Here is a 72,089-nt window from a genome sequence, read left to right as displayed (position 1 = left end):
CCAAATATGGCCTAAGTAGCGGTACTGCCCAGCCCGGGACAAACAGCGTGAAAACATTTTCTCCATTTTTTAAGTGATATACCAAAATGATGTCCCATGTGAAAAAAAAGCTAATTTCTATTTTCTTCAACTGACTTTGAAATAATTCCAGCCACACAATTACAGCTCAATGTACTCACTTTTGCCCTTGGTGAATACTTTAGGGGGTGTAGTTTCAAAAATGGGGTCACTTCTGGGGGTGCAGTATTGTTCTGACAGCTAGAATGCTTTGCAAGATGAAGTGCGGCCTATAATTTGTATAATGATATCCTGAAAGTCAAATGGCTCCTCTCCTTTTGGGTCCCACCATGTGGCCATGCAACCAAATATGGCCTAAGTGGGGGTACTCCCTAACATGGGACAAGCAACATAATAACATTTGGGGCGCATTTTATTCATTTCAGAAGCTATTTTAAAATAATGTATCCCACAGTTGATGCATACGTGGAAAAAAAAGCTAATTTAAACATTTTAATCTTTTGACTTAAGCTAATACCATTAACACAAAAAGGCCTCAAAGAGCGCACTACTAACCCAAGTGAATACTTTAGGGGGTGAAGTTTTTAAAATGGGGTTACTTGTGGGGGTGCGGTATGGTTCTGCCAGCTTTAATCCTTTGCAGGCATGGAGTGGGACCTATAATTTTTTATAATGATATCCTGAAATCCAAATGGAGTTCCTTTCATTCTGGGTCCCACCATGTAGCAAAAGCAACCAAATATAGCCTAAGTGGGGGTGTTGCCAAACACGGGACAAGCAGCTCAATAAAATATGGGGTGCATTTCCTCCTTTTCAGACGCAATGTACAAAAAATATATCCCACAAATGATGCATTTGTGGGGAAAAAAAGCAAATAACATTTTTTTCCACTGACTTTGTAACCATTACAACCACACAAAAAGGGCTCAAAGTACTCACTTTTGGTCTAGATGAATACTTTAGGGGGTGTAGTTTCCAAAATGGGGGCACTTGTGGGGTTTCTGTATGGTTCTGGTAGCTAAATGTCTTTGCAGGCATGAAGTGCGGCCTATAATCCTTTCGGCCTAAAATAATGCCCTGAAAGCCAAATGGCGCTCCTCTCCTTCTGGGTCCGGCCACGTGGGCAAGGAACCAAATATGGCCTAAGCGGGGGTATTTCCAAACACGGAACGAGCACCTTAATAACATACAAGGTGCATTTCCTCTTTTTCAGACGCAATGTACAAATAATTTTTCCCAGAAATGATGCATTTGTGAAAAAAAGCTAATTTCAAATTTTCCCACTGACTGTGTAACCATTACAACCACACAAAAAGGACTCAAAGTACTCACTTTTGGTCTAGATGAATACTTTAGGGGGTGTAGTTTCAAAATGGTGTCACTTGTGGGGGTTCTGTATGGTTCTGGCATTTAAAACCCTTTGCAGGCATATAATCCAATCGGCCTAAAATGATGCCCTGATCTCCTTCTGGGTTCTGCCACATGGACAAGGAACCAAATATGGCCTAAGTGGGGGTATTTCCAAACACGAGCCGAGCAGCTCAATAAAATATGGGTTGCATCTCTTTCAATATCTGAAGCGATGTACAAAAAATATGTCCCACAAATGATGTGTTTGTGAAAAAAAAGTAAATTTCGAATTGTTAACTCTGACTTTGTAATAATTCCTGCCAAAAACCTACGGTGTTAAAATACTCATTGTACCCCTAGTGAAAACCTTGAGGGGTCTAGTTTTTAAAATAGGGTCATTTGGGGGGGGGGGGGATGTCTGTGTTCTACCACCTCCAAGTTTCTGCATACTTTGCATAGCACAAAAAAAATAAAAAAATAATAAAAATAAGATGTCATTTTTAAATTTCCCAAATTTTTGGAATTTCAAGTAAAATTGTTAGGATTCTAATTAATTTAAGATGTTAATTAAAAAAAAATCAAAGTTTTTAAAATAAAGTAGACATCTAAAAGCATAAGTTTCATAAACTATTTTCTCAGTAAGTATAAATATATGCAACCCATTAGTATAAAAATAGCAAATAAAATATATATTTTTTAATTTCATGATTTTTTGCATTGTAAAAAAAAAACTACAAATGATATCGGCTTACTTTTACTATGTACATGAAGTACAACTTGTGACAAAAAAACTATGTCCGAATTATCGTGATTGGCAAAAATGTTACCAGAGTTATTCTCTAATAAAATCAGACATCCCTGATTTGAAAAAACAGGCCTAGCCTTTAACCCCTTAAGGACCCAGGATGTACTAGAACGTCCTGGCACCCTGGGCTTTAAGGACCCAGGACGTACTAGTACGTCCTGGTGTTTGTCCGGTCTCTGCCGCGCCCCGGGCAGAGATCGGAAGCGGATGCCTGCTGAAATGCTTCAGCAGGCATCCAGGGCAAACGCCGAGGGGGGCCATGTAGGCAAGCCTGCCACCTCCTCCTATACCCTGCGATCTGTCGGTTAGTTAACCGACCAATCGCAGGAGGGGGGGCGGTTACTTCCTCCCGTCCTGCCCGGCCCCTTGAAGTCCGGAGAGGACGGGAGGAAGACCGGAGGACGCGGCAGGGGACGGGGGAGTGCTGGGGACCGGCCCCGGTACTTACCTCGTCCCTGAAGACCCGGATCCCGGCGATGAAGACGGCGGCGGCGGCGGCGACAGGTGAGTAGATCTTCAGCCGCGGTCGGGCCCTTTACAGCAATGCACGTCGCCGTAAAGCGACATGCATTGCTGTAATGGGACCCTGTAAACTACAACTCCCAGCATGCCCAGACAGCCCTTGGCGTCTGGGCATGCTGGGAGTTGCAGTTTTGCAACATCTGGAGGTCCACAGTTTGGAGACCACTGTGCCCTTCCAGATGTTGCAAAACTACACATCCTCAGCATGCCCTTACTGTCCAGGCATGTTGGGAGTTGTAGTTCTGTAACATCTGGCCCTTCAGATGTTGCAGAACTACAACTCCCAGCATGCCTGGACAGTTTTGGCATACTGGGAGTTGTAGTTTTGCAACATCTGGAGGGCTGCAGCTTGGACACCACTACACAGTGGTCCCCAAACTGTTCTCCTCCAGCTCTTACGTAACCACTACTCCCAATATGCCCTTCGGCTGCCTGGGCATGCTGGGAGTTGTGGTTTTGCAACAACTGGAGGCACACTGGTTGGGAAACATTGTCTGTTTCCTAACTCAGTGTTTCCCAACCCGTGTGCCTCCAGCTGTTGCAAAACTATAACTGCCAGCATGCACTGATAGACTGTGCATGCTGGGAGTTGTAGTTTTGCACCAGCTGGAGGTCCCCCCCCTGTGAATGTACAGGGTACATTCACATGGGCAGGGGGCTTACAGTGAGTATCAGGCTGCAAGTTTGCGATGCAGCAAATTTTGCGCGGCAGCTCAAACTCGTAGCGGGAAACTCGCTGTAATCCCCCCCCGCCCGTGTGACTGTACCCTAAAAACACTACACTACGCTAACACAAAATAAAATAAAAAGTAAAAAACACTACATAAACACATACCCCTACACAGCCCCCCTCCCCTCCCCAATAAAAATGAAAATGTCTGGTACGCCACTGTTTCCAAAATGGAGCCTCCAGCTGTTGCAAAACAACAACTCCCAGTATTGCCGGACAGCCGTTTACTGTCCAGGCATGCTGGGAGTTTTGCAACAGCTGGAGGCACCCTGTTTGGGAATCACTGGCGTAGAATACCCCTATGTCCACCCCAATGCAAATCCCTAATTCAGGCCTCAAATGCACATGGCGCTCTCACTTCGGAGCCCTGTCGTATTTCAAGGCAACAGTTTAGGGTCACATATGGGGTATCGCCGTACTCGGGAGAAATTGCCTAACAAATTTTGGGGGGCTTTTTCTCCTTTCACCCCTTATGTAAAGGGGAAGTTGGGGTCTACACCAGCATGTTGGTGTAAAAAAAAAATTTTTTTACACTAACATGCTGGTGTTGCCCCATACTTTTCATTTTGACAAGAGGTAAAGGGGAAAAAAGCCCCCCAAAATTTGTAATGCAATTTCTCCCGACTACAGAGATACCCCATATGTGGGCGTAAAGTGTTCTGGGGGCGCACAACAAGGCCCAGAAGGGAGAGTGCGCCATGTACATTTGAGGTGATTTGCACAGGGGTGGCTGATTGTTACAGCGGTTTTGACAAATGCAAAAAAGAAAAAAAAACACATGTGACCCCATTTCGGAAACTACACCCCTCACGGAATGTAATGAGGGGTGCAGTGAGAATTTACACCCCACAGGTGTCTGACGGATCTTTGGAACAATGGGCTGTGCAAATAAAATATTTTGTACAGCCCACTGTTCCAAAGATCTGACAGACACCAGTGGGGGGTAAATGCTTACTGTACCCCTTGTTACGTTCCTCAAGGGGTCTAGTTTCCAAAATGGTATGCCATGTGGGTATTTTTTTGCTGTCCTGGCACCATAGGGGCTTCCTAAATGCGACATGCCCCCGAGCAAAATTTGCTCTCAAAAAGCCAAATATGACTCCTTCTCTTCTGAGCATTGTAGTTCGCCCGTAATGCACTTCATGCCAACTTATGGGGTACCTCCATACTCAGAAGAGATGGGGTTACAAATTTTGGGGGGTATTTTCTGCTATTAACCCTTGCAAAAATGTGAAATTTGGGGGGAAACACACATTTTAGTGAAATTTTTTTTTTTTTTTTTTACATATGCAAAAGTCGTGAAACACCTGTGGGGTATTAAGGCTCACTTAATTCCTTGTTACGTTCCTCATGGGGTCTAGTTTCCAAAATGGTATGGCATGTGTTTTTTTTTTTTGCTGTTCTGGCACCATAGGGGCTTCCTAAATGCAACATGCCCCCCAAAAACCATTTCTGAAAAACGTACTCTCCAAAATCCCCTTGTCGCTCCTTCGCTTCTGAGCCCTCTACTGCGCCCGCCGAACACTTTTCATGGACATATGAGGTATGTCCTTACTCGAGAGAAATTGGGCTACAAATACAAGTATAAATTTTCTCCTTTTACCCCTTGTAAAAATTCAAAAATTGGTTCTACAAGAAAATGCAAGTGTAAAAAATGAAGATTGTGAATTTTATCCTTCACTTTGCTGCTATTCCTGTGAAACACCTAAAGGGTTAAAACGCTGACTGAATGTCATTTTGAATACTTTGGGGGGGTGCGGTTTTTATAATGGGGTCATTTGTGGGGTATTTCTAATATGAAGACCCTTCAAATCCACTTCAAACCTGAACTGGTCCCTGAAAAATAGTGAGTTTGAAAATTTTGTGAAAAATTGGAAAATTGCTGCTGAACTTTGAAGCCCTCTGGTGTCTTCCAAAAGTAAAAACACGTCAATTTTATGATGCAAACATAAAGTAGACATATTGTATATGTGAATAAAATAAAATAAATATTTGGAATATCCATTTTCCTTACAAGCAGAGAGCTTCAAAGTTAGAAAAATGCTAAATTTTCAAATTTTTCATCAAATTTTGGGATTTTTCACCAAGAAAGGATGCAAGTTACCACAAAATTTTACCACTATGTTAAAGTAGAATATGTCACGAAAAAACAATCTCGGAATCAGATTGATAAGTAAAAGCATCCCAGAGTTATTAATGTTTAAAGTGACAGTGGTCAGATGTTCAAAAAATGGCCGGGTCCTAAGGTGTAAAATGGCGGGGTCCTTAAGGGGTTAAAGGGGTATTCCAGGAAAAAACTTTTTTTTTATATCAACTCGTTCCAGAAAGTTAAACAGATTTGAAATTAGAAAAGAGGGGCTGCCTACACCTCAAGGACAGTAAGTTGAACAATTTAATATATTTAGGCTCAGACCGTATAAATGTATTTAAAACATGAACATCAAAATGCAATACGTAAAGATATATACAGAAAAATCCCCTCACAGGGCCCTTGTGGGGGGATAAAGTTACAAGCAAATGCCTAGAGACAAAGTGAATCCATACAGTGGGGATCAAAAGTTTGGGCACCCCAGGTAAAAATTTGTATTAATGTGCATAAAGAAGCCAAGGAAAGATGGAAAAATCTCCAAAAGACATCAAATTACAGATTAGACATTCTTATAATATGTCAACAAAAGTTAGATTTTATTTCCATCATTTACACTTTCAAAATAACAAAAAACAAAAAATGGCATCTGCAAAAGTTTGGGCACCCTGCAGAGTTAATATCTTGTACTGCCCCCTTTGGCAAGTATCACAGCTTTTAAACACTTTTTGTAGCCAGCCAAGAGTCTTTCAATTCTTGTTTGAGGTATCTTTGCCCACATTTCTTCCTTACAAAAGTCTTCCAGTTCTTTGAGATTTCTGGGCTGTCTGTCACGCACTGCTCTTTAAAGGTCTATCCATAGATTTTCAATTATGTTGAGATCAGGAGATTGTAAAGGCCATGGCAAAACCTTCAGTTTTTACCTCTTGATGTAATCCCCTGTGGATTTTGAGGTGTATTTAGGATCATTATCCATTTGTAGAAGCCATTCTCTCTTTAACTTCAGCTTTTTCACAGATGGCATCAAGTTAGCATCCAAAATTTGCTGAAATTTTATTGAATCCATTTTCCTTCTACTCGTGAGATGTTCCCTGTGCCACTGGCTGCAATACAACCCCAAAGCATGATTGATCCACCCCCATGCTTAACAGTTGGTCAGAGGTTCTTTTCATTAAATTCTGTTCCATGAAGACCATATTTGTACAAGTATCTCTTTATAGTGGAATAGTGTACCACAACTCCAGTGTCTGCCAGATCTTTCTGGAGGGATTGTGCAGTCAAACGTGGGTTTTGAATTGTTTTTCTCACAATCCTGCGAGCTGTTCTGTCTGATATGTTTCTTGGTCTTCCAGATCTTGCTTTAACTTCCACTGTTCCTGATGACTGCCATTTCTTGATTACATTCCGAACAGAGGATATGGACATCTGAAAACGTTTTGCTATCTTCTTATAGCCTTCTCCAGCTTTGTGAGCGTCAACTATTTTCAGTTTCAGATTTCTAGACAACTGCTTAGAAGAACCCATGGTGCTGATTGTTGGGGCAAGGTAAGATGAGTCTGGGCATTTAAAACCTTTGAGAATGACATCACCTGGTCTTCCCAGATTATGATTGAGAATAATCCATGACACTGGCAGGTCTCAGCTTTGCAAAGGGGGTAGTGCATGCTATAAATTTTGCAGGGTGCCCAAACTTTTGCAGATGCCATTTTTTTGTTTTCTGTTATTTTGAAAGTGTAAATGATGGAAATAAAATCTAACTTTTGTTGACAAATTATAAGAATGTCTAATCTGTAATTTGATGCATTTTGGAGATTTTTCCATCTTTCCTTGGCTTCTTTATGCACATTAATAGAAATTTTTATCTGGGGTGCCCAAACTTTTGATCCCCATTGTATGCAATAGTTTTGCAATAAAAAAAGTTTCCTTTAAAAATTTTTTATCAATGCAGTGTGACCGCTAATCTGGCAATTCTGTATCTGATAGTCCGGTATGGTGCTACCAATGTCCAGAAAAATAAATCAAGACAAATATATGAATGTTCAGAGTATTGTCCCAAATAAATCTGCAAAATGTTGTATAATATAGTAGAGATATTACCCGATAAAGATTCCTGTGTTATCACAGCGCCATAGGCGTGCGCAGCCTATTGCATTAGGGTGTGCACCCTAAGGCACAAACTCACGCTGCGCGCGCGTGTATATTGTATATATATACACAAACAGTTAGTATAGTTCCCCCACATTAGGTGTGCAGTACGGTTCCCCCACATTAGGTGTGCAGTACGGTTCCCCCACATTAGGTGTGCAGTACGGTTCCCCCACATTAGGTGTGCAGTACGGTTCCCCCACATTAGGTGCAGTACAGTTCCCCCACATTAGGTGCAGTATAGTTCCCCCACATTAGGTGTAGTACAGTTCCCCCGCATTAGGTGTAGTACAGTTCCCCCGCATTAGGTGCAGTATAGTTCCCCCACATTAGGTGCAGTATAGTTCCCCCACATTAGGTGCAGTATAGTTCCTCCACATTAGGTGCAGTACAGTTTCCTCACATTAGGTGCAGTACAGTTCCCCCACATTAGGTTGTAGTTCCCCACCTTAGGTGCAGTATAGTTCCCCCATATTTGGTTGTATTTCCCCCACATTAGGTTGTAGTTCCCCACCTTAGGTGCAGTATAGTTCCTCCACATTAGGTGCAGTATAGTTCCTCCACATTAGGTGCAGTATAGTTCCTCCACATCAGGTGCAGTATAGTTCCTCCACATTAGGTGCAGTACAGTTTCCTCACATTAGATGCAGTACAGTTCCCCCACATTAGGTGCAGTACAGTTCCCCCACATTAGGTGCAGTATAGTTCCCCCACATTAGGTGCAGTACAGTTCCTTCACATTACCCCACATTAGGTGCAGTACAGTTCCCCCACATTAGGTGCAGGACATTGCCCCCACATTAGGTGCAGTATAGTTCCCCTACATTAGGTGCAGTATAGTTATAATTGTAGGGAGGAGGACAAGTCTAGAATTTACCATGAGGCTTATGGGACTAATTCTACCCCTGATCTTATATTTGCCTAGAGTGTCAAAAATCCATGCACCAGCCCTGACTAGACCTCCCACTTGTGTGTATGTTTGCTGGTGTTTATAGGGAGGCATTTGATGTGGATTTGAAAAAAAAATGGTAAGTTGAATGGTAAAACTCATGTTTTTCTTTACTTGGCAAACAGAAGAACGCTTTTACTATAAGATGGTGGCACAGAGGTGGGAATAGTCCAAATATAAATTTTTTTTGCACCAGATTGGTTGAAAAAGTGCTACGGCACACTGCCCTCTATGTCGGGCTAGAGCTGATTGTGGCCGTCTGCGGTAGTTTAGCACTATGGCCCCCGAGCCAACAGAGCGCTGGGCGCTGCTATTCCACGGGCGATATTTGAATATCAGATACAGTATGTGTATAGGTATTTATAATTAAAAAAATAATAAATAAAAAAATAAAAATAAAATGGTGCACAATGGTGCATAAAAGGCAAAACTACACATCACTTTTCAACCAATCTGGCGCAAAAAAAAAATTGCCAAGTAAAGAAAAACATGAGTTTTACCATTCAACTTACAATTTTTTGCATATCCACATCAAATGCATCTATTATACATACACTGTACAGCAAGCATACCACCATTATACATACACTGTACATCAGTCATACATCCATTATAGATACACTGTACAGCAAGCATACATCCATTATAGATACACTGTACAACAATCATACATTCATTATACATACACTGTACAGCAATCATACATCCATTATAGATGCACTGTACAGCAGTCATACATCCATTATACATACACTGTACAGCAATCAAACATCCATTATACATACACTGTACAGCAATCATACATCCATTATACATACACTGTACAGCAATCATACATCCATTATACATACACTGTACAGCAGTCATACACCCATTATACATACACTGTACAGCAGTCATACATCCATTATAGATACACTGTACAGCAGTCATACATTCATCATACATACACTGTACAGCAGTCATACATTCATCATACATACACTGTACAGCAGTCATACATTCATTATACATACACTGTACAGCAGTCATATATTCATCATACATACACTGTACAGCAATCATACATTCATTATACATACACTGTACAGCAATCATACATCCATTATACATACACTGTACAGCAAGCATACATCCATTATACATACACTGTACAGCAATCATACATCCATTATACATACACTGTACAGCAATCATACATCCATTATACATGCACTGTACAGCAAGCATACCACCAGTATACATACACTGTACAGCAATCATACATCCATTATACATGCACTGTACAGCAAGCATACCACCAGTATACATACACTGTACAGCAGTCATACATCCATCATACATACACTGTACAGCAGTCATACATCCATTATACATACACAGTACAACAGTCATGCCTCTATCATACACAGACACATTCACTGTCCGGACATGCCTTTACAGATGCCTCTCCCTGCTCCCCCCTCACCCACCCCTCTCTTTACCTTTCCCAAGCGTCCCCTCAGTTCTTTGCCCCACTCACCAGTCAGCTGGCCTGCTTTCTGATGAGCTCATACACGGCTGAGGATGGTGGCAGGTGCAGTAAGTGGCTGTGACACAGTGCGCACTCGCACAGGCTGTATCTGACTGTGGCCGGCAACTGTAGTTTAGCACTGTGTCGCGCTACCCAACAGGGCGCTGGGGCGGGCACTGCTATTCCGCTGGCGATATTTGTAAGGGGCGGTGTCTATCGGGGGCACGAGTCACTCACCACCCCCTTCATTGACCAGTAAGAAGGTGACTGAGCGGGCAGGTTGGGTGACTGAGCAGGGGCCCCTGCGGGCTGCTCAGTGGCGGCCGCGGATCCCCCCCTGCCCTGGGCTTGATTAGGGTGTGCCCAGGCACACCCGGCACACCCTGTGCGCACGCCTATGCACAGCGCTGTGATAATAGTATATCTCTACTATATTATACAACATTTTGCAGATTTATTTGGGACAATACTCTGAACATTCATATATTTGTCTTGATTTATTTTATTTTTGAACATTAAATTGTTCAAATTACTGTCCTTGAGGTGTAGGCAGCCCCTCTTTTCTTTCTTATACAAATTATTACTATACACCTGGATATAGGTGTTTTTGCCTACTCTGCCTCGGCAAGTATTTAATTGTGAGCTGCGCCATTTTCAAAATTTATAGATTTGTAAATTACTTCTATTAAAACATATTAAACCTTCCAATAATTATCAGCTGCTGAAGTTTAGTTGTTCTTTTCTGTCTGGCAACAGTGCTCTCTGCTGACATATCTGCTTGTCTCTGCACAGAGTAGAAGAGGTTTGCTATGGGGATTTGCTTCTTCCCTGGACAGTTCCCGAGACAGGTGTCATCAGAGAGCAGTTAGACAGAAAAGAACAACTCAATTTCAGCAGCTCATAAGTACTGAAAGGATTAAGATTTTTTAATAGAAGTCATTTACAAATCTGTTTAACTTTCTGGAGCCAGTTGATATATAAAAAATTTTTTTTTTCCTGGATAACCCCTTTATGGGGCTTACAGGCGTAATTGTCTTGGTCCTTAAGAGGTTAATGTTATATTTTAGTTTGGACATTTATGCACGTGGCGATACCAAATATGTTTTTTTTACTTTTGTTTACTTTATTTTCTTTGAAAAATGGGGAAAAAGGTGGTGGTTTAAACTTTTATTAGGGGAGGGTCTTTTTCACATTTATTGCCTTGTAAATTTTTACATTTTTTTCACAATTTTATTAGTACCAGGGCAGTGTTTTCACACCAGTGTCTCCAGTTGTTGCAAAACTATGACTCTCAGAATGCCCAGACAGGCAAAGGCTGTACCAGCATGCTGGGAGTTGTAGTTTTGCAACAGCTGGAGACACACAGATACAATCTTATGCTTGCAGACACTGATCTATAGCACAGCATTGATCAGTGTTATCGGCACTGCTGAGGCAGCCTGCATTACTGGAGTGGCGATCGGAAGGGAGGGAGGAAAGTAAGGACTTTTAGCTGGTTGGGATCCCGCTGGTGTTTTGATCAGTTCCACTGAGTAACCTGCACTTTTTGGACATCTTAGATGCCGTTATCAACTTTGATTGCGGCGTCTAAAGGGTTAATGCTGGACATCACCCAGATCGGTGATGTCCGGCATTAGCCAGAATGAAGCAAGCTCAGCTCCTGAGCTCACTTTATAGATCCCCACACGTGGAAGGGTTAAAGGGGTATTCCAGGAAAAAAACTTTTTTTATATATCAACTAGCTCCAGAAAGTTAAACAGATTTGTAAATGACTTCTATTATAAAATCTTAATCCTTCCAGTAGTTATCAGCTGCTGAAGTTGAGTTGTTCTTTGCTTGTCTCAGGAACTGGCCGAAACATTAGAGGTTTGCTATGGGGATTTTCTCCTACTCAGGACAGTTCCTAAGACAAGCAGAGGTGTCAGCAGAGAGCACTGTTGTCAGACAGAAAAGAACAACTCAAATTCAGCAGCTGATAACTACTGGAAGGATTAAGATTTTTTAATAGAAGTAATTTACAAACCTGTTTAACTTTCTGGGGCCAGTTGATATAAATTTCTTTTTTCTGGAATACCCCTTTAAGTGTCCTCCTCCCAGCACTGGGCAATGCTGGGAGGAGAAACAGTGAGACGCAAGCTGGAGGAGCCGGACTGTGCCGCACAGGAGCTGAGTCTATAGCTGCCGGATCGATATCCCTGGCTCGGCTCCTGTTTTTTATCTGCTTTTCTGCTCCTGTGCAACACGGCACTGCCACTTTATTGTGCGGCCGCTGTTTCTCCGCATAATCGCACATTTTTTTTGCAATTGACAAAAATTTTGTTGCAATAAATCGTGCAGCCCCAATATATAACGTGTTGCTGCGCATTATATATGGGAAAATCTGATGACTGGTTCCCTTAAAGAGTCTATTCACATGTACAGTATCCTGCGCAGATTTGATGCGCAGGATTTAATGAAGCTGTATTCAGTCACTTAGTTTACATTAAAATCTGCAGCATCAAATTCTGTGCATCAAATCTGCGCAGTATACTGTACGTGGGAATACACAATAAAGTGGTTCTCCTGCAAAAGAAGCAATCTATGTATGGTGTCAAAATTTATAATAGAGCAACTTACTAATATAATGTTATAATCTGTAGTGCACAGATCATTTATTTTAGCTGTAAGTTTCTCCCTGAGAGCAGTGATGTAATCTCACAGAGAGCAGAGCTCTGTACCTCCTCCCCTCTCTTCTCCTGTCAGCACAGGACAAGACCAGTGATGTGAAGGGGGGGGGGGGCAAGACCAGTGATGTGGTGGGTGGGGGGAGCTGGTATTACTTCCCATTAGATTTATGACTCATTAGATAAGACAGCAGGAAGCCCTTCTAATGGAAACTACTGTGAGGAAGAAACAGCTTCCTGCTGCCTTATCTAATGAGTCATAAATCTGATGGGCAGTAATAGCAGCTCCCCCTTCACATCACTGGTCTTGTTCCGTGCTGACAGGAGGGGAGGAGGGACAGAGCTCTGCTCTCTGTTGTAATGTCACTGCTTACAGGAAGGAACCCACAACCGAAATAGATGATCTGTTCACTTTGGGTAATAACAATATATTAGTAAGTTGCTGTATATTATAATTTTTGACACCACACACAGGTTGTTTCTTTCATCAGAAAACCTCTCTAATTATGCTAAGAGTACAAGAACACTGGTATCGATGTCTTCTTTAGGGTGCGTACAGGCATAGCTGGATTCTATCCCATGTAACAAACAAAGTTGTACATCACCCGTCACTAAGTCATTTCTCTTATAATACATATTTATGAAATCATTTCCACGCCTGACAGATGAAACTGCTCAATTAAAATAACACTTATTCTGCACAACCATCCATGAAAGCGACATTAATGAGATGAGAAGTCGCAGCTTTCAAGCTCATCGGATCACGACATTAGGCAATAGAAACTATTCGCTTTGATTTATCTGATTTGCCACCATTAGGGATGACTGGAGTCACGGCGGTCTACCAAGCTGATATTAAACAATATCAACTTTGTTGTCTGAGGAACAGGCTTCTTAAGGCGAGATGAAAGTTCCCGTCATCTGCCGGAGTCTGTGATAGAACTGACAAGTGACATTTACAGTAAAGGTTAGCACTGGTAGCTCATTAGGCTCTTGTCTTCTCGGCACGCACAGACCCTTTAGCCATGCATTACACTCTCTAAGAGGTTAAGTCACTCAATAATGTCTGGCTTGGTGCCTGTAATCTTCCCGTATAGAACTCACCGGCAAAACATCAATGGAGGAAATGCACTTTCCTGCTTGTATTTTCATTAGCGCCTGTCACATAGCTGAATGAAAGAACAAGATCAATAGATTAATTTAGTTTCTATTAATTGCTATAAAGCTTCTCTTCAATTACTGTCCACACTCTGCCACCTCCACTATAAGGAGCATACTGTTACCTATCCTTAAAGGGGTACTCCACCATAGACATCTTATCCCCTATCCAAAGCATGTCTGATCGTGGGTGGTCGGGACCCAGACCCTCCAGCGCTTCTGGAGCAGAAACAGGTGGGTGCCGCATGCTATATTGTGGGTGTCCCCAGCGGCGAGACCCCTGCGATCAGACATCTTATTCCCTATCCTTTGGACAGGGGATAAGATGTCTAGGGGTGGAGTACCCCTTTAAAGAGATATCCCTTTTTTTTATTTGACGGCATAATCCTGTTATTGCTTATGACAAAAACACCAACATTGGTGCTTTAGCAGTGAGCTATGGCATTGCCTGGAATTTTTATTGTTTATCCTGTCACCACACCAACATTATAGTTACACTTCATATAGGCACTATCATTTATACAAACATTGCATAGTACAAGTGAATATAGAAACTTTGTAATATATGTCATTAGAAATGTTTTTTTCAAACTTTCCACCCCTCAAATCTGTAAAAAGCTGCAAAGCTTTGTCCTGGGTGTGCAGGACAAGCAATACAAGTCTATGGAGTAGGGAGCAACTATACACAAGCTCTGGGAGAACTGCAAATTAGAGATGAAGCCTGCAGAGCAGAAATCTGTTGAGAAATAGTGCTGCTCCTCATCTGTCCCACAGATCAAAACTTCTTACAAGTCACTATGACATGCCTCTATTTACTTTAGAGTAAATATAACAACAAATCCTTGTACCACATCATATCTCTCAGTCACACTACATCACATCTTCAGGACTCGCTTAGTGATTCATACCTTCCATTTTTCATTCATTTCTCAGCAGTAGGTCGCACGCTACAGATTGATGCAGAAGTAATAGGTACATATGATTTCAGCCCCGCTTCAGAGATTTTCCCTTACTAATGGTGCTGGAGAACAAGAGAAGGCTGCAAGTTCTTGGAAGTGCTAATGTCTCTATGACACGTGCATACCTTTTTTCTAAGTTATACATCTGTTCCATAATAATTTGCTACATAAGAACCAAATGATGATACAATAATCTGATGGCGATGGTGCTTTATTTTAGCACACTGTATACTAAAACAGGATCTGCATCTGAGTGGGGAGAGAGCTCCTAGAGGGATGTTTGGCTGTTCACAAACAGGGCAGGCATGGCAGCAGGAATGAGTCAAAAATTGTATATATTTATGTGGTTCAAAAACTGATTTCTTCTTTAAATTGTACCGGAACTTTTAAAAAGACCTCTGATGTCATAGTGACATGTCGGCAGTTTTGAACCGTGGAAGTCCAGGTGCTGAATTGGTTATTATAACTCTCACAGAGTATTTAAATAAGACTATCACCCTAAGATATACTGGCTTCAGCGTTCATTTACATGATTAACAGCGAGCAGGAAGTTGTGCAGTCCTCTAATTTTTTGTGTGGTGTTGTCTCAGCAGCTCCCGCCTCTTCCTTCTACAGAGATGATGCATCATGATGTGCTGTCTCAGGAGGCTTGGCTGGATCTCGTCTAGATCTCCCCACCTTCTGAGTGATATCACCACCTTTGACCAGCCCCTCCAGCCTACATAATCATCATCTCCTTTCATATACATATATATTTTTATTGGAACATTTAGGGAGAATGAGATGTGTATACAGCATGCTGCTTTGTGCTGAACAATTTAACAGGCAGAGGTGCAGACAGGGAATGAATAACCCAGATGCTACAATCTCACTGATTGTTAAATAGTGTGCTGTGAAATGAGATGCTCTGCAACAGCTTTGGTTGTGAGAAGTGACATGAGTGCTGTGGGAAGGGAACAGACAGGGTAGGAGGACTGTGCTGAAAAGCATGATATGGAAGCAATGCATTCTGGGAACTGTAGTGTCTGCTCATCCAGCAAGTACAGGACGTAGACCCGTAAAACAAATGCAATATTAGAGATTTCAGAACTATGACAGCCAGGTAAGCAATGCTATGTGCTTCTGCAGCATGTTTATTACTCTTATTTATATCAGCCTGATGTTGGAGTACCCCTTTAATAGAAATTTCTTGTAAATCAAATATTATATAAGCAGCTGAAATCAACAATATATTCATAGATGTTCCCACATCTAGACAGAGCATTATACTGTATATCACATGTATGAAACATCCCTATGTAGCAACATGCAAACAGTGCCTCTATTATACCATATTATGCTAAAGAAAGATTAATTTAAAGGGATTGCTGTCATGTCGGGGCAGGGATAGAGTGCATCCCTGAACTCGCCCATTTCCTCTGTCCCTGCCTACTTGCGTACCCAACCTAAGCAGTGGGTCCACATCCACGGTGCCAGTCCCTTCCTAAATAAGTGATGGCAGTCACTGGTCAAAATAATAAACTACAAAAACTGACAAAAGGTTGGGAACAGCTGGAGCCACACAAGCTAACAGGAAATACCCTAAACACGCACACACACAAATACGCAGTCAACAAGCCAAGCCAGGAGGGAACTAAGTACAATAACAGAGTGTCAAAGGGTAGACAAAAGCCGAGCCAAGAGTCACAAAACCAGAATTAACACAATATAAGTACAGAGGTTGCTTGGTCAGTTACAAGAACTTTCATAGGCAAGGAATGACTGGGAAAGACCCCCTTATATATGCCTGTGCAACAAACAGGAGGGCTACCATTGGCCACAAACTGAACCACATCCAGCACAGAGGCGTTGTTCCAGCAACCAAGAAAACAAAAACTCTCAGTGCAGATTATCCCTATGGGTTCTTACAATTGCTGGATATGAAGTCTGGAGTGTATTTAAGTATCCAACCATCTTCATAGAAACCAATATAATCAGTCTCTATAACCACCTGAAATACTTATAAGGTTTTGTAATATCAGCACATTTACAACACACACAGTAAATGTGCATATTTTGACAATTGATGGCTGTGTAACTTAAGATTTGAAGAAAAAAAAAACAGAAGGCATTAAAGTGAATAACTGATAAGGCAGTCGGCACTATTCACAAACCTTAAACTGAAGCCGCACACCGGTTCGCTCGACCAGGGATTCCAGCAAGCCGCTCCCGCAAGTGTTGGTGGTGCTCAATCTTAATAAAGATAAAGTCCCAATGAACGTGCAATATGCAGAGTTACCTGCTTCAGGGACCAGTTGAAGCAGGTAACTCCTGCAAAATGGTCATTGTCCCAGGTTACCACTCCATTTTTATGGTGTTGTTACCCCACCAATATAGCTTACCAAGATTCTACATTGCAAAACGTGGGTGCCATAGTTCGTTCCTTCCTTCTACCGCATATTAAAGTGAATAAAATTGGTTTAAAGAAGCATTTCCCCCACTTACTGTATATTGCAGCATTGGCTATTATTAGAGAATAATGTAGAGGTTCTTGTGTATTCCTTATACTTACTAGAGATGAGCGAAACAAACCTGTAGAACCCTGTTTTGCTCAGAACTTTGTCTAAAATCATGTTTGGCGAACATTAGAGCTTAACAAAAACGAAGCATTTCTAGCAGTGAGAGTGAAACTTGCATCACTTTACCTGTATTTACTGTGTGTGAAACAAAAAACAGAGTAAAAGTTGACTGGGCCTTTTGCTCCACTCTATCTATATTTTCTGGGTTTAAAAAAAAACTGAGAATGAAAGTTGTCCAGACTTTTTTGGCCACTTTACCTATATAACTTATCCCCAAAGGATAGGGGATAAGTTATAGATCGCGGGGGGTCCCAGCAGTCGGGGCCCCAGCAATCTGCTTGAAGGGGGCGTGCTGACCCCCGCACAGAGCGGAGGCCGACATGCCCCCTCCATGTATCCCATAGAGATACATGGAGGGGCAGGGGCGTACCTAGAGCATTTGGCACCCGGGGCAGACCCTTTGTTTGGCACCCCCCATCCCCCCCCCGCCCACCACACACACGCACCCCCCTTAATTAGACCCCCTCCCTCCCCTCCCCCCAGGGGCGGACTGACAACACTCGGGGCCCCCGGACCAAAAAAAAAGGCAAGGGCCCCTGCTAGGCTCTGCAGCTCGTCAATCTTCTGCCACGCTACTATTCCACCCAAATCCCACACACAATAAATAAAAATTTATATATGTAAGAAACACTTTAACATAGGTAAATTTCCATGACCAATAAAACCAGTATACAAGGAGTAAATATATACCACCACACAATAACTGGATAATACCACCATACTGTACTGAATAAAACCACTATACACAGACCAGTATACTGTACAGGATCTGTATACAATATAAGTGACTATATACAGGACCATATGGCGGTAGATATCAGCTGAGCACAGGATGTGTATACCATATAAGTGATTACAGTTACATTTTGGGACTCACAATTACGTCTTTTCTGATCAGCGGCGTCCTCTTTCCTTTTCTTCTCTGTCCGGATAAGACCGCCATGTGGATCTCTTAACATCTGCAGGAAAAACATGTTAGACTCTGCATATATTCAGTGCCCTCCTCTACAATCTTCCCATCTATAGCCCCACAAACTGTAATAATGCCCTCCTTGGTGTCCTGCACAGTAAAAGGGCAGGTAGGTAGCCAGGAAACCCCCTCTTTCCCATAGGTATATGCAGAGTTACACTCCCCCCCCTCTTTCCCATAGGTATATGCAGAGCTACCCCCCCTCTTTCCCATAGGTATATGCAGAGCTACCCCCCCCCCCTCTTTCCCATAGGTATATTGTCACGATTCGGCTTACAGGTGGTGGATCCTCTGTGTCAGCGAGGGATTGGCGTGGACCGTGCTGGTGGACCGGTTCTAAGAGGCTACTGGTGTTCACCAGAGCCCGCCGCAAAGCGGGATGGTCTTGCTGCGGCAGTAGCAACCAGGTCGTATCCACTAGCAACGGCTCAACCTCGCTGACTGCTGAGAAGGCGTGGGACAGAAGGACTAGGCAGAGGCAAGGTCAGACGTAGCAGAAGGTCGGGGCAGGCGGCAAGGTTCGTAGTCAAGATGGATAGCAGGAGATCAGGTAACACAGGCTTTGGACAACACTAAACGCTTTCACTGGCACAAGGCAACAAGATCCGGCAAGGGAGTGCAGGGGAAGTGATGTGATATAGCCAGGGAGCAGGTGGAAGCCAATTAAGCTAATTGGGCCAGGCACCAATCATTGGTGCACTGGCCCTTTAAGTCTCAGAGAGCTGGCGCGCGCGCGCCCTAGAGAGCGGAGCCGCGCGCGCCAGCACATGACAGCAGGGGACCGGGACAGGTAAGTGACTTGGGATGCGATTCGCGAGCGGGCGCGTCCCGCTGTGCGAATCGCATCCCGACGGCCATGTCAGTGCAGCGCTCCCGGTCAGCGGGACCGACCGGGGCGCTGCAGGGAGAGAGACGCCGTGAGCGCTCCGGGGAGGAGCAGGGACCCGGAGCGCTCGGCGTAACAGTACCCCCCCCCTTAGGTCTCCCCCTTTTTTTGTCCGACAACTGCTTTACCTGGGACGAGGACACCGGGAAAGAATGGAGGGTTTCCTCAACGGCAGGCAGTACAGCAGGAGTGGGAATGGGGAGGGAGGGCAGAGGGTGAAGCTTGGCACGGGGCAGGGTGACACCAGGACGGGGGCCAAGAGGAGGCACTGAGGCTTGCCTGACGGGACTGGGAGGGGGGGAGAGGCATTTCTTGTGGCAAGCAGAGTCCCAGTTCTTGATCTCCCCGGTGGTCCAGTCAAGGGTGGGAGAATGAAGCTGGAGCCATGGCAGACCGAGGAGGACCTCAGAGGTGCAGTTGGGAAGGACGAAAAATTCAATCCTTTCATGGTGGGGTCCAATGCACATTAAGAGGGGTTTTGTGCGGTAACGCACGGTGCAATCCAATCTAACTCCGTTGACCGCGGAAATGTAGAGCGGCTTGACGAGACGGGTCACCGGGATGCAGAACTTATTCACCAAAGACTCCAAAATGAAATTCCCAGAGGCACCAGAGTCCAAGCAGGCCACGGCTGAGAGGGAGGAATTGGCTGAAGGAGAAATCCGCACGGGCACCGTGAGACGTGGAGAAGCAGACTTTGAACCAAGAGACGCCACACCCACGTGAGCTGGGTGCGTGCGTTTCCCAGACGTGGAGGACGAATAGGGCAATCCACCAAGAAATGCTCGGTACTGGCACAGTACAGACAAAGATTTTCTTCCCTACGGCGATTCCTCTCTTCCTGGGTCAGGCGAGACCGATCCACTTGCATGGCCTCCTCGGCGGGAGGCCCAGGCGTAGATTGCAAAGGATGCTGTGGGAGAGGTGCCCAGAGATCTAAGTCTTTTTCCTGGCGGAGCTCCTGATGTCTCTCAGAAAAACGCATGTCAATGCGGGTGGCCAAATGAATAAGTTCTTGCAGGTTGGTAGGAATCTCTCGTGCGGCCAGCACATCCTTGATGCTACTGGATAGGCCTTTTTTAAAGGTCGCTGTTACGCCGAGCGCTCCGGGTCCCCGCTCCTCCCCGGAGCGCTCGCTACACTCTCGCTACTGCAGCGCTCCGGTCAGATCCACTGACCCGGTGCGCTGCGATACCGCCTCCAGCCGGGATGCGATTCGCGATGCGGGTGGCGCCCGCTCGCGATGCGCACCCCGGCTCCCGTACCTGACTCGCTCTCCGTCGGTCCTGTCCCGGCGCGCGCGGCCCCGCTCCCTAGGGCGCGCGCGCGCCGGGTCTCTGCGATTTAAAGGGCCACTGCGCCGCTGATTGGCGCAAGTGGTTCTAATTAGTGTGTTCACCTGTGCACTCCCTATGTATACCTCACTTCCCCTGCACTCCCTCGCCGGATCTTGTTGCCATTGTGCCAGTGAAAGCGTTTCCTTGTGTGTTCCTAGCCTGTGTTCCAGACCTCCTGCCGTTGCCCCTGACTACGATCCTTGCTGCCTGCCCCGACCTTCTGCTACGTCCGACCTTGCTTCTGTCTACTCCCTTGTACCGCGCCTATCTTCAGCAGTCAGAGAGGTTGAGCCGTTGCTAGTGGATACGACCTGGTCACTACCGCCGCAGCAAGACCATCCCGCTTTGCGGCGGGCTCTGGTGAAAACCAGTAGTGACTTAGAACCGGTCCACTAGTACGGTCCACGCCAATCCCTCTCTGGCACAGAGGATCCACCTCCTGCCAGCCGGCATCGTGACAGTAGATCCGGCCATGGATCCCGCTGAAGTCCCTCTGCCAGTTGTCGCCGACCTCACCACGGTGGTCGCCCAGCAGTCACAACAGATAGCGCAACAAGGCCACCAGCTGTCTCAACTGACCGTGATGCTACAACAGCTACTACCACAGCTTCAGCAATCATCTCCTCCGCCAGCTCCTGCACCTCCTCCGCAGCGAGTGGCCGCTTCAGGCCTACGACTATCCTTGCCGGATAAATTTGATGGGGACTCTAAATTTTGCCGTGGCTTTCTTTCTCAATGTTCCCTGCACTTGGAGATGATGTCGGACCAGTTTCCTACTGAAAGGTCTAAGGTGACTTTCGTAGTCAGCCTTCTGTCTGGAAAAGCTCTGTCATGGGCCACACCGCTCTGGGACCGCAATGACCCCGTCACTGCCTCTGTACACTCCTTCTTCTCGGAAATTCGAAGTGTCTTTGAGGAACCTGCCCGAGCCTCTTCTGCTGAGACTGCCCTATTGAACCTGGTCCAGGGTAATTCTTCCGTTGGCGAGTACGCCGTACAATTCCGTACTCTTGCTTCTGAACTATCCTGGAATAATGAGGCCCTCTGCGCGACCTTTAAAAAAGGCCTATCCAGCAACATTAAAGATGTTCTGGCCGCACGAGAAATCCCTGCTAACCTACATGAACTCATTCATCTAGCCACTCGCATTGACATGCGTTTTTCCGAAAGGCGTCAGGAGCTCCGCCAGGATATGGACTTTGTTCGCACGAGGCGTTTTTTCTCCCCGGCTCCTCTCTCCTCTGGTCCCCTGCAATCCGTTCCTGTGCCTCCCGCCGTGGAGGCTATGCAGGTCGACCGGTCTCGCCTGACACCTCAAGAGAGGACACGACGCCGCATGGAGAATCTCTGCCTGTACTGTGCCGGTACCGAACACTTCCTGAAGGATTGTCCTATCCGTCCTCCCCGCCTGGAAAGACGTACGCTGACTCCGCACAAAGGTGAGACAGTCCTTGATGTCAACTCTGCTTCTCCACGTCTTACTGTGCCTGTGCGGATATCTGCCTCTACCTTCTCCTTCTCTACTATGGCCTTCTTGGATTCCGGATCTGCAGGAAATTTTATTTTGGCCTCTCTCATCAACAGGTTCAACATCCCGGTGACCAGTCTCGCCAGACCCCTCTACATCAATTGTGTTAACAATGAAAGATTGGACTGTACCATACGTTTCCGCACGGAGCCCCTCCTAATGTGCATCGGACCTCATCACGAGAAAATTGAGTTTTTGGTCCTCCCCAATTGCACTTCCGAAATTCTCCTCGGACTACCCTGGCTTCAACACCATTCCCCAACCCTGGATTGGTCCACTGGGGAGATCAAGAGTTGGGGTTCCTCTTGTTTCAAGGACTGCCTTAAACCGGTTCCCAGTTCTCCTTGCCGTGACCCTGTGGTTCCCCCTGTAACCGGTCTCCCTAAGGCCTATATGGACTTTGCGTATGTTTTTTGCAAAAAACAAGCTGAGACTCTACCTCCTCACAGGCCTTATGACTGTCCTATTGACCTCCTCCCGGGCACTACTCCACCCCGGGGCAGAATTTATCCTCTCTCTGCCCCAGAGACTCTTGCTATGTCTGAGTACATCCAGGAAAATTTAAAAAAGGGCTTTATCCGCAAATCCTCCTCTCCTGCCGGAGCCGGATTTTTCTTTGTGTCCAAAAAAGATGGCTCCCTACGTCCTTGCATTGACTACCGCGGTCTTAATAAAATCACGGTAAAGAACCGCTACCCCCTACCTCTCATCTCTGAACTCTTTGATCGCCTCCAAGGTGCCCACATCTTTACCAAACTGGACTTAAGAGGTGCTTATAATCTCATCCGCATCAGAGAGGGGGATGAATGGAAAACGGCATTTAACACTAGAGATGGACACTTTGAGTATCTGGTCATGCCCTTTGGCCTGTGCAACGCCCCTGCCGTCTTCCAAGACTTTGTTAATGAAATTTTTCGTGATCTCTTATATTCCTGTGTTGTTGTGTATCTGGACGATATCCTGATTTTTTCTGCCAACCTAGAAGAACACCGCCAGCATGTCCGCATGGTTCTTCAGAGACTTCGTGACAATCAACTTTATGCCAAAATGGAGAAATGTCTGTTTGAATGTCAATCTCTTCCTTTCCTAGGATACTTGGTCTCTGGCCAGGGACTACAAATGGATCCAGACAAACTCTCTGCCGTCTTAGATTGGCCACGCCCCTCCGGACTCCGTGCTATCCAACGTTTTTTGGGGTTCGCCAATTATTACAGACAATTTATTCCACATTTTTCTACCATTGTGGCTCCTATCGTGGCTTTAACCAAAAAGAATGCCAATCCTAAGTCATGGCCTCCTCAAGCGGAAGACGCCTTTAAACAGCTCAAGTCTGCCTTTTCTTCGGCTCCCGTGCTCTCCAGACCTGACCCATCTAAACCCTTCCTTTTGGAGGTTGATGCCTCCTCAGTAGGAGCTGGAGCGGTCCTTCTACAAAAAAATTCTTCCGGACATGCTGTTACTTGTGGTTTTTTTTCTAGGACCTTCTCTCCGGCGGAGAGGAACTACTCCATCGGGGATCGAGAGCTACTAGCCATTAAATTAGCACTTGAGGAATGGAGGCATCTGCTGGAGGGATCAAGATTTCCAGTTATTATTTACACCGATCACAAGAACCTCTCCAATCTCCAGTCTGCCCAACGGCTGAATCCTCGCCAGGCCAGGTGGTCTCTGTTCTTTGCCCGATTTAATTTTGAAATTCACTTTCGGCCTGCCGATAAGAACATTAGGGCCGATGCTCTCTCTCGTTCCTCGGATGCCTCGGAAGTAGAGCTCTCTCCGCAACACATCATTCCTCCTGACTGCCTGATCTCCACTTCTCCAGCCTCCATCAGGCAAACTCCTCCAGGGAAGACCTTCGTCTCTCCACGCCAACGCCTCGGAATCCTCAAATGGGGTCACTCCTCCCATCTCGCAGGTCATGCGGGCATCAAGAAATCCGTGCAACTCATCTCTCGTTTCTATTGGTGGCCGACTCTGGAGACGGATGTTGTGGATTTTGTGCGAGCCTGCACTGTCTGTGCCCGGGATAAGACTCCTCGCCAGAAGCCCGCTGGTCTTCTTCATCCTCTGCCTGTCCCCGAACAGCCTTGGTCTCTGATTGGTATGGACTTTATTACAGACTTACCCCCATCCCGTGGCAACACTGTTGTTTGGGTGGTCGTTGATCGATTCTCCAAGATGGCGCATTTCATCCCTCTTCCTGGTCTCCCTTCAGCGCCGCAGTTGGCAAAACAATTTTTTGTACACATTTTTCGTCTTCACGGGTTGCCCACGCAGATCGTCTCGGACAGAGGCGTCCAATTCGTGTCAAAATTCTGGAGGGCTCTCTGTAAACAACTCAAGATTAAATTAAACTTTTCTTCTGCCTATCATCCTCAATCCAATGGGCAAGTAGAAAGAATTAACCAGGTCCTGGGTGATTATTTACGGCATTTTGTTTCCTCCCGCCAGGATGACTGGGCAGATCTTCTACCATGGGCCGAATTCTCGTATAACTTCAGAGTCTCTGAATCTTCCTCCAAATCCCCATTTTTCGTGGTGTACGGCCGTCACCCTCTTCCCCCCCTCCCTACTCCCTTGCCCTCTGGTTTGCCCGCTGTGGATGAAATATCTCGTGATCTTTCCACCATATGGAAAGAGACCCAAAATTCTCTCTTACAGGCTTCATCACGCATGAAGAAGTTTGCTGATAAGAAAAGAAGAGCTCCCCCCATTTTTTCTCCTGGAGACAAGGTATGGCTCTCCGCTAAATATGTCCGCTTCCGTGTCCCTAGCTACAAATTGGGACCACGCTATCTTGGTCCTTTCAAAATTTTGTGCCAGATTAATCCTGTCTCTTACAAACTTCTTCTTCCTCCTTCTCTTCGTATTCCTAATGCCTTTCACGTTTCTCTTCTTAAACCACTCATCATCAACCGTTTCTCTCCCAAACTTGTTTCTCCCACTCCTGTTTCCGGCTCCTCGGACATCTTCTCCGTAAAGGAGATACTGGCCTCCAAGAAGGTCAGAGGGAAAACTTATTTTTTTGGTCGATTGGGAGGGTTGTGGTCCTGAAGAGAGATCCTGGGAACCTGAGGACAATATCCTAGACAAAAGTCTGCTCCTCAGGTTCTCAGGCTCTAAGAAGAGGGGGAGACCCAAGGGGGGGGGTACTGTTACGCCGAGCGCTCCGGGTCCCCGCTCCTCCCCGGAGTGCTCGCTACACTCTCGCTACTGCAGCGCTCCGGTCAGATCCACTGACCCGGTGCGCTGCGATACCGCCTCCAGCCGGGATGCGATTCGCGATGCGGGTGGCGCCCGCTCGCGATGCGCACCCCGGCTCCCGTACCTGACTCGCTCTCCGTCGGTCCTGTCCCGGCGCGCGCGGCCCCGCTCCCTAGGGCGCGCGCGCGCCGGGTCTCTGCGATTTAAAGGGCCACTGCGCCGCTGATTGGCGCAAGTGGTTCTAATTAGTGTGTTCACCTGTGCACTCCCTATGTATACCTCACTTCCCCTGCACTCCCTCGCCGGATCTTGTTGCCATTGTGCCAGTGAAAGCGTTTCCTTGTGTGTTCCTAGCCTGTGTTCCAGACCTCCTGCCGTTGCCCCTGACTACGATCCTTGCTGCCTGCCCCGACCTTCTGCTACGTCCGACCTTGCTTCTGTCTACTCCCTTGTACCGCGCCTATCTTCAGCAGTCAGAGAGGTTGAGCCGTTGCTAGTGGATACGACCTGGTCACTACCGCCGCAGCAAGACCATCCCGCTTTGCGGCGGGCTCTGGTGAAAACCAGTAGTGACTTAGAACCGGTCCACTAGTACGGTCCACGCCAATCCCTCTCTGGCACAGAGGATCCACCTCCTGCCAGCCGGCATCGTGACAGTCGCGCAGAGAGCCTCGTTATTCCATGATAATTCGGAAGCAAGAGTACGAAATTGGATGGCGTACTCGCCCACAGAAGAATTACCCTGGACCAGGTTCAGCAGGGCAGTCTCGGCAGAAGAAGCTGGGGCTGGTTCCTCGAAGACACTACGGACTTCAGCGAAGAAGGACTGGACTGTGGCTGTGGCAGGATCATTGCGGTCCCAGAGCGGTGTGGCCCAAGACAAGGCCTTTCCTGAAAGAAGGCTCACTACGAACGCCACCTTAGACCGTTCTGTAGGAAACAAGTCCGACAACATCTCCATATGCAGGGAACATTGAGACAGAAATCCACGGCAGAGTCTAGAGTCCCCATCAAATTTGTCCGGCAGGGACAAGCGGAGGCTAGGAGCGGCCACTCGCTGCGGAGGAGGTGCAGGAGCTGGCGGAGGAGATGGTTGCTGCTGTAGCAGAGGCAGAAGTTGCTGTAACGTGGCGGTCAACTGCGACAGCTGCTGTCCTTGTTGGGCAATTTGCTGCGATTGCTGAGCGACCACCGTGGTAAGGTCAGCGAGACTTGGCAGCGGCACCTCAGCGGGATCCATGGCCGGATCTACTGTCACGATTCGGCTTACAGGTGGTGGATCCTCTGTGTCAGCGAGGGATTGGCGTGGACCGTGCTGGTGGACCGGTTCTAAGAGGCTACTGGTGTTCACCAGAGCCCGCCGCAAAGCGGGATGGTCTTACTGCAGCAGTATCAACCAGGTCGTATCCACTAGCAACGGCTCAACCTCGCTGACTGCTGAGAAGGCGTGGGACAGAAGGACTAGGCAGAGGCAAGGTCAGACGTAGCAGAAGGTCGGGGCAGGCGGCAAGGTTCGTAGTCAAGATGGATAGCAGGAGATCAGGTAACACAGGCTTTGGACAACACTAAACGCTTTCACTGGCACAAGGCAACAAGATCCGGCAAGGGAGTGCAGGGGAAGTGATGTGATATAGCCAGGAAGCAGGTGGAAGCCAATTAAGCTAATTGGGCCAGGCACCAATCATTGGTGCACTGGCCCTTTAAGTCTCAGAGAGCTGGCGCGCGCGCGCCCTAGAGAGCGGAGCCGCGCGCGCCAGCACATGACAGCAGGGGACCGGGACGGGTAAGTGACTTGGGATGCGATTCGCGAGCGGGCGCGTCCCGCTGTGCGAATCGCATCCCCGACGGCCATGTCAGTGCAGCGCTCCCGGTCAGCGGGACCGACCGGGGCGCTGCAGGGAGAGAGACGCCGTGAGCGCTCCGGGGAGGAGCAGGGACCCGGAGCGCTCGGCGTAACATATATGCAGAGCTACCCCCCCCCCCCTCTTTCCCATAGGTATTTGCAGAGTTACACTATATACCTATGGGGAAGGGGGGGTGTAGCTCTGCATATACATATGGGAAAGAGGGGGGGGTGTAGCTCTGCATATACTTATGGGAAAGAGGGAGGGTAGCTCTGCATATACCTATGGGGAAGAGGGGGGGTGTAGCTCTGCATATACCTATACAGAGCTACACCCCACCCTCTATACATCTATATAATAATAAAATAAGAAATAAAAAAAAGTGGTTCTGTTTCACAGTGATCTCACCAGCAGAATAGTGAGTACAGCTCTGGAGTATAATACAATACTCTGGGTCCTAAGGCAGTGTTTGCCAACCCAGGAGCCTCCAGCTATTGCAAAACTACAACTCCCAGCATGCCAAGACAGCCAAAGGCTGTCCAGACATGCTGGCAGTTGTAGTGTTGCAACAGCTGGAGGCTCCCTGGTTGGGAAACACTGGGTTAGGCCTTAAAGGGGTAGTCCAGTGGTGAAAAACTTATCCCCTATCCTAAGGATAGGGGATAAGTTTGAGATCGCGGGGGGTCCGACCGCTGGGGCCCCCTGCGATCTCTCTGTACGGGGGCCAGGCTCTCCGGCCAGACAGCGGGTGTCGACCTCCGCACGAAGCGGCGGCCGACACGCCCCCTCAATACACCTCTATGGCAGAGCCGGAGATTGCCGAAGGCAGCGCTTTGGCTCTGCCATAGAGTTGTATTGAGGGGCCGCTTTGTGCGGAGGTCGACACACCCCCTTCCCGCGGGCTGTCGGGGCTCCGTACAGGAGATCGCAGGGGGCCCTAGCTGTCGGACCCCCCGCGATCTCAAACTTATCCCCTATGCTTAGGATAGGGGATAAGTTGTTCACCACTGGGTCACCACTGGACTACTACTTTAAGGCAGTGTTTGCCAACCCGGGCAAAGGCTCTCCGAGCATGCTGGCAGTTGTACTTTTGCAACAGCTGGAGGCTCCCTGGTTGGGAAACACTGGGTTAGGCCTTAAGGCAGTGTTTGCCAACCCAGGCGCCTCCAGCTATTGCAAAACTACAACTCCCAGCATGCCTAGACAGCGAAAGGCTCTCCGGGCATGCTGGCAGTTGTAGTGTTACAACAGCTGGAGGCTCCATGGTTGGGAAACATTGGGTTAGGCCTTAAGGCAGTGTTTGTCAACCCGGGCGCCTCCAGCTGTTGCAAAACTACAACTCCCAGCATGCCTAGACAGCCAAAGGCTCTCCGAGCATGCTGGCAGTTGTACTTTTGCAACAGCTGGATGCTCCCTGGTTTGGAAACACTGGGTTAGGCCTTAAGGCAGTGTTTGCCAACCCAGGTGCCTCCAGCTATTGCAAAACTACAACTCCCAGCAAGCCTAGACAGCCAAAGGCTCTCCGGGCATGCTGGCAGTTGTAGTGTTGTAACAGCTGGAGGTACCCTGGTTGGGAAACACTGGCTTAGGCCCTAAGGCAGTGTTTGCCAATCTGGGTGCCTCCAGCTGTTGCAAAACTACAAGTCACAGCATGCCCGGACAGCCAAAGGGGTTGAAGGGGGAGGTAGAAGGGGGGCAGGCAGGTGGGGGGGGGGGGGGGTTACCTATATGGTGGTGGGTGATGGGAGGGAGGCCATACAGGTGGGGAGCTGGTTACCTGTACGGCCACAGTAGCGGGAGGCTTGGCGCTGCAACATTCTGCTGGAGGGCGCATGCTCATCTCCAGCGCGCTCCTCTCTGCCGGCACCACGTCTCATGCGTTATCACTAACGTGATGACGCTTCTCCTAGGCAGCCACAGCGGTTCTGTAGGGCCGCAGCCTGCCTGGGAGGTAAGGAAAGGGGCGTGGGGGTTGGGGGCACGGCTCTGGGGGGGGGGGGGTTTGCGGGCGGACACAGAGCGCGGGCGGCGGCAGAGTGTTAAAAAAAACAAAAAAAAAAAACTTTCATTTTGTGGCGGCAGGTCAGTCCCCTGGCACCCCCCTTTAGAGTGGCACCCGGGGCGGGCCGCCCCCCGCGCCCCCCCCTAGGTACGCCACTGTGGAGGGGTCATGTCGGCTGCTGCTTCTGGCAGACTGCTGGGGCCCTGTTCAGGAGATCATGGGGGGTCCTAACGGTCAGACCCCCCGCGATCTATAACTTATCCCCTCTCCTTTGGATAGGGGATAAGTTATTTTCACTGCACTACTACTTTAACATTTCTAGCTGTTAGAGTGAAAGTTGATCGACAGTTTCTCCGCCAATTGACTAGTTGGTGAGTGACAAATCATCTCAAAAGCAAAAAAAAAAAAAAACTCAAAATCAAATCTTTTTCAATGAAAAGAAATGTCTGGTAATAAATGGTTGGACGAGGACAGAGTAGAGAAAATAGCACCCTACCATGTCCTCTGCTAGTAAGCATGATGTTACTGTGGATTCCTCATCTTCTACAGTTACATGGTGTAGTGCAAGTGTCCTTTCTAGATGGTCTGTTCAATCATCTCCGTCTTTGCTTCTCCACCAGGAGGAGTTGTGTGAGGACAGTCAGCAATTGGAGCGTGTTGCTGAGGTGGTTGAGGTGGAAGCAATGGCTGAGCATAACAGTAGTGGGACTGGTAGTGGTAGGCATGGTGGGGATACTGTAAGGCATCAAGATGGATATACTGAGAAGAGTGTGGGGGACGATAGGGGGAGTTTGATGATGATGATGATGTAGTTTTGGACAAAATGTGAGAACCAGGTAATGAGGAGTGGACATGTTCAGAGTTGGAGGATAGTGGTGGTGCTGTCAACGATAAAGAGCAGAGCCGAGGTCTGGCCAGAACACCTGTCAAATGTACCAGATGTAGTCCTGCTGGTCTGATCAGCTCAGGAGCAGGTTATTCTGGTGTTGCTGCATCTGTAGGCTCAAGAAAAAACCTTCCAGAGGAGGGGCACAGTCAGGTAATGGTGTACTGTGGTGGTGTACCTATCGCTTTAAGGTATTCTGCCATGTGAAATTTCTTTACTATCTTACCACATGCAGAAAACCAGGCACAGTGTTGTCTCTGCATACAGAAAGTAAGCCGTGGCCAGGGTCCGAGTAAAGTAACTATGACTCTACGACACCACTTAGGCCGACATCACAAGGCCACATGGGACAATCGAGAGTGCCCCTGAATGTGAAGAAAACCTTGCACCTGATGCTTGTCGTGTCCTCATTCTCTATCCCTTCAGTTATCTATTAAGGAATCTATGTCCTCCAGACAACAATGTTCGCCCAATCACCATGTCGTAGTGTACCTTAATTCACACCTGGCCGAGCTGTTAGTGGTGCAGGTGCTACCGTACCATCTTTTTGACTCCACAGCAACTAATGATGGCACATATCTTGTCAGCAATATTTTGCCAAAAAAGCTGTCCCTGTTTTGCACGATCATGTGGCTGAGAGGGTGAGCCAATCCATGAAGTTGTCAGTGTGTAGCACAGTGCATGCCAAGGTGGATTCTTGGAGTAGTAGTTATGGCCAGGATCAATATATGTGTTTTATGGCCCTCTGGGTTAACATCTTGCAACAATGGCAGGAAATAGTAGTGACACCTTTATGGTTGCGCTGATCTGGTTCCACTTCTGATCCTTCTCCTCCTCCTCCTCATACAGGTCCTCCTCCTTTGAAATCTTGCATCCCCCTACTGGTAAGAGCATAGCTTACCCTCCCACTCCCTCCATTCATAGGCATTAAAGGGTTACTCCGCTCCCCAGCATCCGGAACATTGAGTTCCAAACGCTGTGTGCCGGCTTCTGTATTCACGCCCGCCCCTTCGTGATGTCATGGCCTGCCCCCTCAATGAAAGTCTATGGGAAGGGGGCACGACGGCTGTCATGCCCTCTCCCATAGACGGGGCGGGACGTGACCTCACAAGGGGGCGGGCGTGAACACGGAAGCCCTCACTCAGCGTTCGGAACTCAATGTTCCGGACACTGGGTAGCAGAGTAATCCTTTAAGTCAAGCTCTTCCATGCAGTGTTATATCTGCTAAGCCTGGGTGAGAAAAAGCCACAGAGTGGAGTAGTTGCTGCCATGTCTGCAGCAGAAAGTTTCACACTGACCAGTGTGACTTTCAGTTTATACATTGGCAGCTAATCAGAGACACCTGTCGCATGCTTCGGATTTTCGATAAGGCAACAAGATTTGTCAGCAAAGCCAATTAGTGATGTAATGCCACTAATATTTCTTCTGGAGCAAACGCTCATGGTGATGACTGAGGAAGGAGGGGTGGAGGAAGGTTCATATCTGACTGGCAGCAGTATGGATTTTCTTGAGGAGGAAAAGCAGGCACGGATGGTGAGCTGTATTCTTTTGCGCTTAAACAGTGACAGGCATATTGTGGTGTGTGCATGAAGTAAAGAGATAAGCAATGGATAGCCACACATTTTAAACCCTTGGTATAAGGCAAGAATAGGTATATGGTCACTATTGATCGAAACCGCCCTCCCCACTTTCTCCCTTGCCACATACTGGATTTGATATCCAGTCCCTTTATTCAACTGTACCAGAGGTTTTGCTCCATGTCCTGTCGCCTGGCACTTACTGTGTGATGCAGGCGCGACCTGACTGGAGAAGTCTGAGCAGCGGAGGTGCTGGGACAGGTGAATATTACCAGGGGGACAGGTTATTAAGGGTCAGTTTTTCCCAATATGTGACTCTCCAAATGGTGCAAAACTACAGCATTCAACATGTCCTACTGTCAGGCATGATGGTAGTTGTAGTAGTTTTGCACAGTCTGAAAAGTCACATATTAGGGGCATGGTGGAACCAGTCATTAGGGCATGATGGCACAGAGCATTAGGTCATGATGGCACAGTTCATTAGGGCATGATGGCACAGAGCATTAGGTCATGATGGCACAGTTCATTAGGGCATGATGGCACAGAGCATTAGGTCATGATGGCACAGTTCATTAGGGCATGATGGCACAGAGCATTAGGCCATGATGGCACAGTTCATTTGGGCATTGTAACGCCGAGCGCTCCGGGTCCCCGCTCCTCCCCGGAGCGCTCGCAGCGTTCTCTCATTCGCAGCGCCCCGGTCAGACCTGCTGACCGGGAGCGCTGCGATATTACTCCCAGTCGGGATGCGATTCGCGATGCGGGACGCGCCCGCTCGCGATGCGCATCTCGGCTCCCGTACCTGACCCGTTCCCCGTCTGTGTTGTTCCGGCGCGCGCGTCCCCGCTCCCCCCCGCAGCAGGCCTAATCAGTATTCTCACCTGTGCACTCCCTACTTATACCTCGCTTCCCCTGCACTCCCTCGCCGGATCTTGTTGCCATTGTGCCAGTGAAAGCGTTTCCTTGTGTGTTCCTAGCCTGTGTTCCAGACCTCCTGCCGTTGCCCCTGACTACGATCCTTGCTGCCCTGACCTTCTGCTGCGTCCGACCTTGCTCTTGTCTACTCCCTTGTACCGCGCTTATCTCAGCAGTCAGAGAGGTTGAGCCGTTGCCGGTGGATACGACCTGGTTGCTACCGCCGCTGCAAGACCATCCCGCTTTGCGGCGGGCTCTGGTGAATACCAGTAGCAACTTAGAACCGATCCACCAACACGGTCCACGCCAATCCCTCTCTGGCACAGAGGATCCACCTCCAGCCAGCCGAATCGTGACAGTAGATCCGGCCATGGATCCCGCTGAGGTCCCGCTGCCAGTTGTCGCCGACCTCACCACGGTGGTCGCCCAGCAGTCGCAACAGATAGCGCAACAAGGCCACCAGCTGTCTCAACTGACCGTGATGCTACAGCAGCTACTACCACAGCTTCAGCAATCATCTCCTCCGCCAGCTCCTGCACCTCCTCCGCAGCGAGTGGCCGCATCCAGCCTCCGATTATCTTTGCCGGATAAATTTGATGGGGACTCTAAGTTTTGCTGTGGTTTTCTTTCGCAATATTCCCTGCATTTGGAGATGATGTCGGACCAGTTTCCAACTGAAAGGTCTAAGGTGGCTTTCGTAGTCAGCCTTCTGTCTGGGAAAGCCCTGTCATGGGCCACACCGCTCTGGGACCGCATTGATCCTGTCACTGCCTCTGTACACTCCTTCTTCACGGAGATTCGAAGTGTCTTTGAGGAACCTGCCTGAGCCTCTTCTGCCGAGACTGCCCTGCTGAACCTGGTCCAGGGTAATTCTTCTGTTGGCGAGTACGCCATCCAATTCCGTACTCTTGCCTCCGAATTATCCTGGAATAACGAGGCCCTCTGCGCAACCTTTAAAAAAGGCCTATCCAGTAACATTAAAGATGTGCTGGCCGCACGAGAAATTCCTGCTAACCTGCATGAACTTATTCATCTTGTCACCCGCATTAACATGCGTTTTTCCGAAAGGCGTCAGGAGCTCCGCTAGGATATGGACTTTGTTCGCACGAGGCGGTTTCTCTCCCCGGCTCCTCTCTCCTCTGGTCCTTTGCAATCCGTTCCTGTGCCTTCCGCCGTGGAGGCTATGCAAGTTGACCGGTCTCGCTTGACACCTCAAGAGAGGACACGACGCCGCATGGAGAACCTTTGCCTGTACTGTGCCGGTACCGAACATTTCTTGAAGGATTGTCCTATCCGTCCTCCTCGCCAGGAAAGACGCACGCTGACTCCGCACAAAAGTGAGACAGCTCTTGATGTGAACTCTGCTTTTCCACATCTTACTGTGCCTGTGCGGATGTCTTCTTCTACCTTCTCCTTCTCTGCTATGGCCTTCTTGGATTCCGAATCTGCAGGAAACTTTATTTTGGCCTCTCTCATCAACAGGTTCAACATCCCGGTGACCAGTCTCGCCAGACCCCTCTACATCAACTCTGTTAATAATGAAAGATTGGACTGTACCGTGCGTTACCGCACGGAACCTCTCTTAATGTGCATCGGACCCCATCATGAAAAAATTGAATTTTTGGTCCTCCCTAACTGCACTTCAGAAATTCTTCTTGGATTACCGTGGCTTCAACGCCATTCTCCTACCCTTGATTGGACCACAGGGGAAATCAAGAACTGGGGTACTTCTTGCCACAAGGACTGTCTTAAACCGGCTCCCAGTACTCACAGTCAAGACCCTGTAGTTCCCCTGGTATCTGGTCTTCCCAAGGCCTATCTGGATTTTGCTGATGTTTTTTGCAAAAAACAAGCAGAGACTTTGCCTCCTCACAGGCCTTATGACTGTCCTATTGACCTCCTCCAGGGTACTACTCCACCCCGGGGCAGAATCTATCCTCTGTCTGCTCCGGAAACTCAAGCCATGTCGGAATACATCCAGGAGAACTTAAAAAAGGGGTTTATCCGCAAGTCCTCCTCCCCTGCCGGAGCTGGATTTTTTTTTGTCTCCAAAAAAGACGGCTCCCTACGTCCTTGCATTGATTACCGCGGACTTAATAAAATCACTGTAAAAAAACGCTACCCCCTACCTCTTATCTCGGAACTCTTTGACCGCCTACGAGGCGCCCACATCTTTACCAAACTGGACTTGAGAGGTGCTTATAATCTCATCCGCATCAGGGAGGGGGACGAATGGAAGACTGCATTTAACACCAGAGATGGACACTTTGAATATCTGGTTATGCCCTTTGGCCTTTGCAACGCCCCTGCCGTCTTCCAAGACTTTGTAAATGAAATTTTTCGTGATCTTCTATATACCTGTGTTGTGGTTTACCTGGACGATATTCTGATTTTTTCTGCCAACTTAGAAGAACACCGCCAGCATGTCCGCATGGTTCTTCAGAGACTTCGGGACAATCAATTATATGCCAAAATGGAAAAATGTCTCTTTGAATGTCAGTCTCTTCCTTTCCTAGGATACTTAGTCTCTGGCCAGGGACTACAAATGGACCCAGATAAACTATCTGCCATATTGGATTGGCCACGCCCCTCCGGACTCCGTGCTATCCAACGTTTTTTGGGATTCGCCAATTATTACAGACAATTTATTCCACACTTTTCCACTATTGTGGCTCCTATCGTGGCTCTAACCAAGAAAAACGCCAATCCTAAGTCCTGGTCTCCTCAAGCGGAAGACGCATTTAAACATCTCAAGGCTGCCTTTTCTTCTGCTCCCGTACTCTCCAGACCTGACCCATCTAAACCCTTCTTATTGGAGGTAGACGCCTCCTCGGTGGGAGCTGGAGCCGTTCTTCTACAAAAAAATTCTTCCCGGCATGCTGTTACTTGTGGTTTTTTTTCTAGGACCATCTCTCCGGTGGAGAAAAACTACTCCATTGGTGATCGAGAATTACTGGCCAAAAAATTGTCGCTTGAGAAATGGAGGCACCTGTTGGAGGGATCCAAACATCCAGTTATTATATACACTGACCACAAGAATCTCTCTTATCTCCAGTCTGCCCAACGGCTGAACCCTCGCCAGGCTAGGTGGTCGTTGTTCTTTGCCCGTTTTAACTTTGAAATCCATTTTCGCCCTGCTGACAAGAACATTAGGGCCGATGCCCTCTCTCGTTCTTCAGATGCCTCTGAAGTGGAAGCCTCTCCGCAACACATCATTCCTCCGGACTGTCTGATCTCCACTTCTCCAGCTTCCATCAGACAAACTCCTCCACGGAAGACCTTCGTTTCTCCATGCCAGCGCCTCGGGATTCTTAAGTGGGGTCACTCCTCCCACCTCGCAGGCCATGCTGGCATCAAAAAATCCATTCAACTCATCTCTCGATTTTATTGGTGGCCTACTCTGGAGACAGATGTTGTTGATTTCGTGCGGGCTTGTACTGTCTGTGCCCGGGATAAGACTCCTCGCCAGAAGCCTGCTGGTCTCCTTCATCCTCTGCCTGTTCCTGAACAACCTTGGTCACAGATTGGTATGGACTTTATTACTGACTTGCCTTTATCCCATGGCAACACAGTTGTTTGGGTGGTCGTTGATCGATTCTCCAAGATGGCACATTTTATCCCTCTTCCAGGCCTTCCTTCGGCGCCTCAGCTGGCAAAGCAATTTTTTATACACATTTTTCGCCTTCATGGGTTGCCCACGCATATCGTCTCGGATAGAAGCGTTCAATTTGTGTCTAAATTCTGGAGGGCCCTCTGTAAGCAGCTCAAGATCCAATTAAACTTCTCTTCTTCTTATCATCCCCAATCCAATGGGCAAGTAGAAAGAATTAATCAGGTCCTGGGTGACTATTTGCAACATTTTGTTTCCTCCCGCCAGGATGACTGGGCAGATCTTCTACCATGGGCCGAATTCTCATACAATTTCAGAGTCTCCGAATCTTCTGCTAAATCCCCATTCTTCGTGGTGTACGGCCGTCACCCTCTTCCTCCCCTCCCCACTCCCATGCCCTCTGGTTTGCCCGCTGTTGAGGAAGTGACTCAAGACCTTTCCACCATATGGAAAGAAACCCAAAATTCTCTTTTACAGGCTTCATCCCGGATGAAAAAATTTGCTGATAAGAAAAGAAGAACTCCCCCCATTTTTGCTCCCGGAGACAAGGTATGGCTCTCCGCTAAGTATGTCCGCTTTCGTGTCCCCAGTTATAAACTGGGACCACGCTATCTTGGTCCTTTCAAAATCAAGTGCCAGATCAACCCTGTCTCTTACAAACTCCTTCTTCCTCCTTCTCTCCGTATTCCCAATGCCTTCCATGTCTCTCTCCTTAAACCACTCATCCTTAACCGCTTCTCTCCCAAAGTTGTTTCTACCACTCCAGTTTCCGGATCTTCTGACGTCTTTTCGGTGAAGGAGATTCTAGCATCCAAGACGGTCAGAGGTAAAAGATTCTTCTTGGTTGACTGGGAGAATTGCGGCCCAGAGGAGAGATCCTGGGAACCTGAGGACAACATCCTGGACAAAAGTCTTATCCTCAGGTTCTCAGGCTCCAAAAAGAGGGTGAGACCCAAGGGGCGGGGGTACTGTTACGCCGAGCGCTCCGGGTCCCCGCTCCTCCCCGGAGCGCTCGCAGCGTTCTCTCATTCGCAGCGCCCCGGTCAGACCTGCTGACCGGGTGCGCTGCGATATTACTCCCAGCCGGGATGCGATTCGCGATGCGGGACGCGCCCGCTCGCGATGCGCATCTCGGCTCCCGTACCTGACCCGTTCCCCGTCTGTGTTGTCCCGGCGCGTGCGGCCCCGCTCCTTAGGGCGCGTGCACGCCGGGTCTCTGCGATTTAAAGGGCCGCTGCGCCACTGATTGGCGCAGCAGGTCTAATCAGTATTCTCACCTGTGCACTCCCTACTTATACCTCACTTCCCCTGCACTCCCTCGCCGGATCTTGTTGCCATTGTGCCAGTGAAAGCGTTTCCTTGTGTGTTCCTCCCTGTGTTCCAGACCTCCTGCCGTTGCCCCTGACTACGATCCTTGCTGCCTGCCCTGACCTTCTTCTACGTCCAACCTTGCTCTTGTCTACTCCCTTGTACCGCGCTTATCTCAGCAGTCAGAGAGGTTAAGCCGTTGCCGGTGGATACGACCTGGTTGCTACCGCCGCTGTACGACCATCCCGCTTTGCGGCGGGCTCTGGTGAATACCAGTAGCAACTTAGAACCGGTCCACCGACACGGTCCACGCCCATGCCTGTCTGGCACAGAGGATCCACCTCCAGCCAGCCGAATCGTGACAGGCATGGTGGCACAGATTGATTGAAGCATGGTGTCACAGATTACTACGAGCATGGAGGCACAGATCATTAGGGCCATAGTGGAACTGGTCATTAGAGAATAGTAGCACAGATCATGAGGGTGGGGGTGGCACAGATCATTTGGGGACAACAGCACAGTTCAGTAGGGGCAGTGGCAGAGTATAGTGGCACAGTCCAATAGGGGCAGTGGCATCTTGAAATTGCCTAAGGTGGCAAAATACATACCTAAATATGTTATACTCCCCTGTTTATCCCCGTCGGTTCTCCAGTCAACTGTTTTTTTATTTCCTTGTAGAGATAATGTGCCAGTATACCCTGCAGCCAGTCATTGGCTTCTGGATCTGGCGCCATCTACTGCTGAGGCCAATGATTGCTTAAAGGGTATATGGGCACATCATCACTATAGGATATATGGGCACATCATCTCTGCAGGGTATACGGGCACATCATCTCTGCAGGGTATACGGGCACACAAATAAAGGTGGTAGGAAAGACCAGAGCAGCAGTTCTGGGCACAGTGTAACTAATCTGTCCTAATAATAGTTATAGAGACGAAACCAGTTCCATTGTAGGAAACATCATTTTGCCTGTTTTCTACTAGACAATAGTGGAAATACCCAAATCACTCCAGTGTGCATTATGTTACCATTGGAGGGCATGGCTGTAATAAATATACACTCAGAAATGTATTACATGTAAGCTGCTCTTGTTGCTATATTACCCCTGTATCAGTGTAGTTGGTGTTGCTAAGATAGAACTTTCTCTCAGTAATGGACACAGATTATTTCCCATCATTTTAGTACAGATATCTGTTCTCAGCCTTCATAAATCCTCCCATGCAGTTTTGTTCTTATATAATAGAGAACAAATGAGTGGGTGGATGCAGAACATGGAATTGCTGTGTGTCCTCTTGTTTTGTTTATGGAGCAATCGCTCTGAAAGGGTTTAAATTTCATGTTTGCCCTTTACACAAATGAATTCTCCGGTATTAAAGACTACACAACTGGAAAACTGACCAGATTGTCCATACTGCTGAGAGGGATCGTGAGGGGACAATATGGCAGGCGGAGGGTTATTAGACCTTATAAATAAATACATTAAGAAAGGAATTTAATATTGATCCCCATGCTTTTTTAGCAGTGGTGTAGAGGAGGACCTGCATTATTTATTAGGTGGGGACAAATAGCAGAGACGAAATTCTGTGTTCTGCAAAACTCATTAAACTTTTTTTCTTTCTCATATCTGTTTATTTGTGTGATATATCTATCTCTTTATCTATATTATATCTATCTATGTTGTATCTATCTATCTATCTATGTCTATCTAGTGCAGTAAATCTCCCAGCAGCACACAGATGAAGTGAAAAATCCAGTGATTTATTCAATACAGCAACGTTTCGGTCAAATATGTACAAAATAGTGACTACCACACTTAAAAAGGGTCTACATTCAACAGCCAAAGTGATCACAGGAAACACAATAATAAATCAATTATTAAAATTCACAAAAATTAATACAAGTGTACACAGTTCATCACACATATACAAAAGTGCTCTCATTATGCAGTGTAAACAGATTCATAAAGTGCAAACACAAAGTGCTAGTGCCTTCATACATTAGATGTGAAGTTAATTACATTTAGTGACTGAATAAAAACACCTATATCATATTAACCTCTTAAGGATGCAGGGCATACCTGTACGCCCTGCGCCCGTTCCCAATCTATAACGCTGGGTCAGGCAATGTCCCGATTAGCTAGAACGCGAGCAGAGGGTGCCTTACCTGCCTCCGGTGCGTCCGATTGATTGCTCCAACAATAAGCCCCCCACTCCCCACGCGCACACACAAAAAAACATATGGGGTAAGATTTTTCAAAACCTGTCCAGAGGAAAACGTGTTGAGTTGCCCATGGCAACCAAAAAGATCGCTTCTTTCAACTTACAAAGGCCGCTTCAAAAAAGAAAGAAGCAATCTGATTGATTGCTATGGGCAACTCAAGAACTTTCCTGGACAAGTGAAGATAAATCTCCCCCTTGGAAAATAAAAAAGGCAACCAAAATAATACAGCACACCCACAACACATAAAACCCCCCTACTGAAGTAAAACTAATCAGCAGGCCAAAAATACAGAGCACAAATACAAATACAAAGTCCACAGATAAACAAGGCCGCCGAATACACCAAAACAGAGAGCACACACCACCAACAATAAATAAACCTGTCCGATAATTAAAAAAAAAATACTCACCAAAGTAATCAGCTGTGTCACATTTAGCCCATCCTACTGTAAGCCTTCCTGTAAAGACCAACGGCACCAACCGGAAACTAACAACACTTTCGGGGTCAAAGGCAAACAACAGCAGAAACGTTATCAAGACAAACAAAACACAAATATGGCACAAACACGCAACCAAACAGGCTGCGATTGTTCACAAACAATAAAATATGCTGCGACTTTGAAAAGCCATAAGTAGCAATGTAAAGCAAAGTTGAAGCGTATTTCAAGCAATAAATACACACCGACAAATATGCAGCAGATGTGCTATGCGGGACCGTACCCTAAACACAGATTGTAGGAGAAAGGCTTCTGTAGTCAGTCGAACTGAGTGGCGAGCCATGGAGTGAGGCATATGGCAGCCACCTACACTCGGCTAGATCTATCTAGCGGAGGGAGTTTCAGGACTGATTTGTACAAAATTCAAAAAGTGTTAGAACCGGCATAATATAAAATAAATAGAACTAAACTTAACCCTTGAATCCTCTAGCGCTCTAGCACCACCTCAGCTCCAATATGGACATTTAAGAGCTATAACAATTAATAGCATGCAGAACTGTAGGCATGAAGATACAATCTGATGATGAGGATATAGTCCTTGAAATGCTTTGTTGCCATTGTGTATACTGTGAACCAATAAATCCAGCTTGAATCCTCTCCTGAAGTCTCTAGACGATTGTATACGAAGTAATTAAATGCAAAACGGAAGTCGGAAAATATTGTTTTATAAATGTTACTTTGCCAGCAGAAAGGAAGGTCAGATCAGACAGTGTGTTGTGCATTCAGAAGTGTATTGAATTAAACAATGCAACTCACTATGAATGGTCTTATGAATGACATGTGACTCGTAGGTAATCCTTCTGCTCAGTCCATCTGAATATAGGAGAGAGGGTTCTGAAATCCGTTGGATTGAGTGGCGAGGCATGGAGTGACATGCGCTGCCAGCTTCACTGTTTTTACAGTTTTCTGTTTTATTTCTGTCTAAAAAAAACTGTTACTAGGTGTCACCCTACTTGTCCAGAGCACATTCCCCCCACCCCCATCTCTTGCACAGACTTTGGACTCCTGCTGGCCTGGCAGAAGTCCAAAATCAGGAAATGCAGTCTGGAGTGCTGAGGGGTGTGTGTGCAGCCTTATCCAATCATAGCTCAACTCACACTGAACTGCTCTGGGCCAACAAATTGCGAGTAAGTTTCCGCCAGCACAGCACTAGCAGCCGCATGGCCCTCCTGCGTCTTACGTTTGAGGGAAGAGCTGTAGGCCAATATTTTGCCTCTTAATACCGCCTTAGCGGTTTCCCAATAGAGGGTGGGATTATCAGTGTGATTAGCATTATCTGACTCGAACTCCAGCCACCAGCCCCCCAACAGGTCCAGAAACGACTCATCCTTCGTTAGATAGGAAGGGAAACGCCATAGATAGTCCGAACCCCTGGGGGACGATGGCAGCAGCTCCAGTTCCGAAATGACCATCTCCTGGAACTCTGTCTCAAGCAACCTCAGGCAAAGTGGGGAGCTAATTAAGAAATAGTCAATGCGTGACCAGGTGTTGTGTGCATGTGAGAAATGTGAATATTCACGTCCATCAGGGTGAAGGTGCCGCCATGCGTCCCTCAAACCTGTCTGGGCAAGAAGAGGGGGGAGGACCTTATCACTTCGACGGTGGGCCACTGGTGTCGCCGCGTACTCGTCCTGTCAATATGGGGGTCGGCTACCGTGTTCAAGTCCCCTCCCAGCAGCGTGTGTGGACCCGCAGTGCGATTAACAGCCTCTGCTAGAGATTGAAAAAAAGAGACATTATCTCCGTTAGGAGCGTATACATTAAAAATATTATAGACTTGACCTAGATGTTCTAACTGAATATGGGAAATACGACCTTCAGCATCATGGACATGGGAGAGCACCTGGTGCGGAAAAGACTTATGAAACAGTGTGAGGACACCTGATTTCCCTTCAACTGCTGGGGAGCCCAACACCTTGCCCACCCACATATTATGCATCCTGTGAAAGTCCCTCTCAGTAAGATGAGTTTCCTGCAATAGGACAATATCAGGGCGTAGACGCTTCAAGTAGCGTAGAATTGACATACGTTTTTGCGGAGACCTCAATCCCTTCACATTCCATGAGACTACTCTGCACATATCGCAATATAAACCCCCAACCTAGCCACATGTTGGGGGAGGAGAAGATGGTAGACACCTAAGTAGGTAGACACATAGACCGACATGGAGAAAATAGGATAAGTGAGACACGTGGATGGGAGGTGGAATAAACGAAGAAGAGAAGTATGAAGGGTCCAGTAGGTCCCACAGATCTTAAAAGGGGTGCCGTCAACAGAAACTTCATCAGGACTGCAGATTGGAGGCACAGAAATACAATTAGAAGAGGAAGAAGGCAAAGATAAAACAAAGGAAGAACTAACAACCAGAACATAAAACAGAAATACCCCGTGGGACATGGCGTCCATGATGGTATATAGAGCGCCACCAAATTGTTATATGACTTCACTTTTTTCAGGCACATGAGGAGACTAGGATCCCCACCCCACACCCCCACTGAACCAGGTATCTAAGGCATAGGTTACTCTAAAGATAAAGTGCAACACTAAAACAAGCATACAAATTTCCGGTAAGTGTAACTCACTGAGTGAGGAAAGCTAACTGAGATATCTCATGTAAAAGGGAAGGACACCAGTGAGAAAGTCCGTTTGTACAATCTAAGCAGTCCCGTGTAGTGGGCAGTGATAATGGCATGTACCAGTACCCATATCAGTACACCCCCAACCTCCCACGCACCCCCAGAAAATAGAACATCATGTAAGAGACAACAGGTGAGTACTTAGTCTGGGGAGGAAGAGCGACTGCTACGGCTTCTGCTACGTCTCCCTGGAGACTTTTTTCTCTTTCTGGAATCATCCGGAGAGCGGTGCCTGTCATCTCGTCGTCGGCTAGATCTGGGCGGTGGTACACCTCGGTCAGCTGGAGATGAGGAGGGACGTAGAGACTGATGAGTTGGAGCAGGTAATAGCTCTGGGAGAGCCGCTTCAGCTGCCTCTGGGGTTGGAAAAGTCTTGAAAGTCCCATCTGGGAGAAAGACCTTCAGGGTGGCCGGGTATTGAAGCTGGAATCTTGTTTTCGCCTGGAACAGTGTAGTACAGAGCTTACTGTACGCCTTACGTCGTTTAGACACCTCTGCAGAGAAATCTTCAAAGATCAACAATTTCTGATTGCGAAAGGTTAAGGGTGTAGACCTCCTGCGGAAAGCTCTGAGTATAGCAACTTTGTCATTGTAGTCCAGTAGTTTTAGAATCACTTGTCTTGGGCGAGGAGCAGTCTCTTCTGGACGATGTGGGCGGGTAGGAGGCAGTTTACCCAGACGGTGAGCTCGTTCCACCCGACACTTATGAGGAAGACCCAAAGCCTTTGGGAGGTCACTTTCACAAAAGTTTTGCAAGTCTGACTTTCACAAAAGTTTTGCAAGTCATTCACACCAACCAGCCGTAGGTTGTTTCGGCGAGAGCGGTTCTCCAAATCGTCTAATTTCTCACTGACATAGCATAAGTCTGTTTCCGTCTGGCGCAGTCTGGTAGCTAAACCACTATTCTCATCTTCAAGCGCCATAATTCTATTTTCAGCCTCCCCTAGGCGACCGTCCTGCGCCGATAGGTCTTTCTGTATTTGTACCAGTGTGGCCCTCATCGTGTTTTCCATGGTCTGCTGTATAGTTGGAGCAATTAATTTGATCAGAGCCGCTGCCAGAGACTGGAGATCCCCAGGATTTGTCAGGACATTTTCCAGCGCCTGCGAAGCAGGGGTAGAGGGCGTATCAACTACTGCTGTGGTATCAGCTGCTGGTTGAGAAAAAGTTAACGTGGTGTCAGCAACCTCCATCACCTCCAAAGAGTGTCGTGGCTTGGAGACCTGAGCAGCTGTGTCAGAGAGAATATTGTCAGAGACCGCTGGCAGCATGGGGCCAGAGGCAGTATGGCGTTGTGAGCCCTTGTGCACAAAACGGTCCATAGAAGCTGTAGTGGGTTGATAAAGTCTTTTAGATGTGGAGCACAAGAGATCTGGGATTACAGTGCAGCTGATGGTGCTCAAGTTTGTAAAGACAGGGTAGGATGGATACCCTAAAGGTTGTTGCCGGAGGCCAGTCAGCACAGATCACAGAAGCTCCCCTTGCAGAATGACTGCGGGCAATCCCCTATGCCCTTCTCAGTAGTAGAATAAAACAGTCAGTGACCAGAGAGGCACCTCTGAAAATGTAGCTGCAAGGACACCAATCGCAATCTCCTGTGAGACTACAGCTGAAGCTGAGGTGTGGGGGTGCCTTTAATTAAAAGGCTGGTTCCTTTGGTAGACCCCTCCACCAGCAGTTCACTGCAGCCCTCTTCGGCCTCACAGTCAAGCGCTATCACCTTGTTAAGTCCCGGCTCCTGTGGCCCCAGCTGAGTGATGAGAAGATGGCAGGCGGGAGTAGCGGGCGGGAGTAGCGGGGGGGAGGGGGAGCAGCAGTACCTGTGGTCAAGCAGCGGAGTTCACAAGGCAGGGTCCGGAATCCCCTCTGTGTGCTCCCCCACCGCGCGACAGCTCGGAGGACAGTCCGGTGAGTAAATAAAGCAGCTGGACACCTGACAGCCCCGCGCCGTGCGGGCGAGCGCGCCGCGATCACTTCTGGTCCACAGCCGTTGAAGCAGTGAAGATGGCGGCGGGTAAGAAAGGTGAGGAGGCCGTCGTTCCAGCGGCCGTTCGGCAGCTACCTCCCGCAAGATTCAGGCGTCTCTCAGAGCGTTCCCCTCCTTCTTCTATGTTTCCCCCTGACAGCCAGGTGGTTATCTCGTCTGTTTAATGCCGGTACGGTGCGGGTATGGGGTATGGCGTGAGGGAGTTCCGTCTCCTAGCTCCTCACATGTCCGCGCCGGAACCGGAAGTCAGAGATACTCTTCTTTAAGGATTTGTCCTGGATTTGTACAAAATTGGAATAGAACTTGAACCTGCATGAAATAAAAAAAAAAACCTCCCCCCCACAAATGTTATCAGTAGACATAGATATTGGGAAAAAAAATCAATGAATCAATGGGATTCTTCCATGGAAATCCACTGAAAGAATGAACGTGTTTAGCGAAATTCTGCAGTGTAAACTGTGCAGCAGAATTCCATTAAAATTAACAGGAATCTGCTGCAAGCATTTCCTCTTGAAACTGTACGGTAGTCTTTTTTATTTATTTAGTAACAGTATGGTAGTGTCGCCACTGTCAGGATCCGGACTGGCGGCTGGTGAGAGCACAGGAGGTGGATCCTCTGTGCCAGAGAGGCGATGGCGCGGGTCGTACTGGGGGATCGGTTCTAAGTAGTTACTGGTGTTCACCAGAGCCCGCCACAAAGCGGGATGGACTTCCTGTGGCGGTAACTACCAGGTCATGTCCCACAGTAGCGACTCGACCTCTCTGGCCGCTGAGACTGGCACGGTACACAAGGACTAAACAGAGGCGAGGTCAGAAGTAGCAGAAGGTCAGGGCAGGCAGCAAGGTTCGTAGTCAGGGGCAACAGCAGAAGGTCTGGATACACAGGCAAGGGAACACACTAAACGCTTTCTCAGGGCACAAGGCAACAAGATCCGGCGAGGACAGGAAGGGGAAGTGGGTATTTATGTGTAGTGAGGTGTTTAGACTGATTGGGCCAGGCACCAATTAGCGGTGCACTGGCCCTTCAAATCTTAGAAAGCCGTCGTGCGCGCGCCCTAGGGAGCGGGGCCGCGCGTGTCGGGACAAGACTGACACCTGACGAGGGTGAGTGGAACGGGGCGTGATCCGCGAGCGGCACGAACACAGCAACGCTCGCGGTCAGAGACAGAGACCGGAGCGCTGCTGTCAGCAGAACGCCGCAAGCGCTCCGGGGGGACAGCGGGACCCGGAGCGCTTGGCGTTACAGCCACTCTATCACGATCAGCTCCCATAGGGCCCTGGAAGACTATGCAATCCTTAAATGAGACAATAAATCTAATTTACAAAAACATTTTTTTCCCTCTGGAGTACCCCTTGAAGTAAAGCCAAGCAGGTTTTTAAGTCAGTGTTTTGCAAACAGCCAACAGCTGTCTGGGCATGCTGGAAGTTGTAGTTTTGCAACAGCTGGAAAAAAATTACTTAGAAAAACCTGCCTGGCTTTACTTTAAGGGGGTACTCCAGAGGAAAACAAAAAGTAAAATGTTTTTGTAAATTATTTTAAAATCTTAATCCTTCCAGTACTAACAGCTGCTCTATGCTTTAGAGGAAGTTGTGTAGTTCTTTCCAGTCTGACCACAGTGCTCTCTGCTGACACCTCTGTCTGTGTCAGGAACTGTCCAGAACAGAAACAAATCCTCATAGCAAACCTCTCCTGCTCTGGACAGTTCTTGACACGGACAGAGGTGTCAGCAGAGAGCACTGTGGTCAGACAGAAAAGAACTACACAATTTCCTCTGGAGTATACAGCAGCATATAGGTACTGGAAGGATTAAGATTATTAAATAGAAGTAATTTTCAAATCTGTATAACTTTCTGGTACCAGATGATTTGAAAACAAAAAAAAAATTCCACCAGAGTACCCCTTTAATAACAATGCAATCATGTGCATTAGGTATTTTGAAGTTGAAGTTTTAATTTGCATTTTTTACTAGGATATAATCATTCTGGACACTTTGAAATGTCAGCTGTGCTTATGGCGTAAAAGTGTAGGCGCATAATTCCTCACACCATACCGCTACCCTGTAAAGATAGTATAATCAAAAGCGTTTGCCGAAAACAAATTGAACGGTCCCCTGGATGATACTTGATATTTTGAAATCCAGAGATGCAAATAGCAAAGGATCCTAAGTGAGACATTTGAATAATTTACATATTCTCTAAATATCTCCGATTCCAACCAGCGGCGCACATACTGCAGGCGAGCCAGGCAGACGGGAAGCTTCCCTGACATAACAATGGGAAATGCTCCACTTCATTCTCACTCATTTGGCATCGCAGAACAAGCTCATTATTCATCCAGTCCTTCTGTTGGATCCTTAAACAAACCCATATGCTTATTTCCAGCTCTCATCTACAGGCGCTGCTCCGCACCCATGCGACTTTCTAAGTGAATTGGAATACGAGATTAGATAAATTAGTCATTCTGCTGTGACATGAAGCTAAAGAAGATCATTTACATGTCTGTGAATAGTTAGAATTACTATTCACATATTTATCTAAGCAGACCCTTCCTAACAATTACCGTATTTTTCACCCTATAGGACGCACCGGCAAATAAGACGCACCCAATTTTAAAGGTGCAAAATCTAGAAAAAAAAGATTCTGAACCCAACAGTGATCTTCAACCTGCGGACCTCCAGATGTTGCAAAACTACAACTCCCAGCATGCCCGGACAGCCGTTGGCTGTCCGGGCATGCTGGGAGTTGTAGTTTTGCAACATCTGGAGGTCCGCAGGTTGAAGACCACTGGATAGGAGCTAATACTCACGTGTCCCCGCCACTCCGGACCCGTCCCCGCTGCCCCGTGGTGTCCCCGACGCTTCGGACGTCTTCTTCCCCAGGATCCACGCTCTCCGTCGCCGTCATCACGTCGCTACGCATGCCGCTCCTATTGGATGACTGGACGGCGTGCGCTACGACGCGATGACATTGAAGGAGAGCACCGGCCATGCAGGGGATCCCGGCACGGAGCAGACACCGAGGAGGCAGGTAAGGTCCCTCCCGGTGTCCTGTAAGCTGTTTGGGACGCCGCGATTACACTGCAGCGGTCCCGAACAGCGCGACTGAGCAGCCGGGTTAGTGTCACTTTCACTTCAGACACGGCGGTCAACTTTGATCGCCGTGCCTGAAGGGTTAATACAAGGCATCACCGCGATTGGTGATGTCCTGTATTAGCCGCGGGTCCCGGCCGCTGATGGTTGCAGGGACCACCGCGATAGGTGTGTGTATTCGCAGTATAAGAAGCACCAACTTTTCCCCCCCCAGTTTTGGGGAAGAAAAAGTGCGTCTTATACGGTGAAAAATACGGTATATAAAAATCATCTAGAAAAAATCCTGTTCTGCAATAAACATACTGCTAGCTTTTCACCTGCCAATCACTTGCTACCCGAACTGCTGGGAAATAATTTTCCCCACATAGCGTCCCTTATCGGGGCACTGCGCATGTACCGCAATGCAACCTGTTTACAATAGAAGCCTTGGAGCTCTATCAGATCTCTCATGTGACAGATACCAAAGCCATTTCACAGACTTCCAATGACTTTTAAAGGGGTTAATCGTTTGATACGGCGCTATTCTTCCCAGATCTGATGGTATTTGCATGGTAACTGTAAACAGAACGTAAGATGGGGAAACAGTCTTTAAACAGGTGTTCTTAGACTATGCAAATAAATAGGTTTACACACAAATACTGTAGCTAAGTAAATAGATATAGTTTATTTCAGGGAGAAAGCTAAATACAAGACAACAAAAGCAACAAGATACAAAATAAGAGCAACAGGATACAAAATAAGAGCAACAAGATACTAAATAAAAGCAACAGGATACAAAATAAGAGCAACAAGATACAAAATAAGAGCTACAAGATATAACAACAAACAGGAATTACATTTTTAGCTATACTTAGCTATGAAGTCACAATAGGATTGTAGCCTAGTTTACCAATGTGTTTAATTTATATCCATTTATGTTACTTATTTGCATAGAATATTATCCAATTTACTTACTATTGTCCAATACCATTACCTATATACCTGGTTCTTAATATCACATATTTTTTTATATATATATTTTTATTTTTACACCTATCTTTCTCCATTAATTTCACTTATATAACCTAGAGCAGTGGTCTTCAACCTGCGGACCTCCAGATGTTGCAACACTACAATTCCCAGCATGCCCGGACAGCCGTTGGCTGTCCGGGCATTCTGGGAGTTGTAGTTTTGCAACATCTGGAGGTCCGCAGGTTGAAGACCACTGACCTAGAGGACTGAGATATCTTTTGTTTTCTCACTTTGTCTATACACTCCCGGGGTGAGGGAGTCCATCTCAGTAACCTCAGTTATATTTAGAATAAGTGAGCTGCACCCACCGGAAACCTATATTTAGTACCTGTTGTAAGAGAAAATAAGATAGGATAAACAAAACTAAATGTGAATAAATATGTGCACACACAAATAGCTGAGCACACAGACATAGTTTAAAGAGGCACTGTCATTGTTAAAAACTTTTCATATATTGCAGGACTCATTATAATATGACCTTTCACAATATGCACCTGTTAAAAAAAATGCTCACCTGAAATTCAAGCTCAAAATGGCCACCACTAGGGGTCGCCTGTCTTTTAGCCAGACAGACTAGTCTAGATTTTACAGCATACTGGATACCGGCCGTAAAGCATACCGGTATCCAGTATAGGAGATTTCTATTGTGTATGCAAAACTACAGATAAAGGATGTGTGGACATGCTGGGAGCTGTAGTTTTACGGAGGCAACACTGCACTAACACTGTTATTTACAAACATTGCAGCTTCAGTTGTTACTAAACTACAACTCCCAGCATGCTGAAATAGTCAAAGCTTTCTCAGACTCCTGAATGACAAAGAAGTTGATCAGACATTCAGGAGTCTGTGAAAGATGAATGACACACATAGTGACAGCTATGCTGATTATCATCCAGCTTTACTAGGAGAAGATAAAACAGATAGAACATGTATTCTTAAAAATGTTGTACTTTTATCTAAAAAAATCCTTGCACTAATTTTATAAAGATCTATTCTTATATTTATACATTTTATCCTGTTATGAATTCACCATAATGTCTTCTGATTACTGCAGGCAAGCTCCAAGTATCTTCCTCTGTTTAACATGACACAGCATAAAACCAGAGAGTAAAGGGTTACAGAGTAGAGAGTACTGATTGGCTGACTGCCCAGGCTTGCTCCTGTGAGGGGGACAGACTGACACGCCCCCTCCAGCCTGCACAATGAAAAAGTAACTCACCAGCAGATAAATGCTTATATCTCTGGATATATAGGTCCGAGACACATAAAAATTATATGCACATGATCAGGATTGGGTCCTGAGTAACATAGCACTTTTTTTCTTTTTTTTGCGCTATGACAGGTACGCTTTAAGTGCTAAAGCTAAATACAAGGCAACAAGAGCAACAAGTGCAACAAGATACACATAAAAGCTAGAAGATATAAAGAAGTAAACAAGTAATGTTCCACAGAGCCCCCCGAATGAGTGCGTATGTCAGTATAGAGAATGGGATTTAGTATTCATGTGTACCAGATACCATATTCGGTACCTGTTATAAGTGATATTGAGATAAAATAAACATCGAAACTAAATGAGATCATATGAGTCAACATTGTTTTAGAATTAACCCTTGTATGCACAAAAGGGAATTCTGAGTTATTTAAAAATGTGTCTATCCCTTGAGTTGGTGTAAACTATGCTGCCGCCTCAGTTAGGCTTTGTCCACGTTTTTACTATTTTTCCCTGTTACATTAGGGAAGTCTTCACTGCTATTCATGCTATTAAAACTTTTGAAAACTTGATGGAACCTCATTATGAGTCAGTGGGATCTGTTATGATATATTGGCATGGAATTTGCATAAATGTCATGGTAAATGAAAGCCTTGATGAGGGTAATGTGAACGGAGATCGTCTTTCCTACTGTTCTGGTCTTCAGTTTGTGCATCAGAAAAAATCTGGATGACCAGTCCTATAAGTCATTTTTTAGATCAGTAAGAAAATATCCCTGGTTGTGGGCCGCAATACATTGGGAAAAGGCTTCAAAAATAGACATATACAGTAACATCCTGATAATCGAGCATGCTGGGGACCACAAAAATGGTAGAATATCACTTAGGCTAGGTTCATATTGCTGTTCGCATCCGACTCATTAAAGGGGTACTCCGCCCCTAGACATCTTATCCCCTATCTAAAGGATACCCCATTCACTTGCATGGGGTCCGCCGGTGATCCGGTAATTTTACAGGAATTTAGCGCAGAGAAAAAATATTGCTTACACTATTTTTTTTCTCCGCTAAACTCCCGTCTTCTGGTCCCTGTCCCTATCTTATATGAAGGATAGCCTTATGCTTATCCCATGCATGTTTAAATTCCTTCACTGTATTTGCAGCGATCACTTCTGCAGGAAGGCTATTCCATGCATCCACTACTCTCTCAGTAAAGTAATACTTCCTGATATTACTGCAGAAACCTTTCCCCTCTAGTATAACACTATGTTCTCTTGTTGTAGTTTTTCTTCTTTTAAATATACTCTCCTCCTTTACCATGTTGATTCCCTTTATGTATATAAAAGTCTCTATCATATCCCCTCTGTCGCTTCTTTCTTCTATACATGTTAAGGTCCTTTAATCTTTCCTGGTAAGTTTTATCCTGCAATCCATGTACTAGTTTAGAATCTTCTCTGAACTCTCTCTAGAGTATCTATATCCTTCTGGAGATACAGCCTCCAGTACTGTGCACAATACTCCAAGTGAGGTCTCACCAGTGTTCTGTACAGGGGCATGAGCACTTCTCTCTTTCTACTGCTTATACCTCTCCCTATACATCCAAGCATTCTGCTAGCGTTTCCTGCTGCTCTATTACATTGTCTTCCTACCTTTCAGTCTTCTGAAATAATTACTCCTAAATCCCTTTCCTCAGATACTGAGGTCAGGACTGTGTCAAATAATCTATATTCTGCCTGAGGGTTTTTACGCCCCAGGTGCATTATCTTGCACTTATCCACATTACATTTCAGTTGCCAGAGTTCTGACCATTCTTCTAGTTTTCCTAAATCCTTTTCCATTTGGCGGATCCCTCCAGGAACAACAACCCTGTTACATATCTTTATGTCATCGCCAAAAAGACCAATACCTTACCATTGAGACCTTCTGTAACATCACTAATGAAGATATTAAACAATATTGGTCCCGGTACAGTATACTGAATACATGAAAACTGTCATTTGTTTCCAGCCATATTCTTTCTTTTACTTTGTCTTTAATTTGATATTTGTTCACTTTAGTGTCATTTTCCCTGACTCTTTATTATTCCAGAGTGCCCTGATGTGATGCGTTCTGTTCAATCTTTGCTTTATTGTGAAGCATTGGCAGAATATATCCGATCTGAGGAGTAAAGAAGAGACTGACAGATTGCATTTACCATGTATAATACCAGATGGCATTGATCACAATGTAAACTAATAGTTAAGTATGAATGGCAGGCCAGATTTCAGCATCCGTCATTGTTAATAGGAGCAGCGTCCAAGGGCATGTCAATATGGAGGGAGCAGATGATAGAAACAGCTTCAGCTTTTCTGTCAGGGGAAGAATTTATACGAGCAGAATGTTACCTTCAGTGTCCAGGCTTCAACTTCAATATGAATATAACCCGGCTACAAATATATAGAAAAAATATAAAAACTTCTTTTTGTAGCTATAGTTATTTAGGTGCACATATTAGGAGTAAGTCCTAATACAGTAACAATGAGGCAGTGCAAGAATTTGCACATTACAAGTCACATTGTGGATATTGTAATAGAAGGGTGGCCACAGGCTGCAGATACTAGCACTGGAGAGAAGCTTCTTCTAGGGTGAAAAAGAAAGTTTCATTTTGAAAAAAACACAATTTCTGTAGCACTATTTCTGGCAATTATATACCTTGTTTATTGCATTTTTTTTACAAGTTTTTTCTCTAATTTTCCATTGTGTGTAACTAGTTGCTATGATGTCTCCTATACACTGCACACACAGAAGAAGGGATCCTTCTCCCTTACATCACTATAGTACACACTTAAAAGCAGAAGCAGCATAAAGGCCATTATAGAGCAGTACTAAGTAGTATAAGCTATGAATCAAGCACTAGAGTTAACAAATAGAAGGTTGCAGCAGCACTCGGTCAAAAAATGGCTTTTGATCAAAATGTGTCCCCCATCCACCAGGCAGAGGTAGCCTCACTTCGGATGGGACTCTGAACATACTCATTCCACTCACCTCTACTGGGCATAAAGCCTCTGACTGGGTAACATGCAGGATCCACTATCAACTTAAAATCCTCCTGTAAACAGGTAGGGGTATACGGCCATAGAGGATTGCCACTATTATTACCCGTAAAATTACCCACAGATAAACCTAAGAGTCTATTCACACGGCAGAATTTCTGCTCATCCGCCCCAATTCCCCTTCCGCTAATCCAAGCGGAATCCAAGCGGAAATTCTGCAGAAGTGTGAATAGGAGTGTGGACTCTCGTAGAAGTGTATTAAGCTTTCATTTCAGGAGGAATTCCTCAAGTGGAATTCTGCTTGAGAAAATCCTGCTGTGTGAATAAACCTTCAGCATGGGAGAAGCTAGGGAAAAGTGTACGCAGGCATGTGACGGACCCATGGTTACGTGCCGGAGAGGGGATATGTTCAAATATAGGTTTAGAGACCCGGGTGCAATAAAGCCAAAATGGAGCCTATCCCATGCCTGCCACATCAACGAAAACAAGGTGAGCAAAACGAACATACAAGAACCTCTACATTATTCCCTAATAATAGCCTATGTTGTACTATTTAAGCTCCCCAGGCATAATAAAGCCTAGCTTCATTTCTGCATTGAATTTTTATCTATTGAAATAAGAGGAAAACAATGAGTAATCCTGGGTATTGCTGCTCCTCATGCTCATTTAGATGAGTCACTCCGAAATTCAAGAAGACTATAGCCAGAGCCTTTCTTAATCAGGCTTAGCTTAAAGGGGTACTCCCGTGGAAAACATTTTTTTTTTTTTTTAAATCAACTGGTGCCAGAAATTTAAACAGATTTGTAAATCACTTCTATTAAAAAAATCTTAATCCTTCTAGTACTTTTTAGGGGCTGTATACTAAAGAGAAATCCAAAAAATAAATGCATTTGCTATGATGTCATGACCACAGTGCCCTCTGATGACCTCTGCTGTCCATTTTAGGAACAGTCCAGAGCAGGAGAAAATCCCCATAGCAAACATATGCTGATCTGGACAGTTCCAAAAATGGACAAAGATGTCAGCAGAGAGCACTGTGGTCATGACATCAGAGGAAATGCATTTCTTTTTTGGATTTCTCTTTAGTATACAGCCCCTAAAAAGTACTGGAAGGGTAAAGATTTTTTTAATAGAAGTGATTTACAAATCTGTTTAACTTCCTGGCACCAGTTGATTTAAAAAAAAAAAAGTTTTCCACAAGAGTACCCCTTTAAACCTCCCCAGGCACACACAACCCCCCCCCCCCCCCAAAAAAAAATGTCTTGCACAAGTGAGACCTTTATGAAACTACTTTAAACTCCGATCTGGAATTGCGATGGCATTAAGCCAAGAGATATATTCCACATTAAAGTGACAGCATTACATCTATCCGGAATGCTAAAAACTCTTGGTATGAGGCACAGAACTACTGTAAAGCCTTGGTCTCCAAAATGTAGACCTCTAGATGTTGCAAAACTACAACTCCCAGCATGCCCAGACAGCCAACGGCTGTCTGGGCATGCTGGGAGTTGTAGTTTTGCAACAACTGGAGGCACCAATGTTGAGAAACACTGGTCAAGGTAGTTACATCCTAGATTTAGGATTTATATGTGGGTTGAATGCAAGCACAGTTGACAACACTCTTATTTTCATTTTAAAGGGGTACTCCGGAGAGATTTTATTTTTTCCCCAGATCAACTGGTGCCAGTAAGTTAAACAGATTTGTAAATTACTTCTATATAAAAATCTTAATCCTTTCAGTACTTATCAGCTGCTGTATGCTCAACAGGAAGTTGTGTAGTTCTTTCCAGTCTGACCACAGTGCTCTCTGCTGACACCTCTGTCCATGTCAGGAACTGTCCAGAGTAGAAGCAAATCCCCATAGCAAACCTCTTCTGCTCTGGACAGTTCCTGACATGGACAGAGGTGTCAGCAGGGAGCACTGTTCTCAGACTGGAAAGAACTACACAACTTCCTCTGGAGCATACAGCAGCTGATAAGTACTGGAATGATTAAGATTTTTAAATAGAAGTAATTTATAAAAATGTATGATTTTCTGGCACCAGTTAATTTGAACAATAAATAAATGTATAAAATTCCCTCCGGAATGCCCCTTTAACTTGAAAATAAGGGTGTTGCAAACTGTGCTTACATTCTACCCATATATCCATTATAAATCCGCCTCCCTAACTACCTAAGCCAGTGTTCCCCAAGCAGGGTGACTCCAGCTGTTGCAGAACTACAACTCCTGGACTTCAGCTGTCTGGGGATGCTGAGAGTTGCAGTTTTGCAACATCTGGAGGTCCACAGTGCCGAGCCCACTGCAGTAAAAGATACAGCGAGGTTTCCAAGAAGACCTCTTCCTGGTCTTCTTAACCGTGTTACCTGAAATGCGTTTTTCCGAGCGGACAGCTTGTTAAAACATACAAAGCTATCCCCTCAGCTTGTCTGCCCCGGCACTGCTAGAGAGCGACCGCCATAGAGATTAATGTGGTGGGCAAGAAACCAAGATGGAAGTTGTAGCACAGTTGTAATGGTCTGATGGTTCGGTGTGATTAGTACCGGTGCTGTGGGCTCTCTCTTCTATTTTTGGCGCAGATGCATGATAGGAGCAAACAACAGGAAAGGTCCCTGACATTCGTTATTGCTCCAGCTATTTACCGAAGACTTGATCATATCCCTGCTATGGTCTGGAAAAGTGCTTTAGCAGTGAACTAGTTTGGGGACTGAATTCTAATAAAGAATTTGGTTTTATTGATGATCCTGTGGGCCACAGTCTATAATACACTCCTTAAAGGGGTACTCCCCTGGAAAACATCTTTTTTTCAATCAACTGGTGCCACAAAGTTAAACAGATTTGTAAATTACTTCTATTTAAAAATCTTAATCCTTTCAGTACTTTTCAGCTGCTGTTATGATACACAGGAAGTTATTTTCTTTTTGAATTTAATTTCTTTCTTACCACAGTGCTCTCTGCTGACACCTCTGTCCATTTTAGGAACTGTCCCGAGCAGGATAGGTTTGCTATGGGGATTTTCTCCTATTCTGGACAGTTCCTAAAATGGACAGAGGTGTCAGCAGAGAGAACTGTGGTCAGACAGAAAGGGAATTCAAAAAGAAAAGAACTTCCTGTGGAGCATACAGCAGCTGATAAGAACTACAAGGGTTAGGATTTTTAAATAGAAGTAATATACAAATCTGTTTAACTTTCTGGCATCAGTTGATTTAAAAACTTTTTTTTCCAGTGGAGTACCCCTTTAACATCAAAATACAACACCTAGAACTACTTGGCAAACTGGGTGTCGCGACACACACTAGAGTGGTGGCAGCAATCCCTAGGTGTGTTGCGGCATCGTCCAGTCCCACAACAGCAGCTACTCACTAAGTGGTCGTGGCAGTGCCGCCTGCCTGTTCAAGATCAGCAGCATGGACTGCAGCCACTATAAATCAGTGAGCAGCGGTCGTACCAAGGAATGGAGCGGGAGGATGTCACTCAAGAGGGGTGATAAAGGGGAGGGGTAATGATGCACTACAGGAGGTGGTCAAGAGGGGGGGGGGATAAAACTGCACAGGAAAGGATCAAGGGGGGAAATGTGGCATAGGGGTTGATAAAGGGGGCAGGGTGACATTGCAGAGGGGGTGATAAAAGGGGGAATGAAATGCCTTGGGAAAGGATCCAGGGGCAAAATGTTGTGGCACGGGGGGAGGCACGTAAAATCGGTGACGAGTGAAACCCTTGACACTGCGCTGAGGAGCGGAGCCGGAGGATGTCACTCATCAGACCTGCCAAGACACCGAGCCCTTATGCTTATGCCTGCTGGAGTTCACTGAGCCTGCCGCACCGGTTGAGAAATGCAATGGCACAGCGTGGGATCTGAGGGAAGGGGGGATTGAAATTGCACATGGGGGATCAGGGGAAAAGATGTGGCATGGGGTGATAAAGGTGGGAATTTAAATAGCACAGAGGGGATTGAAAGGGGGAGAGAAATGGCACAGGGGGTGATTAAGGGGGGAAAAATGTGGCACTGGGGTGAAATTGCACAGGGGGTGATGAGGGAAATGAAGTGGCATCATAAGGGGGATTTTAGTGGGACAAGGCGGAGATCAAATGATACAGGGGTGTTGAAGAGGGGAAAATGGCACAGGGAGGTAGCAGACACATTTCTAATTCTGATACTGGATAATCGTTTCACATCGTGTGTCATAGGACATGCAACGAGATACATGCAATTGGCGGTACAGCTAAGAGTGTTTCACCAAATTATGCCTATGTCTAAAAAAGGATGTCACCAACATAAAAAGTTTAGAAACCTCTGACCTAGAATGACAAGGTGTAAGGTTATTCAAATCAGGTGTCACTAAGATCTACAAATGATGGCATCTGTGGCATGTGGAGTGTCTTCAATGATATACATGTCAGATTGAACGCCATTTTTGTAGCCACAGGAAACCTCAGAAATCAGATCAGATTGGTACAATATAATTGTGTAATGCCTCCGTTTCGTTTATCGCAACGGTTATCACCAGAGGGACAGAATCCGTGAAATGAGAGACCAAGATGTATCAATCCTGCAGATCACTACAGATCACTACAAGAGTAGGCCAAGATGTCAGCACATGGGACGTTACATGTCCCAGTGGTTTGGAGACCAACGACAAATTGGAATGACAACGAGAGGTGAACCTCGTTGTGACCGTTGTATTACAAAAATATAGCATAGTACAGATGGTAATTGATTCCAGACAGTGAAATTGGACACCCCATACCAAGCCAGTTTGTTGAACTGGGTCTCCACAAATCATCAGAAGATGCTTGCACATCATTGGGCTACTTGCAAGACTACTTGCAAGACGATGTTGATCTGACGACCACGTGGGCAACACCATGAAAAGGCCTTCACGAGGGAACATCATATTAGTCCTACTCCAAGGATTATGGTGTGGGCTGGCATAACATATAGCCGGACCCCTCTGGTCTTCTTTCCAGATACACAAACAGCTCAATGTAAAATTAATTTGGTTGTGGAACCAGTGGTACAGCCATTTCTCCAAAGTGTCTCGGGAGCAGGTTCTCAACATGACAATGCCAAGCCTGGATGGCCTAAACATGCTACCGTGGTCTGAAGCATCTACAGACTTGTCTCCTATTGAGCACATCTTGATGACGTGTGCTCAATGCATTCAGGTGCAGACTATTCCTCAAACAACCATTAAAAGGGTACTCCAGTGCTCCAATGCTCGGAGCCGGAGGCCGTGATCGTGATGTCACGACCACGCCCCTTGTGACGTCACACCACACTCCCCTTTATTCACGTCTATGGGAGGGGGCGTGTCGCCTCACCTAGACATGAATGGAGGGGGAGCGGAGTGACGTCACAAGGGGGCGGGGGCGTGACATTATGACCACTGCCGCAGGAACCCGGCGTTTGTTTAGAAGGAACACCCACGATCAAACTTCTTATCCCCTATCTTTTGGTGTCTAGCAGCGGAGTACCTTTAACCCCTTAAGGACCCATGACGTATGCGTACGTCTCCGCACCCTGGGCTTTAAGGACCCATGACGTATGAGTACGTCATGGCATTTCCGGTCTCTGCCGCTCACCGGGCAGAGATCGGAATGGAATGCCTGCTTAAATCCTTCATGTGCAAATGCCGAGGGGGTCCCGGGACGCCCCCATGTCGGCGATCGCAGAAAATCGCATGTCAATTCAGACATGCGATTTTCTCCTATTCCGGGCTGATCGGGTCTCTGGTGACCTGATCACCCGGAAAATTGTGATGATCGGAGCTGTCAGTGACAGCCCTGATCATCTTGCAGGGTAGGAGTGAAGTCGCAATGCTGCGATCTCCTCCTATCCCCTGCCATTAGTCAGAATTGATTCTGACCAATGGCAGAGCAGAACAGAGCATGGAAATCCCTGTTCTGGCCACCCCTGGATGTCGAGGGGATTGTGGGAAGAAGATGGAGGCCGGTACATGCAGGAGAAGATGCCTGTGAACAGCTGATCGTCGCTGGAGACTGCTGGATCCTTGCTCAGGTAGGGAAGCGACGGTGGTGGTGGTGGTGGGGGGGGGGTAATTGAAAGTGAAATTAAAGTGATCTTTACTGTGGCAACCACTAGAAAGGCCAAACTGCAACTCCCAGCATGCCCAGACAGTCAAAGGCTGTCTGGGCATGCTGGGAGTTGTAGTTTGGCAACATCTGGAGGGTCACAATTTGGAGACCACTGTTACAGTGGTGCCCAAACGGTAGCCCTCCAGATGTTGCCAAACTACAACTCTCAGCATGCCTAGACTGCCCAGACATACTGGGAGTTGTAGTTCTGTAACATCTGTCCCTTCAGATTTAGCAATTTTCATGACATTTTTGAAAATTGCTGCTCTACTTTGAAACCCTCTAATTTTTTCAAAAAGCAAAAATATGTCTATTTTATGATGCCAACATAAAGTGGACATATTGTATTTGTGAATAAAAATTAAATTTATTGGGAATATCCATTTTCCTTACAAGCAGAGAGCTTCAAAGTTAGAAAAATGCAAAATTTTCAAAATTTTCATGAAATTTGGGGATTTTTCACCAAAAAAGGATGCAAGTAACGCCAAAAATTTACCACCAAAATAAAGTAGAATATGTCACAAAAAAACAATCTTAGAATCAGAATGATAACTAAAAGCATCCCAGAGTTACTAATGTTTAAAGTGACAGTGATCAGATGTTCAAAAAAATGGCCGGGTCCTAAGGTGTAAAATGGCTGGGTCCTTAAGGGGTTAAAAACACCTAAGTTGTGTAAGGCTTGTGTTCTGTGGTTCTCATACTGAATGAATCCAGGTGTTTTTAATATTTTGTTTCCATGTTTTATCATACGCATGTCATTAACATGTCTATCAATCGTGTTATTTCCATTATTCCATGACTTTTCCTTCTTGGTTTCGCACCGCTATCGTTGAGGAGTGCATATTCTGCCATCCCCCATCCTATTGTGGGTACCTGAGTAGAAAAAGGTAGCAACACTAAAAGGTCAGAACAGATGACAACATTCAAACAGACAGAGCAAATAATACTACCATACAGTCAAAAAATCTACACAACAACACACATGCCCTGGAGTGCTATTTTCTTGAAGTTATTAAGTTGTGATTTTAGGCACGTACACAATACTGTACATCCTGTAGTAACGCAGTAGGATCTGTGCTCTGCTCTAACATTGAAAAGTGCCCAAATAAAATCTCTTATACCGTGATAAAATAAACATATGATTTTAGAATAGAGCTTAGAGTTTCCCAATCAGTTTGCCTCCCAAATTCTGTCCGGGCATGCTGGGAGTTGTAGCTTTGAAACAGCCTGTGGCACCCTGGTTCGGAAACACTGGCTTAGGTAGTTAAAGGACAAGTCTCATGGACAAAAATGTATCCTCTCTCTAAAGGATAGGGGATAAGTTTTAGATCGCGGGGGGGGGCGTCCAAGCGCTGAGGACCTCCACCATCTCCTGAACGGAGCCCCAGTGCGCTAGCACAGGACTGCGTCAAGACTCCCGCCTGAAGCAGAGGCCGTCACGCCCCCGGAGGGGGCGTGGCGGCCTCTGCTTCGGGCGGGAGTCGTGACGTGCTTCTGTGCTATCGCACCGGTGCCCCAATCAGGAGATCGCGGGGGGCCCCGATCTAAAACTTTTAGATGGGGGATAGATTTTTGTCCATGAGACTTGTCCTTTAAGGAGCTACATCTTAGATGGTGGATATATGTTGGATATATGGGTAGAATGCAAGCACAGTTTACAACACCCTTATTTTCATGTTAAAGGGGGCACTCCAGGGGGGATTTTTTTTTTACATCAATTAGTACCAGAAAGTTATACAGATTTGTATATGACTTCTATTTAAAAACCTTAACCCTTCCAGTACTTATCAGCTGCTGTATGCTCCAGAGTAAGTTATGTAGTTCTTTACAGTCTGACCACAATACTCTCTGCTGCCACCTCTGTCTGTTTTCCAAATCCCCATAGCAAACCTTTACTGCTTCGGTCAGTTCCTTACACGGACAGAGGTGGCAGCAGAGAGCACTGTGGTCAGACTGAAAAGAACTGCACAACTTCCTCTGGAACATACAGCTGCTGATAAGTACTGGAAGGATTAAGATCTTTATATAGAAGTAATTTACAAATCTGTTAAACTTTCTGGCACCAGTTGATTTTAAAATATTTTTTCCCCTCCGGAGTACCCCGTTAGTTTTTATCTCTCTAGTAGCAGGACATTTAAGCAAAGGTGTCCAGAAATGCTAACATCTGACACTTTTGTTTGAAATACATTGTGGCATATGTGTTGAATCAACACCCTCACAATCGGCTGACAGTTTTAGTTCAATGTTTCAGCCTTTTCATTTATGTTTTATAGCTACTACATCCGTGAACTTAAGATAAAGCAAATATTTCCGATGGTGGAATACATTACTAAAATGCTAATGTGGGGTAAGGATGTCCGTAGACTGTTACATTTATGTTGTGTTTATGGCTGGCGAGTCTCTTCCATACGCTGTGTACACTGTATGAAGCACCTTCAATAAATTGTAGTACTGTTGTATTGGTCCAATACTGGTGTATTGTCCGGAGGACTGCGTGGCTGTATGTAGAGGAACTGTATGTAGAGGAACTTACTGTATAAGGTGTGGGCACCATGATAATAGGATGATTACTATATAAATATCCATGTTCTTCACTTGTTTGAGCGGGTGGAAACCTACTGTGGTGAGCTTGTGGGGATGTAGGGTAGGTAGGGTGTAGTTGTGCAGTGATGAAAGGGTGTTTGATTAAACCTTAACTGCCGTGACGCCAGGGTGAGGGTCCTTCCTCTGTAAATATATATCCTACCGCCACCCGTCCCAGGAACGATAGGGAGGAATAAAGGATTGCCCACAACCGGAGGTTTAGTAAACTGGAAAATAACTTTACTGCAACTTCTCATGCCGGTTAACAGGTAGTAACAGTCTTTACAGAGGACTGGACATTAGGTTCCTCACAGTTGGTTGGGACCTTGTAGGGAATATAAGCTCTGAGGCTTGCTTTACGCTGTTCCACTGAATTTAGGGTTTGGTTTTAGGTTCAGTAGTCACGTAGATTTAGGATTGAGTTTAGTTGAACTCACGGTTTTGTATTCGGCTGAAGTTAACAGGCTTCAGGCCTAGATTTGTCCTGCAGGTATACACGGAACTTCTCTCTCTCTGCTAGTCCGGAACCCAAGAGAGTGATGATATGGTTACAGCGCCCGTATATGGTAAGTAAGGGGCAGGCTCAAAGCTTATTGGTTCCACCAACTGTCAGTCCCTTCACAAAGCACTCACGTGACCTGGAAGGTCCTTAAGCTTAACCTAACCATCGACTTATTAGTCATGTGACCTAAGGTCCTGGAAGTAATATATATATATATATATATTTATATATATATATAATACAAATTATACACATCAAACAACATAAAATTAAAGAAGGAAGAGGTGACAAGGGGTTATCCCACTAGGAGGATCCTACTGGTATGCAGGAACTCTGACTTTGGGGGCTTAGCACACAAGGTACGGTACAAGGTACGTATATCAGTGTTTCCCAACAAGGGTGCCTTCAGCTGTTGCAAAACTACAACTTCTGTCTACAACTTGGCTGCAACTTATCTCTCTTTCTCTTCTTGGTAACTGATTGCCGGGAATCCCGTCCACCAGCTCAGCTTTAGAAGCAGTGGTGATGTGAGTCCCCTGCTCAGGCTTATCACAGCCTATTGATCATGTCTGACAGCTACAGGTTTAGTCCCTTAGCTTTGGAGCAGATGACCTTCCTCCAACCCCAGTCTGTCCACCACCAATCACGGAAGTGTGAGCAATCAGCAGCAGAGAGAGGTAATGTCAGAATCTATAGCATTAAAAGTTCTGACAGGTTCTTTGTTGTTTCTTGTTGCTGCGTTATGCCCGGCTGTCTGGACTGGTCAGCTGACCTTAATTGGAGCACCTGTTTTGGCTCCATATAAGCTGGCAGTCTACTCTGAATCCTTGCCTGCTAAAGAGCTCTGTAAACTCCTAGCTAGCATTTATATTCTCTCTGTTATTTCTAGCATTTTGACCCTTTGGCTCCGCTCTCTAAATTTTCTCCTGGCTTTGCGAATTGGATTATCTGTAACCTCTTGGTATTGAAAAAAGCAAATGGGGCAAAAAACAATTTTGTAAAAATTCCAGCTCCCAAATCGTAAAATCCAAAATGTATTAAATCAAATTAAAATGATACCCAAAATGTGAAGAATAAAAACAAGCAGAAACGCCGACGTGTTTTGAACCATGCGGTTCTTAGTCATGGCCATAAGGAGATAACCCCTTTTACGTTCTAACTTTTTATTGGTGCCCATGCAAGATGTACTGTATGTATTGTCTGGAGGAAAACATTTCATACTGTCTCTCTTTTTTAAAGGACCACTGCTGTGGAAGACCATCCTGAAATTTTGGGTTATCGTTTCAAATTTGGTTCATTGTATACTTCATGAGGCCCTGGGGCACATGTGTTAATGTTGAATATCCACTTTTATAGTATGCATTGGTAACCATGAAGTTAATATATGGAAAAGATTGTAAACCATGGTTTTCAATACTATTTCCTAAATAAAAAGATGGTGACTTAAAGGGGTACTCTGGTGGAAAGAAAATGTTCTCAAATCAACTGGTGCCAGAAAGTTATACAGATTTGTAATCTACTTGAATTTAAAAATCTTAATCCTTCCAGTACTTATCAGCTGTTGTATGCTTCAGAGGAAGTTGTGTAGTTCTTACCCGTCTGACCACAGTGCTCTCTGTTGACACCTCTGTCTGTGTCAGGAACTGACCGAAGCAGTAAAGGTTTGCTATGGGGATTTGGAACACAGACAGAGGTGGCAGCAGAGAGTATTGTGGTCAGACTGGAAATAACTACATAACTTACTCTGGAGCATACAGCAGCTGATAAGTACTGGAAGGGTTAAGGTTTTTAAATAGAAGTCATGTCCAGAGCAGGAGAGGTTTGCTATGGGAGTTTGCTCCTTCCTGACATGGACAGAGGTGTCAGCAGAGAGCATTATGGTCAGACTGAAAAGAACTTCACAACTTCTGGAGTATACAGAAGCTGATAAGTACTGGAAGAATTAAGATTTTTAAATAAAAGTAATTTACAACTCTGAATAACTTTTTGGCACCAGTTGATTTGAAAACATTTTGTTTTCACCGGAGTAACCCTTTAATGGTTCACACTGTTAATATTGCTTGGGATCAATCCATCCAAGGTCAATATTTGCTTGGAGTTTTTTTTTAAATTATTTTTATGTATCTAGATGTTTTGTGGCTTTTCCATAGTTTCCTCCCAGCCTCCAGGATAGTAGCGTAGACTTTCTATAAAATCGGTCCTTTCGTCTTCACAAATGCAATTGGTGAAAGTCTCTGTACAGCACTGCAGAACATGTTGAGACTGTATAAAGAACAGAAATAAATAAATAATAAGGTTTGATAGATCTCTTAAGAATTGCTGATATTAGTAAGTAATTATGACTCATGTCATCTGCTCCATTGTGAACTCCCATGAAACACTATTTGACTAATGGCCAACTGTGCAGTAAAGCAGAGGAGAAAGACCTGACGGGAGATCAACTCTTAAACTCTCAAACTTTCCAAAAAAGAACAGATGAAATTGCAGAAGTAATGCTTTTAGAGGCCGCTCATTACTTTATGACAGTGTAAAAGCAATTAAGCCGAGTGCATAAAATACAAAGCTGAGTCGTCCCCGACACCAGCTCCACCATCTCCGAATATTCTTAATTACATTCAAGAACTTTGATTTAGTTCGGGGGGAACCTGTAAAGCTTAATAATGATTATTTCTACAAATAAAGACTCCGGACTGTCCATGCAATTTACTATGTGGAATGTAATGTACTTTATGACCAGAGAGTGTTTTCCTTGCCGCCCAAATGGATTTCATATCTAATTGAGTCTTACTGTTTAAGTGCTGCCGTAATAAGACTCGTCCTGGCCTTAATTGCTTCTACAGTCCCCGGTATTATTCTGCTTCTGCTAAACTCATAGCCTCTGGTTAGATTTTATCCCAGAGAGAAATATACATCAGGCATCACGAGTTGATGTTGAAGAGATCACCACAGAGAGTTGTGGTTATAGTAACTTTAAAATTGTAGACAAGCAATGGCAGACGTCTAATAATCGTATTTATGCCTTTCCTGGCAGAATACAGACACCTTTGCACAGAATTATTTTCAGTGTTCATTTTTCTCCCGAATACAAAATTAAGCAACTTTTTCAATAGTTTGTATTAAAAAAAAAAAAAAAAGCCTACCATTTTGCTGCTGAAAAGCCTTAGTCCTTTACTTTGCTATCTGTCCTAAGAGTAAAAAAAAACATCAGAGAGCTGTGTCTCCTACCTTTCCTTCTCGCGGTGTTAGAGATAGCAGCAGGGAGGGAGGGGTACACAGAAACTCAAAGTGTGGAGAGTTGGGGGAGCATACATGGAGAGATGCTCACACAAACTGCAGATAGGGAGGAAAGCAGATACAAGTCAGATTGCAGTTGGGGGATCACATTGGCTGTGTACAAGCATAGAAAGAAATCAGAGCACCCACAGCAAACTCTTATCTCTTTAATGGGGTACTCCGCCCCTAGACATCTTATCCCCTATCCAAAGGATTGGGGATAAGATGTCTGATCGTGGGGGTCCCGCCACTGGGGACCCCCTGCGATCTCGGCTGCAGCACTCCAGACATCCGGTGTAGGAAGCAAACTTTGCTCCATGCCGGATGACTGGCGATTTGGAGGCTTGTGACGTCACGGTCGTGCTCCGCGCATGACATCACGGCCATGCCCCCTCAATGCGAGTATATGTGAGGGGGCGTGATGGCCATCACGCCCCCTCCCATAGACTTACATTGAGGGGGCGTGACCGTGATGTCCCGAGTGGGGCGTGGCTGTACCCAATGCTCTAAGCGAACGCAGAGTGCAGCAGGTAGATTGGGGAGGCGATCAGACATCTTATTCCCTATCCTTTTGATAGGGGATAAGATGTCTAGGGTCGGAGTACCCTTTAACACAGACCTTATATGTATACAGAAAAGAGGGGGGGCACCTACATGAGAAAAACCTGAATATAGGAGCCGGTTGCAATATGCAAATCGGAGGTTGAAAATGAATCAAAAAGTAAGGAATGCACACTCTAACAAAATTCTTAACTCTATGTAACCACCAGCACCAAAATATATTTTTTCCATGTGAAACTCTCTTGAATTTAAAGCAGTTTGTTGTAGACGAAATGATGTACCATGGGTTACCATAAAAACAAAGGTTTTTATGTGATGTAGTTGAGTGATGCAAATTTAACTTGATATAAAAAGATGGCAAGACCACATGGGACTACATGAAATCCCAATGCCCTCAAGACCACAGGAAGTTATGTTGTCACTTGGTCCTTTTTTGTTCTTAGTGGGTCTCTAGAATTAGTAAATTATCTTAAAGAATAAAAAATACAACCTTAATATACTTTTCATCATACTTTGCAAAAGTATAGCTTTAAGATAGATGGGTCGAAAGTTGGTCACTGTTCCCTTTGTGAATACTTTGATAGGAGATATACTGACTAACTGACTAAAAGTCTCTTTTTTTTTTGCTCTTTACACTAAATTAAATTGTAGTGATGTCAAAATACAGATGCAGTTGTAGATATATATGCAGTGCCATTAGGACTTACTGTGGTGCAGAAACTTGATACTTTTCTCACAGTTTTGTGGCATGATACCCTATGTACAGGGTGTACACTTTAGAACTTTTTTTGACTTGTTTAGCCAAACAGCACAAACTCTGTCTGGAAGTCCACAAAGAGATTAGTGTTCGCAGAAAGGTCCTTGCTCAGCTGTTTCTCCACCTTGGACTAGTAGATTTTCCTTCTTTTTGTTGGAAGCAGGATGCTTGAAAAAAGATGCCCTCACAGTGTGGCCTGGAGATGACCTTTGGGTGAAATCCTTAGAAGCTCTCCATAGTGCTGTGATCAGCCTTCGCGCGACCTAGTTTTGTCTCAGGTTAGATGATTCTTGCAACTGGAACAGCACTTGGTTCTCTGGTGCTGGCAAATCTTGGATATCTTGCTTGCAGCAGGCTGTAGCTTACTATGGTTACTGACTAGGCATAAAAATTTATGGACTAAACCCAGAAGGTTAACCTTTGGATTAAACAGGTCTACCTAGCAGGAGCAGAGCTAGGAGACTTCCTCTCCCTACTCTGCCTAGAGCCAGACTCTGACTAGGTGTGTATTCGTCTCTGGTCTGAGCCACACTACACTAACTGGTTTGGGCCCAGCCCTTTAGGGAGAAGGGTTTTAACTTAGGAACTCCTCTTTTAGTCTTCTCCAGAAGCTTCTACATAGAAACTGATTGAGAGTGTTGTGTAACTAATAATCCATTTATTCTGTAAAAATATAATGCAACAATTAAGCCTTATACTTCCACAATACCACAGTGTATGTTGAATTGGCAGTGTGTCATACAAAACAGCAGTTATACTAGTTTAAGGTGTTTTCCCATGTAAGCAAGTTATCCATTATCCTCAGAATATGTGAAAAATAACTAACTGATCATGGGGTTGGGGTTCAGACCTCTGGGGCCCATAGCAAAGTAGAAAATGGAGACCCCAGTCTACCATTAGAATAGAGTTGTGGGTCGCTGCCACTCTATTCATTCTCTTTGGGAGCCACAGAAACAGCCAAGTACGATACTCCAATTTAGATATGAGATACAATTATGTGTTATTATTACAATTAAGTGTGCGTTCCCACAGGGCGTATACACAGTGTATTTTACGCTGCGCAAAATTTACGGCAGCAGCGGGAAATATGCTGCGTATTCCTTGCTCACTATACACACAGGGCTTTCCGGCGGCAGCCCTATGCGTATAGTGAATTTTGGAGGCGGAGCCGCGTGTCACAGACACGCCGGCACATGACCCCGCCTCCAAAACTCACTACACGCATAGGGCTGCCGCCAGAAAGCCCTGTGTGTATAGTGAGCAAGGAATACGCAGCATATTTCCCACTACTGCCATAAAATTTGCGCAGCGTCAAATACGCTGTGTATACGCCCTGTGGGAACGCACCCTTAAACTGTGGAATTGAAACAAGAAATCTTCTCAATTTGTCCCATAATGTCAGCTGTGACCCCTTATCCCTTTCACCTCCTTACTGTTTTTTTTTTTTTGTCCGGCCGTAATACAATAGCTTCACCAGGAGCCTCCCCCCTTTGCCCTGTTTACAATGTCAGGAAGATGAGGGGCCAAGTAATGATTATCCCGACAGAACGGCTACTAACTAAAAATGATACTAGTAGAAGATATAAACAAGATGGAGAGACAAACCAAATAAAAGGCCTATTTGTCACGTATAAAGCGATGGCAAATCACTGACTGGGAACTTACCTCTGGGACCTCATTAATCCTAAGCATGAAGGGGCTGCATCAATCTGACTCCCACCGTTCATCAAATGATGGCACATCCTACTGATATTCATCATTTAGAAGGGCATTTACTAAGGGGTTTAGTCATTTTTTTCTCACTATTTTTGGCGCAAAATTGTCGCAATTGCGCCTACCCTATTTTTCGTGCGACTTTCTCTAGCAAGAGCTAGAAAGTCAAATTTTTTCCCCCGCTTGATTTACGCTAGTTTTCATTTTTTACTTACAGTGGTCAGGTATTTATTAACTGCGACAGTCGCAGTTGCGCAATAGACTGTCGCAACGGCCGTAAAAATTGACAAAATTTACTCCAGCTCCAACATGGAGCAGGAAAAGCTACTGCCGCCCGGGCTCCGACATACTTTCTCCCCGCTACCCTCACTGCGCTACAGGGACACTGCAGTGATTTACATCCCCCTCTCACCTGCCAGCGGCACACAACTCCCATCTGTCTGCTAACTGTTGCAAGACTACAAGTCCCAGCATGCCCTTACAGTGAGGACACGCTGGGAGTTGTAGTCTTGTAGCAGGAGCTGAGCGGCGCGGGCAGGAGACAAGGGGGGATGTATATCAGTGTCCCCATAAGTGAGGGTAGCGGGGAGGCCGTATGAGGAGCCCGGACTACTGCCCTGAGAGCCAAAGGCTTTGGCTGTCAGGGCATGCTGGGTGTTGTTAGGTTCAACCCCAATGGTTGAGTCGTCTTCTGCCGGTGGATACCCAATAGTGCTTCCCAATAAAGATACAACACACACAGGTTGTAACTGAAATGAAAGCAGAAGCTGGACTGACTTCTCTTTCTCAGTGTATTGCTTATATAGATGATATTCAATTGGACTTGCGTAGTAGAATTTAACAATGAAAGGAAGAAGGAAGCAATAAATCTTTACATAATCATTAGACTTAGTAAAAACAAAATACGTTTGTTGGTTGAAGGTTCCCCTAAATTGTCTTCTGCTACAGATGTGAAGGAAAAGATAAGAAGTCTCTTGCTCAGCATTCTCTCCAGGATCTTGAATATATAAATCACTGAGTGTCTCTTTAGTCAAAGTTCAGAAGAAGGACACAAGTCAAAATTAAAGTCTTATATAGAATGGAGATGAAGTCCATAAAGAATAAAAATTGATTCTCCTCTGGCTCGGACCTATCAGTGTTGTAGTTTTGCAACAGCTGGAGGGCCACAGTTTGCAGACCACTGGTTTGTGGTGTGTAAACTGTAGTCCTCCAGCTGTTGCAAAACTAAACAGCTGAAGGGGACCAGCGAAGACGTTCACTTACCCTTCCGATGCTCCAGCGACGATCGGTGACGGAGATCGTCGGGCGGCACTGTCGCGCGGCAGTGTCTTGTGGCAATATCGTGCGGCGCTGGATCCTACGGAAGCCGGTAAGTTGCCCAAGCCCTAAAACAGTGTTTTTTTTTTAAATAAATAATTAAATATTTTTAAAAAACCACATAGGGTCCCCCCTATTTTTATTCTCAGCCAAATACCAACCAAACAGTAACAGCCTGACGTTACCAGGGTGGGTGAGGACCATTGTTACTGGCCCTCCCCAGCCTAAATAACGCCAGCCTGTTACCGCCTAGGCCCAGGAGCGCCATTTTTGACGCTCCGGGCCTGTTGTGGCATTGGGTACCGGGGTAATAATTGGGGGTTAGCGCTAGCTGTTTTTGTGGCTAACGCTATGCCCGGCTTAGTAATGGACTCCGTCTGTAAGACAGCTTCCACTACTAAGCCTGTCCAGTAAAGTAAAAAAAAAAACACAACAGGTTTAAAAAAAAAATTCATTACAAAAAAGCACTCCCCCACAAGCCCTCGTTAACCATTTTATTAACATCAAGCAAAGAAAAACGCTGGTTGTCGAAGTAGTCCACCGAATCCGAAGGAGTCCACAGGATACACGGATCTGTAGAAGAAATAACAAAAAAAAGTGTAAGTACATTTAGGGAGAAAAAACAGTGTTAAAAAAATGTAATAAACACACACACACACACACACACTAAACGCCGTTTACCACTATTCTGAGCCATGACTACAATTTAGTTATTGAATTATTTAGATGTGGTGAAAAAGCTAAAAAAAAAAACTCAAAAACAAAAGATCCAGAAGGAAACCAGCAGCCAAACCTATTCAGACAGCAGGAAAAAGGAACAGACTATTTTTTCTACTACATGAAGTAAATTTCCCACTTTTGCCTATGTGTGCCAAATTTATTAACGCCGTGCAACAATTTAGTAAATTTGTCGCACATGGTCAAAAATGAAGTAGAAAAAAACAGGGTAAAAACCTTACTACATAGTAAAAGATTAGTAAATGCCCCTCTTAATGAGATAAATATAAAGAACCCATTAAAACAATCTAATGTCACCCTGGGAGTTAAAATTATCAGCAAAATGCTCCAATGGTATAAGAGATGGAGTCATTTTATGTATTTAATCTCTTCTATCTAATATATATATATATGAATGAATATACTCTGGAATGATGATGATTTTTGCTGGTCTTATTTCTTCTATATCTGCTGGTAATAAATTTGCAGAAGTTTTCACAGACTTGATTCCAAGTGCCTGGGAGCACCATTAGTTCAGGCTTTGTAATAGAGATATGAAGAATGCGGTCATTCCGAGCACTTGTGCTGAGTCCCCGCTGGTTTCTGCAGCGCAGTGTTATTGCTGCCCTCCCAGAAAGGGACATCATAAAGAGGCATAAAACACGTCCTCCAGCCATTTGCTGCTCTCATTTGTATTGTTCAAAAATATATTATGCTTCGGGATCAGCTCGGCAGATAGAACAAACCTGGAAACTTACCTTCAAAAATAACATAAAAATACACATTGAAGTGTAGTGTACAGAAGGAAATTGGACTTTTATTACAAAACATAGTTTTGTATTTCAACCCCTAATATAGAGCTGGTGGGTCTGATTGGGTCATAGAGAGAACATTACGTTCAGATAAAGAACAGTATCATGGGAGAGATTTATTAAATAGTAGGAAAAATGTAAAAAGACTTCTTTAAAGGGGATCTGTCATGAGTGTCCCCGCACTAACCTGTTGGTATCGGCAGGTAATGTGGGTGACACTGATGATAACCATACTTACCTGTCCCTAATCTCTGGTCCTGTTCTTTCTTTATCTTCCTTCTTTCCTTCTGTTCTGGTAGCGGGCTTGGGACAGGGGCAGAGCTTCCTGACATCAACGCCAATAGGCCCTGCCCAAGCCCGCTGCCGGAACCGAAGGAGCAGAGTAAGATAGCAAGAGAACACTTATATTCTTCTCTTTATATTCTCAATCCACATGGCTTAACTTCCAAGAGTTCGTTGGTCCAACACTCTCCGTCATGGCCCCATCAGTCCATCAGTT

The sequence above is a fragment of the Hyla sarda genome, chromosome 3 (genome assembly GCF_029499605.1).
Source record: "Hyla sarda isolate aHylSar1 chromosome 3, aHylSar1.hap1, whole genome shotgun sequence".
Taxonomy (NCBI): domain Eukaryota; kingdom Metazoa; phylum Chordata; class Amphibia; order Anura; family Hylidae; genus Hyla; species Hyla sarda.
The sequence above is the reverse complement of the archived record's forward strand: the minus strand, read 5'-3'. Positions refer to the sequence as shown.